The sequence below is a fragment of the Uloborus diversus genome, chromosome 4, assembly GCF_026930045.1.
Source record: "Uloborus diversus isolate 005 chromosome 4, Udiv.v.3.1, whole genome shotgun sequence".
In the NCBI taxonomy this organism is placed as follows: Eukaryota; Metazoa; Arthropoda; class Arachnida; order Araneae; family Uloboridae; genus Uloborus; species Uloborus diversus.
In genome coordinates, this window is record NC_072734.1 from 112,344,404 (window position 1) to 112,414,417 (window position 70,014).

The 70,014-nt window shown below is 33.8% G+C and overlaps 1 protein-coding gene and 1 long non-coding RNA gene across 2 annotated transcripts; one reads left to right on the plus strand and one right to left on the minus strand.

Annotated features, from left to right (window-relative positions):
• The first annotated feature begins 24,570 nt into the window (after positions 1–24,570).
• On the plus strand, positions 24,571–29,014 carry LOC129219662 (uncharacterized). The gene is made up of 3 exons (XR_008580429.1): positions 24,571–24,670; positions 24,920–25,001; positions 28,820–29,014. It is a non-coding gene; the product is annotated as an uncharacterized LOC129219662 (long non-coding RNA).
• Positions 29,015–49,082: 20,068 nt separating this feature from the next.
• Positions 49,083–55,373, minus strand: LOC129220765 (uncharacterized). The gene is made up of 5 exons (XM_054855194.1): positions 55,028–55,373; positions 54,805–54,909; positions 53,207–53,319; positions 51,752–51,914; positions 49,083–49,324 (listed from the first exon to the last, which is right to left on the minus strand). The coding sequence occupies exons 1-5, from the start codon at positions 55,224–55,226 to the stop codon at positions 49,083–49,085; spliced, it is 822 nt and encodes a 273-aa protein (XP_054711169.1). The 5' UTR covers positions 55,227–55,373.
• Between the last annotated feature and the right edge of the window lie 14,641 nt (positions 55,374–70,014).

Sequence of the window (70,014 nt, forward strand, 5' to 3'; positions counted from 1 at the left end):
ATTATATTATGAATAAATTTTTCCTTACTCTAAAGAAGCACCCAGATTAGAACATACTAGGGTCGTACAGAAATGATTGACACAAATGCGGTCACAAGATGGAAAATAATTTATTTACAAATATTGTCAATTACAATCGTTAGATATATTCCCCATCCAAGTCTATGCACGTCTGCCATTTGGCTGGGAGTTTTCGATTGGCTCTGCGAACCATTCTGTGGGCATGTTGGTGTACCACCTACAGACAACAGCCTGCAAGTCCTCACCTGATTGCAGTTGCTGACCCCGAATGGCATCCTTCAACTTGTCAAACAAAGCATAGTCTGAGGGGGCCAGATCGGGTGAGTAGGGAGGGTGCGGCAACACAGTGAAGCCCAATGTTGCGAGGGTGTCGCGTGTCTGGCGGCTGGTGTGGAGGCATGCATTGTCATGCTGCAGCAACACATGGCCTGCCCATTTTCCTGGGTGGCGCTGTTAAATGCATTTTCGCAGCGTCCTAGCAATCTCACAATACTTATCGCTATTGATAGTGCGTCCAGGCGGCAGCCAGTCCACCAGGAGAATACCCTGAACGTCCCAGAAGACTGTTGCCAGTTGTTTCTTGGTCGCCAACGACGGCCTAGGCTTCTTGTGACATGGGCTTGATGGATATTTCCATTCTATGGAATGGCGTTTCTTGTCGGGCATCTCATGCAAAAACCAGGACTCGTCACCCGTAACCAGTCGCGCAAAGAAGTCATCCGGGTTTTCATCATGTAGTGCAAGCAATTTTCTGCATATGGCGACGTGTTGTTGCTTCTGTTGAGGTGTTAGTGCATGTGGTACCCACTGGGCGCACACTTTCACCATCCCCAAATCGTTGTGCACAATCGTTTGCAATGTTCCTCGCGCAAGCCCTGTTTCGTCATGCAGCTGATCAAATGTTATGCGCCTGTTCGTCGTAATCAAGGTTTACACGGCGTCCACATTTGCTGCTGTATGTGATGTTGCAGGTCGTCCTGTGCTCACACCTTTGTCTGCAGTCTCCTCTCCACTATTGAATTTGACCAACCAGCGGTACACTGTGCGCTTTGATGGTGCTGCATTTCCACACACCGAGACCATCCGACGATGGGTATCACAACCCTGTACCCCCTCTTTCCATAAGAACCAAGCAGTCCATCGCTGACCGTGGTAATCACCTTCCATCTTCGCTGTCCACGCTCGCAATGAAGGCAGTGGAGAGTATGACCGCTCTCTATAACCGTTCGCCAGCTGGCAGCACCATCTGTGCTCACCGCATAGCTTACACCCCGGTTCACGGTGTTTCCCTGTGGGGTGGTGTATATTTGCAGCGTGAGAGGAGTTGTGTCAATCAATCATTTCTGTACAAACTAAATAGCTTGACTTGAGCCACAGAAATCTGTTTACCAAAGTGGTTATTGTATCGCGTAGGATATGGACATAAAATAAATAGCTCATAGCATAGTGACATGGTCACTCAGTGTGTTCAAGTCTGGACGCAACTTCAGAATTTTAATTAAAAAATTCAAAAAAAGAAATAACACATTGTTGACTTAAAATATTTTTTAGCTTAAACTTTTTAAGTGTCAGCATATTAACCTATTATGATGAATATTAAAAAAAAAAAAATCCTTTAAAGTATTTCTTACTGAGTATTATTTTCCGATTTGAAAAATTTCTTTTAAATAGGTTCTTTATGTCTTCAATGTAATCTTGTTTCAGAAATTACTAAGTTTTTCACAATTGCGTTTATCAAGTTATATTCTGTGCAGTAAATTGATTTCCTTGAAACATTTTTTTTACATTATACATAAAAGTCTATACATATTTCACTCTGCTGACTCCACTTGGGCTTTTTTGTTTTTTCAGCCATGTAAAGGAGGCTATCTGAGACAAAGTTAGCAGTTTTGCATCATCCATTAAAAAAAAAAAATCATGTTTGGAAGCTTAATACATATTTAATGGTCTTTTAAGGCTCTTCCATGTGAAAAAGCATTCATATTTTGAATAGTATGTATTATGTATCACCATGGCAGGGTGGCCATAATTTGGTGGGAGCATGGCAAAGAAAAATGTTGGGCAGTGCTGCTGTGTATATCAATGCCTGTAATAAATGTAATTTACTTACTGTGGAACTTTTTTCAGAAAGCTACGTGCAGCTATATTTACCCATTAGTGGGTACAGAGCAAAGTGATTTCTTCCTTAGTATTATCTGACATATTCATACTTAATTTTCATTTTATGCATTAATATTGCCTTCGTTCATGTATGAGAAGTTTTTAAATTAAGTTTTCATTTTACTTCAAATGTGTATTAAAAATCAGTTACATAGTCACCATGATGTTTACATCGTCCAGTGCTTTCAGAATTTGTGTATTTTCAAATATCACTGCAAAATTAGAGATTTCAAGAAAAATTTAGTTAATGTTTCCATTTTGCATTTTTATTTGATCGTTTTATGCATTTTTTCAATTCACAATGCATAAATTGAAGTTATTTGTTAAGCAACTGGTGAAACTGATTAATATTCATGAACTGCATACCTTTAGTAGATGTTGAGTTTTGTTAATCAATCATTTCTTGATGTTGTAAAATGAAATTTAATATTGTTTTTTAACTGTACATATATTTCATATTTTCGTTTTTTTTAAAAAAATTTTATTTAAATTTTAGTTTAGTTATGATCTATAAAATGCAAAAACATGTATCAATAAATATCATTATTTAAAGTTTTCATAATTCATTTCTATGAATCTGTGATAACTCTGCACAAATACAGTAAACTCTCGTTGGAATGAACCCTCGAGGGAACATTATTTGTTGTCCTCAAACAATTTTATGTGGGAATTTTCCCGCAATTTTTAAAAAAATTTAATTTGTCAATTGCTAAGTCATAAAATAAAAATTGCCTTTGCTTGGCTAAATTGCCAAGTCATCTCTGATCAAAAACTTTTTACCACTCTATGTTCTTAATCTTCTCTTTCATGAAAGCATTTTTTAAACATATTTCATCTCTTTCAGAACAATTATGTAGAGAAAACTCAATGTAAATAATCGAAAAGGTTATGCATATGGCAGACATCATAATCAAGTGTTCTGTTGTGTCTTGTGCTTTTAAGCAAAATTTTAAAAGATTAATTCGGTTAATTGTTCACAGTTAAGCTTGCATTAAAAATTTAAATCTAATACCATTTTCTTACCAGGCATTGCAAAACAATTGTCATAATTTATTAATTTAGAAACAAAGTGCTTTTTGGCAGAAAGCAATAAATTGATGAAAAGCTTCACAACAAATACTCCTCTAGAGCAGCAAAAATTTTCTTTACTTTTTAAATTTTCTTTAGTTGAAATACTTCTTGGTAGAAAATTTGTCTTGACAATGTGTGTTACACCTATACTAGATATTATAAACTGTGCAATAATCCTTTCAAATCTTTGAAAAAACAGTTACATATCTTCAGTTGTATATACCTCGTTAAACAAATTATAGAGCATTAGTTGTGTGTTATCGATTCTAAATCGAACAGGCAAAAAAAAAAAAAGCCTGAAATGATAGAATTTGTTCTTTAAACAGTAGCAGAATAACGAGAGTCTGCTGTATTAGCATGTAATTATTTTTAGTAGTTGATAAAGAAATTTTTGTTTTATCGTGGATTTATTTCTTTCTGGAATTGAATCTTGTGTATGAGCAAAATATTTTTTTTGATACGGATAGAATCATTATTTACTTTTGATGTGGTTGAAAGTTCTTGTATGCTGTAATAAAAACTTTATATTTTTTTTTCTAAAACTTCCTTCTGTGTGTCAGAATTTTACTTGTTGCTTACTACTAGTTTTATTGATTTCCAATGTTTGTTTCCTTACTATCAGTTTATATCAATCTTTCTAAAACTGCAATTGAAATACACTAAAATCTCATTAAGTAGTCACTCGGATTTGTGGTCACTCCGTTTAAGTCGTCGTTTTCCTTTGATCCCGACAAGGTTCTATTCATAATGATATAAAATGACCCTCGTTTACTCGTCACCCAAATTAATTCTACCCTGGTTAACTAGTCACCCAAAAATTGTTTTCTAAAATTTTCCTTTCTTATCTTAGGAAATAGCATTGGACTGGGTAGAAATGCTGTGTGATGATAATTTTCTTAAACCTAAATTCCAGTTTAAAACTTCCACCCTTGGGTAGAGGATTAGAAAGCTACAGGTGATATGAGGGACAAATATAGAAAAGAATGTGTAGCTGTTTCAGAAAGTGAAGAAAGGGGTAGGAAGTGTCATTCCCATTACTCACGGATGACAAGATTAGCAACTCTGCAGCACACTGATGAGAGGACAAGGGGGGAAAGGCAGAGTTTTAAACTCGGCCTTGTGGCCAGAATTACAGGTGCATTGAAAAAATTTCCATTAGGGAACAAAAGGTTTTGCAGTGAAATCGCCGCTGAGTTTTTAATGAGTGACTCTCTATTTCTGCATTCCATCCATTTAGGTTTATTCGATTCTTGGAATCCTAGCCCTGCTTGAAATGTCGCTATTCGCTGCTGGTTATTCGAAGCATTAGTTCTTTCTGCGACTCTGTCTAGTGTAGACGTTTTTCTTGTTCATTTGTGACCACTTTTAAGTGTGACTTCATTTCATAGTGAGTAAGCCCCGCTATAAGGGCTATTTTCTCTCTTACAGCATCGTGTTTCGATCAAGCTTTTAACATGTCTGAAAAACGAAAACTTACCTCTTTATCTTTTAAAGAAAAGAAGGACTTAATTTCCCTTTTTGAAAAGTCGAATGTTTTGAAAAACAGCTTTTGCCAAAGAACACCGTATTCCCAGGACCACTTTAAACAATATTCTTTCCTCAAAACAAATAATTGAGGAATCTGACGTCAAAGACAGAAGAAAAAGAATCAGAAAATCAAAGTATGATGAGATCAAAGAGGTTCTATTTCACTGGCTAAAACATGCAAGGTCACAAAATGTGCCTATTTCTGCTGTGATTCTCAAAGAAAAAGCCTTGGAAATTGCCGAGGAGTTAAACATAGAAGATTTCAGCGGCAGCAATGGTTACCTGGAACGTTTTAAAGACAGACATTGCCTATCCTTTAAAACAATTTGCAGAGAAGCAGCATCTGTTGAAGGTGGCACTATAGAAACCTGGAAAAATAGTGTTCTCAAGGACATTTTATCAAAGTTTGATGCCTCAGATATTTTTAGTCAAGATGAGACAGGTTTATTTTACCGTCTTTTGCCCGACAAAACTTTATCATTTAAGGGTGAAAATGCACTTCTGGAGAAGCAAGCAGAACTGTTAGGCGTTGCGCCTAACAGCTCTGCTTGGCTCTTCTGCTTGGAGCAGAATGCAGCTCTTCTGCTGCTGCAGCTCTTCTGCTTGGAGCAAATATGAACGGAAATGAAAAACTGAAACCACTCGTGATAGGCAAAAGCAAAAAGCCCCGCTGCTTTAAAAATGTTAAATCCTTGCTAGTTGAATGAGGCAAATTCAAATCCGTGTATCACAACAATAATTTGGGAACAACATATTCGTAAGCTGGATTCTCGGTTTTTTCGGCAGAAAAGAAAGGTTGTCATAATTGTTGATAATTGTCATTCAGCTCGAATGTTTAAAAGCAATTGATATTCTTTTTCCCCCAAATGTAACTGCTCTTCTACAGCCCTTAGATCAAGGCATAATTCGAGACTTTAAATGAAGGTACAAAAAATGCTTGTACAGGACTTGATAAAACCATTGGATAGAAACAAAAAAATAAGTTTCAGTTTTAGATGCAATTAACTACATTGACAAAAGTTGGAGTTCGGTTACAGCACAAACTGTTTCAAAATGTTTTCAGCTTGTTGGTTTTGTAGTAAATGCAGAATCAGAAGATAACTGCAACGAAGAAGCCATCATCAACCCCGCGAACCACTAGAAACTTTGCTACAAATCGCAAATGAAAAGGGGTGCGGCGTCAATGACGTAGATGATTTCAACAACATTGACAACGACATTGCAATCTGCTCTCAAGCACTGTACAAGCTTTGACTACTGAATATTTAAAAGAAAAACTGAGTAGTTCAAGTGACGATAGTGATTTCGAATGTATGAGTACCCCACCACACAGTAAAACAGAAGCAATCGAATACCTGGATAAAGTTCGATTGTATTTAACATCCAGTCAAGGAACAACAGATGCAGACTTTAAAGCATTAAGTATGGTAGAAAAAAAGAGTTTTTTCTAGCAACCAACAGCTTCCTCAATCAACATTGATGGATTATTTTAATGCACCAAAGTAAGAGAAAATAAAATATGGTAATTATAACAAGATACTTTTTTTGTCTTCCTTTTTATTTTATTTTTTCTAATTTATAGGTATTGATTTCATAATACGTTGTTTTTCTCGCCAAATTCTACTGCAATTCATGAAAGTATTTCAGTGATTTTCGGGTGTTTATTTTTTTCCTTTAATTTCCCAATTCACCTAAGTCATCCCTCCGCATAAGTGGTCAAAATTTTTTGGTTCCTTGAGTGACGACTTAACGAGATTTTACTGTAATTTGTTTTGATGGTTTACAAAACTAAAACAATGCATCCTGCCCATGTACGGGCAGGATTTAGTTTCTTGCAAATTATTTTTTGCTCTATTCTTTCTTAATTATGTTAATTTACTCAAATCTCAAAATGGTGCAAAGTTGTGTAAGTAACAAAAAAGGAAATATTTTACATAAAAGATTGCCAAGTGCAAATATCATATTTAGCATAAAATGCTTAACTGTTTGCATTTTTGCAGGATCGCAACATCTCTTACTTTTACCCAGGACCGGTCTAGTAGTTTTGCCACCCCAGGTGATGTTGACAAATAATGCCTCTTGGTCTTTATATATATATATATATATATATATATATTATATATATATTATATATATATTATATATATATATATATATATATATATATATATATATATATATATATATATATATATATATATATATATATATATATATATTATATATATATATATATATTTATATATATATATTATATATATATATAAAATTAAGCAAGCAGAGTTTCAAATATTAAACAAATTATAAATAATTAATGATGATAAAAACGATAAAAAGGAAAATTGCAAACAGGTATTAAGTAGGAAAAGATAAAGTATGAATCCAGAGCTCATCAGCCGTGGAGGATTCATTAATTATGGTCAAAAGACCAAAATTTTAACTATGAACTAAAAGAGAATGTTTAAGCTCCAGTACATGCAATATAGAGTAACAATGAGCAAAAGCACCACTTGCTAAACTAAAAACAATAAACTAGAGCTCAAACCTAAAACTAAAAGCAGGGGCTTTCGCCTCGACTAATTAGGAAAACAAGTTCCGATAATTAGCCATCCATGGGACAGGTACTGTTATAGGCAGGTACTGTGTATGTTTGCTCCGGAGAAGCCTTGATTCAAAATTTACATTATGATTACTTTTAATGTTGCTGTTGTTAGGCAACGAATTTTCGAAACAATGGGTTTAATCTTAATCATTTGATGTGGAAATTACATGACAAGACTAAGATTTTTAGCAATAAATTATAGCCTAAGTTGTTCCCCGATAATGTAGCTATCAATGGTGAAAAAATGGTTAAAATCCGTCCAGTAGTTTTGTGCCCGGCTTTGCCCGGTCTATTTTGAAAACAAAAACTGCGTCAAGAGACGTATATTCAACAATCAGGCATAAATAAAAGAAAAAAAATCCTCATGCAAAATTTGACCTCCAAACAATGATGACAGATATTAAAATACTTTAAAGAAAATAAAATGAGAACGATGGATTTAAAAAGCGTAACCATGGAAACACAATATAAAATAAGTTTCAGAATTGAAAATGAGAAAGATGGAAATAATGGATTCAAAAAGCGTTACCGTGGAAACGCATAATAAAATGGTTAAAAACTTGAATAGAGAACAGATTTTTGAACTTCATTTAATTCGCTTGTAACTTTTTTTCTAATGGAGATAGAGGGTTAAATTTCCGACCATAGGTCGAGTTAGATCTGGAGTAAAAAAGGCAGCTCTTTTCTATGGTGTCAAAAAGAAAACTGTAGGACGATTCCTTCACTTTTTTTTAACACGCTTTTATTAGCTTCACCTGTATGTATGTATGTATGTATGTATGTATCTTGTAATGGAATCTTGCAGCTCAAATTTCGCCCACTTCCTGCGATCGGATTCTTTTGAATTTTGGCACGCGACCTCAGACCCGATGACAATGCAATATTCTATAATCAAATTAATTAATTAACTCTTTTAATTGTGAGTTTCCTCCAATTTTAATCAATATTTTGGCATAAATCCAACAATGAAAAAGGAAAAATTAAAAAAAAAAACATTAAAAAATACTCGCAAAAATTATTTAAAAATATCTACAAAAACCTTTAATTTTTCTGCATCAGACAAAATTTGTTCCAATGTTCCAAGGTAATTAGAACATGAAATATAACTGTTTTTAACTAATTTCATGTCAAAATTGAGGTGAGCCTTCAATTGGAAATTTATTGCTGATGAGACCATTGTTGAACAAAACTTTTATTCAAATGCATCTCAAATTTTCAAAGTAATATAAATATGATTTCCGCAAACATACATCGTTGACTCACAGTAGCTTCCCATCGGGGTGCCCTTGTCTTAACTTTGAGATATTACCTCTCACTCGTTTCACAGGGTTCGTACGGGTCATGGAAATCCTGGAAAGTCATGAAAAAAAATAACAGAATTTCAGACCTGGAAAAGTCATGGAAAATTGAAATTTTCATTGAAAGTCATGGAAATTTATTTCAAGTCATGGAAAAATGTCCTGGACAAAGAAAAAGGAACAGTAGCTAAAGGAGCATTAGAAATCTTGATTGATTTAACAATATAGCACATAAAAGCTATTAAAAGTGGAAAATTGAACGATCCAAAAATCAAATCTGAATTTTGAAATCTCATTGCATCCACTTCTGTCGCAGCCGCTTGCCATTTTTTGAGATGTGATTTTACTGCCTGGACATCATTTATTTTGAATTTTCCGTTATTTTCAACACTTCTTATGTTTCATATTCTGTAGTAGCAAAATTTCATTCTTAGTTTTGCCATGCCCACTCAAAAAAAAAAGCAATTCAATTGCATGCGAGTTTGATTCCATCACTCGTAAAGACTTTATTATTCAATTTATCAGAGTTTATCTTAATTTGTTGAATGTTTTAGAAAATAACGATCTTAAGTCAGGCGATAGAATACAGAAAAAGAGGAATTCTAATGCTCTAAAACAGTAGTGTCCAACATAAGGTACGCAAAACTAATCCATGCGACCCACTGCTATATTTAATGTTGGGAATTAAACGTGTTCTGAAATTTCTTAACCTATTAATCTATATGCATTTGAAAATATGCAAATTTGTAAACAAAACAAATATACTTTTGAATCAGAAGATCGATTCATTACTGAATGATTTTTCAAAAAAGATCTGGTTTAGAAACATCGAAAGAGAGAACTAAACTATGTGGCTTTACTTTAAAGAACCAAAATACTGTCAAGTTACGTGGATAATTAAAGGCACTGTTGACACTAAAAGGTAACTTTTGAAGCAAATTTATTGAAACTTAGTGATGACTCATTCAACCTTTGTCCCATTCAATATCATTTTGCCTGTTTTTAAAAAAAAATATCAGACATTTAAGCATCATCATATTCGCTTCATTGCATTTTTACTTTACTTAAATTTATATAATGAAGACAAATAAGAATAGTTTAGTTTTTTAATAGTGTACTTATATTTTTCCCATTACGAGTAAGTTCTTCAATGAGGCTGTGGCATTCATATAGACGTTTTGCTAATGCTCAGTTTCAAATATTTCCAAGTTTGAGATTAAATAATGCTATTCTCTTCGTGTAACGAGGTCATGAAAATTTTCATTGAAGTCATGAAAAAGTCTTGGAAAAGTCATGGAATTTCTTCATCCAAATAGAGTATGAACCCTGGTTTCATAAATAATTTCGTCAATTAAGTCCCAATCTGATTCAAATTTTCATATACCGCACAAAAAAAAAAAAAAAAAAAAAAAACTTTGCCTGATAATTCTCCAACAAAAGACTAAAAAACAGAAAAATAAAATAATAGTTTAAAAAAACTAAAAAAACACGCTTTCGTTGCAAAATGAACTAAAAAGTGAAAAATAATTTTTGGATGATAGTAGTTGACCAATCACTTAATTTTAATGGAATACAAAAAAGCATGGGGGGCTTCTTATCAGTTGTCTTGAATTTCTTCCATTTAATGTCCAAGCAAAAATGTAAATAGACAGCACCCCACGCTTTTTTGTATTACATTAAAATTAAGTGATTGGTCAACTACTATCATCCAAAGATTATTTTTCACTTTTTAGTTCATTTTGCAACGAAAGCGTGTTTTTTTAGTTTTTTAAACTATTATTTTGTATTGATAACTTTAACGAAGAAAGAAGTGCCTAAATTTCAGCTAAGCCTAAACAAATTCGAGCTAAAAACGTAAATAACTCCCGCCACAATTAAGTTAGAGCGTTGGAACAAATTGCGTAGAACGCGGAAAATTCTTCCCTTTCCAATATAATATTACTAATTGCGAGTAATTTTTTACCCCCATATTCGGGAATTTATGTGAAAACTGGGCCTAAATTGGAATAAAAAAAGAACTATTCATCGAATTGTTTTCAACCACGCCGTTTTTAAACTAAGATTTTTAGCAATAAATTATAGCCTAAGTTGTTCCCCGATAATGTAGCTATCAATGGTGAAAAAATGGTTAAAATCCGTCCAGTAGTTTTGAAGTTTACCCCGGACAGAGATTAGCCCTTCATGTATAAAGGTATATATATTAAGTAAGTGAAATTGTACTCTCCCTCTAAGTAAAATGATTCATTTAATCAAAACACTCAGATAACTGAAATTTATTCAGTTTGCGATAGTATTTATTTTCGAGAGAGGAAAGGGGGAAAAAAACCTATGTTTTTTAGAATTTCTCAAAAGGCCAATTAATCTACTAAGAACATAAATATTATTATGCACAAATAATACTTTAAATGTGGACACAAATCATAACGAGTAGATCGTTCTGTTAGCGCAAATGGGAGGGGGGGGGAGTTTTTTCCCCCTTTGCTTTAGGTTCTAATTTGTTAAAATAATCGTCAATTATTATAAGTGTTGCAGTTTAATGTATAGCTCGTTTAGCCTATATTTTCATTCATATACTTTCCCAAACGGTTTTCAGTCCAAAATAGTGAATTTAGTAGGACTCGACCGATAGGCCGATGCATCGGCGCCGATGGTTCAACAATTTAGCCATCGGCATCGGCCGCCGATGCTAACTTCCAGGAAACATCGGCCCATCGGCCTTAAAAACATCGAAAAGCCGATGGATTGGTCGATGTTTTCGAAAAAAATGAACTTTGCTGTTTTACTTTTTAATACAAAATAAAAAGAGTTATTGTTTTCATGTAAAATTGTTTACTTAAATTTCAGTATGAATTTCTACTTTAATCACACCTGAAAGAGTTTTTAATACTGCATTGAGGTACCAGACAAGTTAATTATTGCATTGTTTTTTGCGGCTGGATGTACGTATGTATCTCTCATAAGTCAACTCAAAAATGGTAAGTGGTAGAAGGTTAAAATTTCGCATGTGGGGTGTGCGTACGTTCCAGTTGTGCACTTCCGGTTTTGTTTTCGATCGGGTGCTCTAAAAAGCCTATTTACTAATTTTTGTTGTGACTATTAATTACTTATTTCAATGCAATACTAATATAGCGTCTCAGAGTGACGACCATTTGGTGATATATTGTTGAATTGGAGACTAACTTGGAAACAAATATGAGATTGCGAAACCGGCTTCTGTGTCATTTTGTTACATTCCCGTTGAACCGACGGTAATTTTTAATTTTTCGATATTTGTAATATGAATCACAGTAATGCAGTCTTTTCTGTATCGGTTCGGCGGTGGTAAGTTTGAAGACCGTCGAAATACATTTTGGGGTCCTATTTCTCTGTCACAGAAGTTGTAAAACATTTACCATAAGCATTTTTGTAACTCCTACGGTGCCCCTAAGGTTATGGGGCCTCTTGCGCAATTGCAACATTTGCTATATTTTAAATCCGCCACCGCACGTCAAAACAAACTCGGGTGCAAGTTTTAAAAGGTTTTTTCTGCTCAATGTTTATGATTATTTTAAACTCAATTTTTTACGATTATTTTTTGTATTTCCGAGAACACTTGCGTGCCCCCTTCCCCCTCCCTCTATTTATAAAATTAATTTCTAGTTGTACTTCCGAGTCCTTTTAAACTAACACCATTCATTAAATTAGATTTTTTTTTTTTTTCAAACTTTATCTATTGTTTAGGATGAATTTGGAGCATTAATGTGAGAAATTGATTAAATACGTTTTGAATGGTGACATAATTCGGAACATAATTTCTTTTTTCAGCAAAAAAAGTTACTAGCTTTTATAAAAAATGCAAACTTTTCTATTCATAAATTTTAAATAAGTATAAAAATATTCCTATTATGATTTAATAGTGTAATTTATCTGTTATCCTTTTTGTTTAATTTGATTACTACTTGCAATCTTTCCACTTTAATTGCGTAATTTGTTGACGGTTTCATATTTTTATTTTTTTTATTAATAATTAAACAACGTAATTTAAAATTTTTTAACTATGCATAGTGTATCTAAATCCATACATTATTATATTATAACTGAAATCTTAGTTATGTGCTCAGTTTAAAAAAAATAATCAATTGGTTATTTAACAGTGTCTTTGTTTTTCTTCCATGTTTTCCTTTCTTTCTTTTTTTTCGAATGTTGTTCTTTCACTTTCATCATACAGCAATCAAAAAAGGAGAAGCATAACTACACCCTATACAGATTGTACGTAGTAAGATCCAAACGTTTGGGGAAAAGCTGTATAAACCCTTACCCAGAATAGTTCACATTATCGAAGCACATCCACCTTCAAAGGGTCACCTTGAGCGACTATGTACTTCAGCCAATGTGCATATATAACTTTTGGTAACACTCCTAGAAGCCATTTTTCGCAATCCTCTGTGATGCAGCTTTATCTTTTCCTGACGAAAGAAAACAGCGTCCATGCAAATGTTTTTTTTTTTTTTTTTTTTGCTGAGAACAGGTAAAAGTCACACGGAGCTAAGTCCGACGAAACGTTATGCTATTTGTTAGGCATATCAGAGTATTGACCAATCGAACCGTGCATCCTCAACATGAAAGTCGCCTTCTTTCCCACGATGAAGTTAAAAGCAGCAGCGCAAGAGCCCTTTCAGGAGGTTGCGAAAAATGGCTGCCAGGAGTACTTCTAAAAGCTATACGAACGTTGGCAGAAGTGCACAGTCGTTCAAGGTGACTATTTTGCAGATAGATGTGTTTCGGTAATGTGAACTATTCAGGGTAAGGTTTTATACAGATTGTCCTCGAACTTCTAGATAATAATACGTACGTATGAGTTTTCAACTTACTATTTCATAACGTTTTTGAGCGACGCAAGTGTACGCGGATGAAGACACAAGAGAACTTGCGATAATTAACAGAGGAGGTGTTCAAAATGGATATTTCGGTCATCTACGTGTTCTTAGGTACATATATGCATCATATACAGATGTGCCGAAAAAACTTGTGAAGTTTAAATTGGGTATTCGTAAAATAGAAATTTAGGTCGAAATCTGATTTTTTTGTGATTACAATTCCCTATTTGTAGAAAGGAAGTAAAGTGAAATGAATAAATGATCTTTTAAATCCCTAACAATCTTAGCAATTTATTTTCGTTAGATTTTTTTTTTTTTTTTTTTTTGCCATCGGCAATCGGCCATCTTTGAACAATCGGCATCGGCCCATCGGCCAAAAAATGCCATCGGTCGAGCCCTAGAATTTAGACACATTTTCCGCACCTCAGTGACAGCTGTACTATTTGTATTAATGTTCGTTTTTTTCCCATTTCTTTTCTCCCATCAGAAAAGGACATTTGCTTTTCTCTTCATTTTCATTGAACTATTCAAAAAAGAAAAAGTCATTTTTTTGTTTTAAGATTTTGAAAGATGTGTTGTTTATAAAGTCCTCCCAAAACTGGGGGGAATTGCCCCCTATCCCCCCCCTCCTATAAATCCACCCATGCTCTTCTGAACTATTGAAAAAGAATTTTTTTTTTTTAAATTTTTGGAACATGTGTTGTTACTACATAAAGTCCTCCCAAAACTGGGAGGGGGGCATTGCCCCCCCCCCATAAATCCGCCCATGTTTGCACTAAATATTTTCAAGTTTGTCACTTGACTTAATCCATGTCAAGTGACCTAGTGGTCCCACCTCGAACATCTCTGATTTGTATGAACTATTATAGAGGTGTAGGGATAAAACTGACCTATGCAAATTTTCAGCTTACGAGATCCAAATCCTAAAGGATTAGCTAATAGTCTTTGTGACAAATTGCCATTTTACGCTAAGGTTGCAGAAATTTTTATCACACCGGAAGCCTGAAATTTCGGGAGAATAAAGTACATTTGGCCATATATTCAAGTATTTTTGAATTGGAACTAGTTAGATTTTGAGTAGCATATATGAGTGCTGACTCGTGAGGAAGCATGATGTGGAAAATTTTTCTTGTATTGTAGGTTTTTATAAAATCAGAACAAAAATAGTTCAAAGGCTCGTACTTCGTGATTCTCAGGGTTGGTTGCCAACTGCTCCGCGTTAGTTGTAAAAATAGCTAAACTCCTCCAGCTCCGCGATAAAAAGGTGCACTGCAATTTCCGGCGTCTAATATGCCATTCTACCCCTTGTAGACATTAATACCTTTTTGAAGACATTTTCAACATTTCATTGCGATTGCCCGATGTTCGATGCGTTAAACTTTTAAGCAAAGGAAGAAAATGTCATTCGAGTTAATGACTTTTTAAACAAAAATGAAAAGCTCTCAAGCTGTTATATTTGCAGAAACTCTTGCTTAACCGTTAACCTTTCTGATAAATCTAGAAATGGCATAATCAGAAAACTTGTCTTGTCACTCATACTACTCACGACCATCCTACTCATCCAGGTGACAATGTGAAATATATTGTGAAATTACTACGATCTGCTTTGATACCTAGTATGTTCTAGCTACATTTTAAAAAGAAATTGTTATTTATCGGTACGAAAACAATTAGATTAATCAGTGCAGATAATAATACGCAATTTTCCTATGTAACAAGTAACTAAAATTAAAATTCGCAACTCCAACAAACTATAGGGGGCACTGCAACCACCGTCTAAATGGCGGATGCAAAAGGTAAAACAAACGCTCGCCGTAGGGTAGAAAATGCCGGTCTAGGAAAATTGGGCGCCGAGTATTTTGGGCGCCAAGCACTTTGGGCGCCGAGCAATCTGGGCGCCGAGCATATTGTGCCAAATATTCCCGGGGTCATAATGCTCGGCCCCCAATGTTTCCGGCGTCCAAAATGCTCGGCGGCGAATTTTGAAACGTTCTCAACGCTTGCGTTCGACGAGCTCAACCGGTAGCTACCGGTTAACCGATAACGTGACATCTAGTGATCACGTGCTTCAATCAACTAATCAACAGATTATTGCGGTAACCGGTAGATGATAGAGCGCAGCGATTAGCACCGGTTACACAGCGGTTAGGATCGTCGAACAAAACCAAACAGTACATTGGCGAAACGAGAAATAAAGACGAGCACGTTCTATTAAACAGCATGGTAACCTGAAAAGCAACCCCGAGTAAAATGTAAACAGAGCCGCCCCTTTAAATTGTTAGGTAGAAATTGCAATGCGAAATATTGCTGTTTAAGTTTTAGTTCGTTTTAATTTCACGAATTACTGTTTTTTGTGTTGTGAAATATTTCCGGTTTTGTAGGGTTTCTTCTGAATCTTAATTTACGTCTGTATTGTTGTTATGTTTGGAAAATTCTACTCGCTGTAAACATTCGCAATAAACTCACATTGAAAGAGACGCAGAACAGATTTTAACATGATAGATAATACATGCTGTTTCAAAATGCGTTTCTTTGACTGTTGATTTTTTAAAAATTCTTGAGAATAGTAACTGAAATACGATCTGTGTGTGCTTCTCTTATGTTGTTGATACTTTAATTTATTGGTTCTCTCAATGAACAATGGTTGAACAATATGTTGAAGATTTTGGTTAGTTTATCAAGTTTTTTAACGATAAAGATAAAAATGTCGTGAGAAAATCTGTAAAAAATGCTACCATTTAATGATCTAAGAAATACATTTTATCTCAGGAAAGAATATAATCCTTTTCATTTAATTTGTAATTTCACCTTCATCTGTCTCAGTTTTTAGTTTTATAAAAAACAAAAGGGGGGAAGGGATGGGTGGGAAGATATTGAGTCACTGCTCCTGTGCTCTGTGGGGCTCGTGAGAATTTGAGGGACAAGGGTCAGGCAAGTACCACCCCAGACAACCACGATTGTCCCTTAGACATCCAAAAAGGTCCATGGCATATCCAAATATCCATTGGATTTGCCACACAGCTGATGGATATCCATATCTGGTTATGTCTATGGATATGGATTTCTAATACATCTTCAAGACATCCAAACGGTTACATGTTTTGGATGTGGATATTCGGATAACTTATGGATATCCAGATTTTGGATATCGATTTTCGCAAGTCTTCTAGCTATCCAGATTTCTACATGTTTTAGATATAGATATTTGGATAGCTTGTGGATGACTGTTCAATAACCTGAATGTTTAAAATAAATATCCATCGAAGTCTCATTTATGGATATCTGCTAGCATTCAGGTCTCTGCGGCAAAATTCTTTTAATTTAAAGTTTAATTAAAGGTTAACCTGCCATAAATAACAAGCACATATTATATGCATAACATTTTTTTTTTGAAAGAAGGTTACTTTCAGTATTTTTTTCCCTTGCAGTGGTTTGCTTTCTGATTGGAATTAAATGGGGAAATTTACTTTTGTTTTGTTGCAAAATAAGCTTTGAATTATACGGCATGCCGGAAAATTCGAATTTCCTGGCATGCTGGCAAATTTTGCTTTTTTTCTGCATGCCGGATAATGCGGGGTAATACGGTAATTATACAACCTTTGCACACTCCCCCCCCCCTTTCCTGGAAAAAATTGAAATGACACGACGTTTGGCTACCACCAACTACTCGCAATCAGCAGTCAAAGAAACGCATTTTGAAACAGCATGTATTATCTATCATGTTAAAGTCTGTTCTGCGTCTCTTTCAATGCGAGTTTATTGGGAATGTTTACAGCGAGTAGAATTTTCCAAATATAACAACAATACAGACGTAAATTAAGATTCAGAAGAAACCCTACAAAACCGGAAATATTTCACAACACAAAAAACAGTAATTCGTGAAATTAAAACGAACTAAAACTTAAACAGCAATATTTCGCATTACAATTTCTACCTCACAATTTAAAGGGGCGGCTCTGTTTACAATTTACTCAGGGTTGCTTTAATGTATTCAGGTTACCATGCTGTTTAATAGAACGCGCTCGTCTTTATTTCTCGTTTCGCCAATGTACTGTTTGGTTTTGTTCGACGATCCTAACCGCTGTGTAACCGGTGCTAACCGCTGCACTCTATCATCTACTGGTTACCACAATAATCTGTTGATTTGTTGATTGAAGCATGGTCACTAGATGTCACGTTATCGGTTAACCGGTAGCTACCGGTTGAGCTCCCGGTAGGGCTACCGGTTGAGCTACCGGTCAACGCAAGCGTTGAGAACGTTTCAAAATTCGCCGCCGGGAACATTGGGCGCCGAGCATTTTGGACGCCGGAAACATTGGGCGCCGAGCATTTTGACCCCGGGAATATTTGGCACAATATGCTCGGCGCCCAAAGTTCCCGGCGCCCAAAATGCTCGGCGCCCAAAGTTCCCGGCGCCCAAAATACTCGGCGCCCAAAGTTCCCGGCGCCCAAACGACGGCGCCCAATCTTCCCATTTCGAGAAAATGCTAATTAAGCCTAGTAATTTTTTGTTTGTATGCATGACTATTTTGTTTTATTTTTTCTAAAATTAATTTTTAAAGTCTTGTGGATATTCTGGAACACGAAGAAAGAAATGAGAATTGAATAAGCATTAAACGTTAGAAATTTCCGCAAATTTCGTAGTTGTAAGCAGCCATTTCCCCCACGCTGAATTCGATATTTATCAATTCTTGATACATTTTCATTATGGCCATGAGAACACTACAGTGGTGGACAAAATTATAGACTCAATTTTTTTTTTCTTTTGTTTCAATTATAACATGACTCAGTTTAAATTATTTTCATTGAAGTGCATATGAATAGTTGAAGAAATAGTTCTAAAATTAGTACATCTTATCAATTAAACTAAAATATTCATGAAATTAGAAACTTTGCAAATTTAATATTTTATCATTACGTGAAACCTGGACAAAAGTATAAACTCAAAGGTAAAAAATCCAGGATTACGCGAAAGTTTCGTTCGAAAATGTTAATTTAACGCCATAGAATGAATAAATGTTGCCATCAGTGATTGCTAAAAGTTTTGTTTTTGGAAATTAATGAGAAACATATAAATGCACCGCTGGACAAAATTATAAACTCATTTTTTTTTCCATTTTTTCAATCATAATTTAACTCAGTTAATTTTTTTTTTGTTCCAGTTAAGATAAATAACTGACTTAATAGTCCTAAACTCAGTATAACTCATAAAATTTATAAAATAAATAATTTAATTAAAACAATTCTTAACTTTAATATCTTCATAACACATAAAGCGTGGACAAAAGTATTAACTCAAAAGTAAGAAACTCTGAAGTTTGGTTGAATTTGATTCAAATACTTAATAATTTAATATCCAAAAATGAATCAATGCTGAATTACAAAATTACAAACTTACGATACTGCGTAAACACAATTATAAGCTGACAAAAAAAAAAAAAAAAAAATGAGTTTAATTAAGTTACATTTGAAATTACTTTAGCAAAACAAAGCAGAGATTTAGGAAAATGTAATTTTGCTATTAACATGGACAAATTGAATAATTAATATTTGAAATGTTTTGAAAATTAACACTGCATTAAATCTAGCCATCAGTGTAAACTACTAACTTTTAAAAACGGTTTGGGCCACCATTTTTCTGAACTACCTCGAATATGCGGCTAGGCATAGATTTCACAAGAGTTTCCAACAGCTGCAGTAGCATATGGTTCCATGCTGAAAGTATTGCCCCTTTTAATTCCTCTGTGGTTTGGTACTGGTACCCATCATGATAAACTTTGCGAACCATGGTCCCCCAAAGATTTTGATTCGAAATAAGATCCGGACTACGAGCTGGTCATTTGATAACTGATACCCCAGCGCTTGAACCATTCTTTTGTACATTTCGCTGTGTGTACACTCGCGTTATCTTGCTGAAATAACCAGTTGCCTACAGGAATCAGATGAGCAAAAGGTAAGAGATGATCTTCCACTATTAATTGGTAATCTTCAGCGTTCTGTCTTCCATTGAGAAACGCCAATCCTGCTTTACCATGCTGAGAGAAACCAGCCCAAACCATTACAGAACCTCCACCAAAGTTTCGGCTAAATATGTGTTGTTCTTTTTTTCTAATGTCATGCCAATAGTATCTTAAGCCATCTGGATCATCCAAGTTGAATTTTTTCATCGGAGCAAACAACTGAATTCCACATTTTTTTCCAAGACATATGTCTCTGTGGAAATTGAAATCTTTCAGTAATATGCCGAACCTTCGGCTTTGGCTGTGTTTTCATTTTTCTCCAGAAGAAGTTCCAGTGTTTGATGCTGTGCATAAAATATATCTTCAATCTCTCTCAGTTTCGAATGCCTCCCCATCCTTTTTCTTTTTCCGTAACTTGGGGGATCCTTCAGTACATTTTTTACTGCCCCTTGGGAGCATATAACTACATTAGCAATTTGGCGCTGGGTTTTACCAGCATCTCTGTAGGCCACAATTTTTCCTACTTGTTGCTCTGTAAGTTTTAAACCTTGAGGCATTTCAAAATTCTAAAAATAAAACTCTTCCAAAGTTCAGAGTTTCTTACTTTTGAGTTGATACTTTTGTCCAGGTTTCATGTGTTTTTCGCAACTCCAGAGCTCGAATACGCTACCTTGTGGTGATTAACAATACTAAAGAAAAAGGTAAAACATTCCGTTCCACGTGTTTTCTTTGGAGAAAATTACAGGCTTCAGAGAGTTTATGGTGTAATGTAATTTCAGAGGAATCGAAAAGGAAATTTTCCACGAGCACGATGAAATATTACTGTCATTCATTAAGCTTCAAAGCAAGTTATAAGTTACGGCATCTGTTTGTTTTACCTTTTTCATCCGCCATTAGACAGTGGCTGCAGCGCCCCTATAGTTTATTGGAGTTGCGAATTAAGATATTAAAGTTGAGAATTTTTTTAATTAAATTACTTATTTTATGAAGTTTATGAGTTATACTGAATTTAGGACTATTTAGTCAGTTATTTATCTTTTACTGGAAAAAAAATTAACCGAGTTAAATTATGATTGAAAAAATGGAGAAAAAAAAAATGAGTTTATAATTTTGTCCAGCGGTATATATGTTTCTCATTAATTTCCAAAAACAAAACTTTTAGCAATCACTGATGGCAACATTTATTCATTCTATGGCGTTAAATAAACATTTTCGAACGAAACTTTCTCGCAATCCTGGATTTTTTACCTTTGAGTTTATACTTTTGTCCAGGTTTCATGTAATGATAAAATATTAAATTTGCAAAGTTTCTGATTTCATGAATTTTTAAATTTAATTGATAAGATGTACTAATTTTAGAACTATTTCTTCAACTATTCATATTCATTTCACTTCACTGAGTCATGTTATAATTGAAACAGAAGAAAAAAAAAATTGAGTCTATAATTTTGTCCACCACTGTATAAATATTTCATGTAACAAACCTTATCAAAAAAGGAAGATGATACTTCTTTGTCTTGTTTGGCAAGCGCTAGTTGTTTTACATTTGTAGCTGAGTTATTTCTCAAATTGCCGAATCGGTTAATTTAAATTTTTTTCTGTTTCATGTACCCAGACAGCACAGATCTTCCAATATTCGTTGTTATATCGTTGAACTGGTGCAAAACTCATGACATATCACAAACGGATATCGACGCGATGTAGATTTCCTCACGTAGTTCGGCTTTTCCAAATATGGTTGACAAAAGTGCGAAATTGGCACAGGTTTCAAAATAAATCCAAAATATGTTTGAAAGTTTACATTTATAGTATATAGCGTCTCTCTAATTTTTGTAATCATTTTGACGAGTTTTTACATGTCTGAAAACTGTTTAATCTGCTCATGCGCAACAAGTTCAGTTTAGAAAAATGGCTATTTACTGACTATGTTTCCACGTTGTCAGCTGTCGGGTTGTGTATTAATGCGAGTGTGAGTGTGTAAATGAATTAGCGATTTCTTGTATTAACGTGAAGTAAGTAATTGCCTGCTTTTTAAGTTTTTTTACATTATGTTTTCTAAATTCAAGAAACAATGTTCTGATTGTCAAGAACGACGTAGAGATAGCTTTGAATTAAAAATTCTCATATTATTATTATTATTGTTATTATTATTTTGTTTTTTTAATCAAATTATTGCTGGAATAAAATTTGTGAATTGTGCATACAAAAGAAATGGTTTATTGTCTACTTAAATATGAACACAAAATAGGTTATCAATGATTCATAGACTGACATGTTTCTTGGAAGTCTTAAATCTTTAAAATTACTTTTTAAAACGCTAAAAATAGTTAACATTAGCCATTTTTTCTGAATTTATTTAAATAAAATATACATATTTATTTGTATTTGAAATTAGTTTAAAAATTATTTCATTTTTCTTGTCTTTCTTAATTATTTTATTGAGTTATATTCCAAATTTGAATTTTATTCAAATGATTTTTAAAAAAATCTTAAGTATATTACTGTTTTAAAAAGTTTGACGGTAAAAAAGTTTTTAAGACTTTCAAAAAATGTGTAAACAGTCTATAAATTATTGGTATTTAATTTACCAAGATGCAATTTTTGTAGATATTTCGTGACACAAACACATGAGAAAATCGTTGATAAATCCTCTGAAACAGGTTGTTAGTTCATCTAATATTAGTAGATAAATCCATTTAACCTCTAAAATCCGTTGAAAACTCCTCCAGAGCACAATATAATCAACATAGAAATATAGTTGATATTTTGTAAGCATCCAAAAAACGTTGATAATTGCTCCCAAAAATGTTGAAAGTCATATCATATCTACAGCGATTTCACGTAAAATCGCTGTGCTGGGCGGACATTTTGCTATTTTATCAACCAGTTCTCTACGAATTTAAGAGGATTTCGGAACATGTGATCACGTTGATGTTACATTACTTCTACGATTTTGGGACGATTTGTGCTGTTTGGGTATGTTTCTAATTTCTAAATCATGATTTAATTCTGTCATGCATCATCAGTAAAATTTTTACAGATACATGGTGGTGGTTTTCTTTTTAATTGATCTTCCATTATTTCTTCAAACTTATCGAATTCTGTAATCTTTCTACCATTTTAATCCACGCATGATAAAAAATGAAAATGGTTTACAACTGACATGCGGAATCTCGCCAAGGGTTCTTTCCTCTAACAATACTAAAACTATAACCCTAAACTATAATCCCACTATTTCGGCGATGAAAATGCTCGGCGTTAAACATTTTTCATTTCGTTCTACGATAATATATTAAAATATTTTGCATACTGTCCATCCAACTAAATGCTGCAGTAAAATTAGGTCAAATTAGAATCAAGAGGGAAAATTGAAAATACTTCTGAAAGCCTAGTGCTATTAAAAATCAATTACAAATATTTTATGTGTTGACAATTAGAAACTAATGAGCAGCAGATAAAAATTTTCAAAATCATTGTGTTTAATTTCCTTGTCGGCCAACAATGAATTCGTTTACTAATCGCGTGAACAAAGGTTTAGCCTTATTGAAAATCTGCTTTAAAAGAAGGTTATAATTCGAATTCAACATAACATGGAAGTTCTAAACTCATTCCATCAGAAGCAGAAAAATTACTCTTTACTTTGGTACTAATCAAAGTTTTAAAATATGTTTTCACTGCAAAAACCGCAAAAACCCTTTTAACTCTCCTTTCGAACATTTTTTTGAGCAATCACGATTGCTTATTGTTCTCATTTGACCGTTTTTGGTGTCCGTGCCTTTTTCAACTTGGACCAGAAGCCTCTGCAGCACCACCGCCCACCGTCCTCTGCTGGCGGCGCGGTGCGGCGCTGCTGCTCCGGTTTTGAGCTATCCTCTTCTCCTGGTCGGAGGCGTCCATGTCCTACACACACGCACGTTCGCACACATACACTCACACACGCCTACGTGCATACACACAGGTCTACGCACACACACAACTATGCACACGTAACGAACCGCCCAGGAGGAGAGGCAGGCTTGGGGGGGGGGGGGGGGACAGGAGCCGTTTCTAGAAACAACTCCAATGAGTAGGGTCCGGTCTCAGTTCGTGATTGCGAAAAACATAATTTGAATTCAAAATTTCAGAATTCAAATTATCACCATTATTATTTTTTTTTTCAAAATCTGTCCATCCGTTTTGTCGTTAGATTGCCACTGACAGATACACAGACACGTCAAACTTATAACCGGTTTCTTTTGTGTATTGGGGGTTAAAAATAAACACAAAGAGTGGCAAAAGAAAGATAGTAGATAATAGATCGAAGTTAAAATTAAAAGGATATGAAATGAATATTAATTGTATTGAGCATTGGACGTACAACAAATATCAATGCTAGAAATCAAAATATGAAAAGAGAACCGATAAATTTACAGTTTATGAAAAAAAAAAATGCATTAAGAATAACCACAATCTTACAAAATATGAAAACAAGACAAGAATATTACTAACAATAATTAGATGAGTAAATACCATAGCAGAACTAAGTAATAGACAAGCTGGTTTCGTTTTTATCCGTTTTACAGCGTCACCTATAGTTACTTTCTGTTAAATACCTGCAGAGACGTCACAATAATTCGCAACTCCAATAAACTATGGGGACCGCTGCAGCAGTTACTGTCTAATGGCAAACAACTGCCGTAACTTATAACTTGCTTTGTGAATGACAGTAATTTTTCATCGTGTTTGTGGGAAGCTTTCTTTTCTATTCCTCTGAAATTATACTGCACCACTAAGGTTGCGTTCGACGAGCTCGACCGAGAGCGACCGGTTAGTTAATCACGTGACATCTAATGATCACGTGCTCCAATCAACCAATCAACTGCTTAGAATGGTAACCGTTTTGGTAACCGGTTGATCATAGAACGCTTCAGTTAGTAAACAGTTACTTACCGGTCGACCGGTGAGTTTCGTCGAACGCAACCTAACTGTTTGAAGCGGTAGGCATTAAAGTTCACTAGGCACTTTTCGATGGTTGCCACCATTTCCTTCAGAACGCCAAATGTATTGGCGATAACTAAGTTCGCCAATTGCCAAGCAAAGCACGCCAGGTCTCCTGCACTGGACATTTTTGCGCGGGAAATGAAAGGCGGTCGGTGGTCCGTTGGCTTGGCGTTGAATACATGAAAAATTTTTCAGGTATGTTAACAAATTTCTTTTTGCATGTCGAAACTATAATAACTATTGATTTTGCTGTAAACAACAGGTTTGTAATTTAATGTTGTCTCATTTTTACCCTAGGCACATTTACGCTCGAAAGGTACGTTAACAATTATTTCACAGCGGTTCTTTCTCACACTGTGTACGATATAGGTTTTATGTTTCGCTACTAAAGTGGTAATAATTTCATAGTCAATTTTACTCAGGATCATTTTTCTTTCTTTTCAGATGGGGTTCTTTCCGTTTCCTGCTGGGAAAACCGTTAGATGCCATCGTGGATTGATGAATACCGTTGTACTTGAATAAACAGGTAAGAATTCCATTGTCAAATGTGCATTAATGTTTCCAAATCAGTTTTTTTTTTTCGAGACCCCTTGAGTCGGTACCATGAATCATAATGTGCCATTTCCAGGTGTTTAACATTTTGTACAATACAAATTTAATTATTAGCCATGAAACAATCATTTTTAGCTTAATCTATAGTAGCGTTCCACTTTTTTTTTCAGAGAAATTCATTTTGCTTTGTGCTGGAACTGTTAATCATAGGAAGCAATATTCAAACTATTGGTCCAATTTGTAAGTTTAGTGCTAAAAATACAGTTAATGGAAAATGTATTAACACTTAAAGATAGAGGTGGACCAGAAACAAATTAATTGAACCTGCGCAAAGTATGGTGAGGAAGTACAGAGGTGTGAAATTATTAGACTCAAGGAGCGAAGAACCGGAAAATCGAAGATTCCAGTTTAAAAATGATTTCTAGATCCTTTCTAAAAGCCTAATTATGTTTTTCCGAATAGAAAGTACTATACATTATTTCCCTGCAAAATTTCAAGTTTTACTTGCTTTTCCCATCCCTGGAAACACTGATTCTTATCTGATAACACCCACCATTGTTTTCTTGTTGTTTCCAAAAGTGTTTTTGCAGATGTGAGTGGTGTGAAATTTTTTTTTTGCATGCTTTTGCACCAAAATAACAAGTTTTAAGCTGTCTGATCTTCCAACATATTAGAAAGCATGGGTTATGTATATGTTAAGACCAAAATACCTTTTCACAAAGAAATGCCAAAAAGACTTAATATTTCCCAAAAAACTGTCAGCAGAATCAATGTTTCTGTCAAAGAAAACATACCAGTTGTCCCAAAGAGGTTGGGAAAATGTGACAGAAAGCACTAAATGTCTCCAAGGACACATTGTGGAGGTGGACCCATCATAGGTCCGACGACGACTCATCTCCAATGGGATGTTTGCTCGAAGGCCCCGCAGAAAAGCGAAAATTACCCCAGCCATGCCAAGGATAAGGATTCAGTGGTCTCTTGAACACTTTTGAGCCACTGAATCCTTTTCTTTGCCATAGCAGGGGTGATTCTCTCTTTCCAGTGTGGACTTTGAGCAGGTATCATATTAGCGATGAGTCGTTGCCAGACCAATGAGGGGTCTACCTAAAAACAATAATGCCTAAGACTATTAGAAATTTCTTTACTAGTTGCTTATCTATTGGCCTTGACCATACGAATAAGTTTTCTTTCCATCCTTGGAGAAACTTCGTTTTCTGTCACATTTTCCTACCCTTTTTGGGACGATTAGTATGTTTTCTTTGACCAAAATATTGATCCCGCTCACAGTTGTTTTGGGAAATATTCATTTTTTTCGACGTTTCTCGTTGTGAAAAAGTATTTTGGCCTAACATATTAACCAGTGTTTTCTTATGTTGTGAGAGTTCAGGCAGCTTACCCTTTTCATAAAATTCACGTGCGAAGGGGAAAAACTACAACCGAACAATAAAACAGTTCCCTGAAACTGAACTGTGACACAAAATCATTTATAAACTTATTATTTTGGTGATCCTAGTGTAAAAACACATGCTGCAGAAAACAGCTTTTGAAACAACAGAACATAATTGCAGGTGTTATGAGATAAGACTCAGTGTTGCCAGGCAGAGGAAACTCAAGTAAAATGATGAATTTGGCTTGGAAATAATTTAAAGTACTTTTACTATTCTGGTGAAACAGAATTAGGCTGTTAGAAAGAATATGAGGTTATATTTATAACGGAATCTTCGATTTTCCTGTTTTTTGCTCCTTGAGTCTAATAAGTTTCACACCTTTGTATAATATTTCAAAAGAACATTACTATTGTCAATATTGTTACTGTATGTCAATGTATAAAATTTAAACTGTGATGATTCAGAAATCAATATTGATTGTGGTATGGAAAGTAAATGAGCTTAATCTAAATTTTCTAAGCAACAGTTTAAACATTAAATACTATGTCAGATTATCCTGTTTTGTACTCACAACAGGATACCAAACAAAATTTTCCTTATGGCACCTAGAAGTTATTATTTTAAGATCTCATGTTTAATGTGCATAAGCAGGGGCCAATCCAGGATATTTTTCTCGCAACCTATTTTTGTGAAAGTATTGCATCATTCTGTTTTTGTGAAAGTTTTTATTTTTATCAGCATTGTTTTTGTAAACTTTTAGAGGCGTCCTAATTTTTGTAAAAGAGAAGTAGAACAAGTGAAATTTTAGTTTGAAAAGTGTAACTGTCATCTAGTATTATTTTTAACAGGTTTTGTTTTTCGGGGAGAGGGGGGGAGCTAAAAACCTAAGAAGTACCAAAAATAAAATCATAATTTCAGCTTAATGGGCTATGTACTGCGTACAATATTGGAAATTATGAGAAAAACGGTTCCCCAAAACATGTTAAAAGATTGCGATAATATTGCATAAATACACTTTGGCGAGAAACAGCTAAAAATTAGTTAAAATACCACAAAAAGGTTGCTATTTAAGCGATTGTTCATATAAACCTGCTTAGAATTTTATGTTATAAGTGAATTTTGTTTTAAACAGAGAAACAAATTTTATATTTTAAAATGTGAATTTTTGTGAAATTTTTGTTCTTGTGAAGCTGCCTGATTTTATTACTTGATTTTTGTGACAGTACCTATTTCAAAACAAGATTTTTGTGAAGGTACCGAAAAACGGTAGCAAAATCAGCCTATATTGGGCCCTGATAAGTATACTTTATTCATATGTAATTTCCAATTTATACTTAGAATGTTTACCAGTACATATTTCCCATGTGTTGCAAGTTGCAAAACTCTCAATGTTTTACTGATCAAAGTCTTCAGAAAATGTACGCTGCTTTGAATACAATATCTTTTCAAACATTGAATGCAGTAAAACCCTTTTGAGTGGCCACCCTTCTTATCAACCAATTTTTTTGCTGCAGTTTTTTTTAGCTCATATGACATTATGTTGAAACGATTCCTTTCAAGACCCCCCCCCCCTCCCAAACCTTTTGAACGGCTGCTGAGTGGGTGCATCCATCCCATTTTTCAGAAAAATTTATTCATTTCCTGTTTCTAATCTACAGCCTAAACAAGTTACACCAAATATGACAAATCGACACATCGAAAAAACGCAAATGACCTACAATAGTTAAAGAAAAATAATGAATGTAGCTGAAAGTAAAAATTTTTTGAAATGATTATACTGCATCAAGAGAGAAAAATTTCAATTAATTGAGAGTTAAAAAATTGTAGATGGTTGTTAATAGTAATTTAAAATAAAAAAGATTTTATCACAAGTGCATCAATACAATTTTCAAAAAAATGGTCATTAATTTTTTAGGAGATCATTCTGACTTTCATTTTTAGGATTCGTTCTTTTCAGGGTTTCCTATGCGGTCACATTTTTTGCACGAACGTACGTAACACATAAATGTGAAAACACTAACTCAATCGCGGAAATACAACTATGTATTTTCTCTCTTTTGCTGAACGAAAATATTAATTAATTTTTTTAAAAAAGAGAAAAAATGTATGACAGCTGCTGTACTTACTTCAAAGATGTCACAGGTAAAATATGTAATTTATTTTCAAAACTGTAGATGAAACACACTGAGGCATATGTAAATATATGAGAATGTAATATTTCAGCATTTTCACTCAGTTTTAGCTTTTATGCTAAAGTACCCAGCTTAAACCCCGGTTCTTTAAGACCTGTTCGTTCATAAACACATCCCTAATGTTTTAAAATAAAAATTAGTTAATTTAGAATATACTAAATTAGATTATAAGATTTCACAAGTTTTAAAATATAATTATTTTCTTCTTCCAGGAACTCTTAACAGAAGCTTCTTTGTCAGCAGCATCAGTTTGGGTGCCCGGTGAAGTAGCTTCAAAGATTGCCCGTTTTTTTAAAAGTTGGCTCTCTTTTGAAGTGCTTTTCCAGGTGAAGCCCAATTTTTAATATCGCCGTTTGCCTGTTGCAGACATACCAGCTCCCTAGCTTTTGATCTCTGCCCTTCTGCGATGAAAGAAATTTCTCCTGATTTTAATGGAATAAAAAAGTCTTGTTTGCTGTCACCTATAGGTAAGCATATAAATGTATAAAATGCTCCAGTTCACTATACTCTCAGGCATTTTTGCACTGGAATGATATGTTGAGAATGTATTTTTGTGCGGGAAAGGGTCATATGGTAAGGTACATATTTGTATATGATTTATTTTCCATATGTTAACCTTAGGATAAGCATTATAATGGTAACTTTGCATTAAGTGGTCCAACTATTCCTGGTGTGCTTGTATATAAACATTGATCGTGATCTCGTAAAAAGGTAGGCATTCAAGTTCACTAGGCACTTTTCGATGGTTGCCGCCAAGTGCCAAGCAAAGCTGGCCAGGTCTCCTCACTGGGAATTTTTATGCAGGAAAGTGAAAGGTGGTTGGTGGTCTGTCAGCTTGGCGTTGAAAACACGAAATATTTTTCAGGTATGTTAGCGATTTTTTTTTGCATGTTGAATCTTAATCCACTATTGAGATTGCTGTAAGCAACAGGTTTGCATTTTAATGCTGATTTGTGTAATATGATCTAATTCACTCACTTATGCACTAGGCATTTTTACGTTGGAAAGGTACATTAACAATTTCTCAGACTGTGTATGATATAGACTTTATGATTCTTTAAAAAAACAGGTAAAAATTTCATATTCAATTTTACTCAGGATCTTATTCTTTCTTTTCATGGATGGAAATGTGGAGCTATGGCCACGAGCGAAAACAGTATGGCGCCATCGTGGATTGATGAATACCAATATATACTTAATCATCAAGTAAGAATTTCAGTGTTAAATGTGCATTTCTTTTGAGATCAATTCATTTTGAGCTGGAACTGTAAATCATAATGTGCCATGGTCTGGTGTAGTCTAGCTTTTTGTACTATACAAATTTAATTATTAGCTATAAAACAATCATTTTTAGTTCAATCAATATAAGCATTGCGTTTTTTCATTTTTTTTCCATACAAATTCATTTTGCTTTGTCATACATAGCAAATAACAAAGCAGTATTCAACATTTTGCTGAATTTGTAATTTCAATGCTAGTAATTCTGTTAATGAAAAATGTATTAATACATAAAGATAGATGTGGCCAAGAAACAAATTAAATAATCCCTTGCTGAGATTTCGGATATTTAACATAATTGTGCAGAGTATGGTGTGGAAGTAAGATGTTTCAAGCAAACATTGTCATTGTCAATTTTGTTCCTATATAAAATTTAAGCTATGATGATTGAAAAATCAATATTGATTGTGTTATAGAAAGTTGATTGTGGTATGAAAGCTTAATCTGTAAATTTTCTAAAAAACAGACTAAATATAAAATACTATGTACGATATTCTTGTTCCGTACCCATAACAGTATGAATGATTTTTCTTTCATGAGAAGTTAATGTTTTAAGATCTCATGTTTCATGTGTATAAGTACTTTATTCACTTTATTCATATGTAACTTCAATTTGTGTTTACCTGTACACATTTCTATGTGACTCTCAATGTTTTATTGATTAAAGGCTTTAGAAAATTTATGCTGCTTTCAATGCAATATTTTGCCAAATAATGGATACAGTAAAACCGCTTTGAGTGGCCATCCCTCTTAAGAGCCTTTTTTGCTGCAGTTTTTTTAATCCATAGACATGTTAAAACAGTTCCAAGGCCACCCAACCTTTCTGAACGGCTGGCCAAGTGGGTGCATCCACCCCATTGTTCAGAAAAGTCTATACATTTCCTGTTTCTAATCTACAGCCTAAACAAGTTACACCAAATATGATTAATAACACATTGAAAAAATGCAAATGAATTTCAATGGTTAAAGAAAAATAATGAATAAAGCCAGTGGCGCACATAAGAGAGGGGTCCCGGTGGTCTGAACCCTTCCCATAGGTCTTGCTTTTTCTCTTGATTGATTATGATTCTATGTACCTTGTACGTAGAATAATTTCAAACAAAGGTAACAATAATTTCAGTTCTAGTAAGTGAAGAAATGAAATTCTTATGTTAGATGATTTTTTTTTAATATTTGCACTTTTCCTATAAAGAGTTGCCTATAAGAAGCACAATGACGATTATCACACTTTGTCAACTTTGCCGGGTGACCCTTTCTTACCTTATTTTCGGCCCAATTTTTTTCTTTAAAGCATTTTATCAAGTACTTTACTATAGAATGGAATAAATTAACTAATTTAGATACATTTCAAACCAATTTACAGTTACTGTGAGGAGAAAATTCAAATTTCGAATGGTGTTTTGTTTTTTACGAATACCAGCCATTGTAAAGTAATAAGCACAATATTAAGGAATAAATATTTTTAAAAAATGAAAGCCAAATTACTTTTACGGATCAACACATTGCAAAAATAATTTTAAAAAACCGACATATGCTTATTTTAATCATGAATTTGTTCGAAAATATTTGAGTGTACAATGATTTTTGTGGCTTGTTATTTCTCTGTATCTTCGTTTTTTGCACCATTTTAAAAAGAAGATTTATCAATACTTTGAAAAAAACTACTGGGTGGCATTTAGAATGACGTAGGAATGATGTGAAAAATTTTTGGACTTATATTCGAATACAAATTTGTGTTATTTTGGTATTACTAAAAAATTTCAAAGTGTATGAACACTTTTGGGAGCCACTGTTGTTAACAAGAGAAAGTGTTCAACATATTATTTTACACTAAAAACGTACATGATGGTGGAAACCTTGCCTTTTAGCAAATCATAAAACCAAGTCACATCTTATCTATGCATTATAACGCACGTATACATTTTTTCTAAATGTATGGGATATTTATTATGGGCAATTCCATGAAACTAGGGACATCACAGTAAAAAAAAAACTTCCTTACATCAGTAATTTTTTTCTTTCATATGAGGTAAAAAAAGACTATTTTCATAAAACTATGCGAAAAAAGTTATCAGCACATTTTTATCAGTTTTATAGGTAAATTTTGACAACACTTCTCAGTGCCCATGTGTCATTGCATTAACAATTCTAAAAATTTCTCTTTTTTTTTTCACTTGGGAAATTAATTGCTATGTCTACAATCTTATTTTTTCTTGAAATGTGGTTTATCTAGGAAGAGATTAGACCAACAAAGAAACTTATAACTGTTATAATTGTCTTGTAGCAAACGTTTTTAAACTAGGGCTTATACTCTAATGTAACATCAGTCACAAAATTGTATAAAAGTTTGCATTGCTTAAACAGAAACAAAACCAAGTTTTTAAAATGTCATATTCTCTTCATTTATGATGATATCTTTAATATTAAACCCTTAAATATTTAGAAATAGTTGAATTTAATTATTTAAAATTTATTTCAAGTATGTAACATCAGTCACATTTCTGTTTTCGTTAATAAACCTCAACTAAATTGCACAAATAGCATTGACTGCTGCAGAAAAGCAAAAAAAGAGGCGGTATAAATTAAGAAATAAAGGAAAACAAGAAAATCACAAAAAGTAAAACAAAGTTGAAACTAAAAAGAGTGGATGATAAAAAATAAATAAAATAATTTTTTAAAAATCTAGCGTAATTACCATAGTTGGTTTAGAATAAAATTAAAAAGAGAAACTAGATGAAGAAATAGAACAAATTTAAAGTATTGAAGTCCCAGGTTTAAATTAGCAGCTGCATTGCTCCACTTTAAAATAATGAAACCTTGGTGAAATATGTCATTCAAAGCGCTCTTTGTTATATCTTCACAAAAAACAGCTGGTGTAAAAAAATTTCTGGCATGAAATTTGATAAACAGATACTCCTAGTTCTTCATGCAGTACGTTTGAATAAAAGTGCTATATTATCAATACAAAAATATTTCTAAGTGTCACAGCTTTATGCAAATTTCAGAGCTATCACCATCTGACTTGCAATCATGTTATAAAGAGTTATATTTGAGTGATACTTTTTTTTTTTAAATTCAAAATCTGTATTATGTGTTTATCAACGACCCTTTTTTTTACAGTAAAGGAATGAATCACTTCCAGCAGAACATGTTCCAAAATTTTTGACTGCAAATGAAGAACGGATTCTTGAAGAATATGAGAAACAATTGTAACACGAGAAGTCAGATGTATTGAAACTGAAATCTAGGAGTATTTAGTAACTGTCAAGATTCAAGCAGTAAAACATTGGTAATAGACTGTCAATGTGGATGAAATTTGTTATTCAAATGAGAAAGAACTTTATAAATGAACTTTTCTAGTATTTTAAATACAATTTTAAATGCTAATTTTATTTTCAAGGAGAAATAATTTATAATTACAGCAATTTATTGTAAACTAGTGTTCGCCCAGTGGTCGAAATTCGACCATATTCTAAATGAATATTTGAGAAACCTTGTATGAATTTAACAATTCCCAACATTTTTATTTCTACTTTTACTCTTGCTTACTGCATATCTGGAAACATACAATTTTTATACGTACACACAATAACAAAAGGTAATAATTTATTCCAATTTTGCTTTTTGTCTGTTAATCTCAAAATATATGGATGAAATAGATATTTCGGTTATAGTTTCCGAAATTTTTAAAGTTTTTTCTGAAAGAGCAAGCTTAAAAACATGGGTTTTAACCATTTTTTAAATAACTTTTAAAATTTTAATATTTTTTAACAACTATTTTAATTGGTGCGCAGATTGAAATTCAGTTTTTACACTTCGGCACATGGCATCAAAAGGGATGAAATGCCATTCACTGATGCCATTAGTGCACAGCGCAAATTATCATAGTGTGGAAAGGCTGTTGACAGCAAGGCGTAAACATTTAGCACGGCAATGGAGTAGCGCACCAAAACTGGCATTGTTAAAATCTGCAACATTTATACATACAAATTTTTCCTTAAGCCCGCATGCGGGCGGGGGGGGGGGGGGTGAAAATATTTTCCGTCTTGAACACATCACCAAACTTGCACCCATGATTTATGTGTTACACAGTCTATAATATTTTTTATTGAAAGACTTGATGAAATTATGAAAGAAACATATCGTGAACCGAAGAATCTTTCTTTTCAATGTCATAATTGGAGAAGATGTTTGCTTTTTTTTTTTTTTTTTTTTTTTTTTTTGTGACCAGTTAAGTTTTTTACTTTTTGTACAATGGCTTTTTATATCTGAAATTTTGATATCCACATTGATTAGGCATATCCAACTCATTTAATGTAAATATCATATTAGATTGATAAGTTGTTTTACACAATAATTCTTTAAATATGTGATCAAATATATATATATGATGATATAATAATAAAGAATATTTTTTCTTGTTGAAATTGAACTCTTTATTAGTATTACTCTTTAAACTACATTCTCACCACAGAATAGATATCAGTCTCAGACAAGTGTTAGATGAATTTGTCGCCCTTACACTTCAGAAAAGAAAAAAAGTAATTGTTTGGTATAAATTTTTTTTTTTTTTTTTGGTTAAATTCCTGTTTAATGTTATTTCATTGAATAAAAAGTAGATCTTGCTTCTTTGAAAATAATGTGTATTCTTTTTTTCACTTTTTACAAAATGCATTGTACACCCTATAACAAAAAAGTTGGAGCTCCAAAACAAAATTAGAAGGATGAAAGGGAATTTTGTATAGGTCAGGACAACATTCATGTGAGAGAGTTATTATAAAAATATAAGCAAAATAATCATTTATTGCTGAAAAATCACATCTGAATGGAGGCTTTACTTCACTGTTGTGCCACCCCTAGCTTGAATATTGAAGCATAACAGTCTCCTATGATGTCCAACGTTATCGCGTACCACAACTGCTGTAAAAGCCCCACCAATTCGATCTTTCTTGCAGGCTGTGTGTGACTGCGCATTGTCCTGTTAAAAAAATGGGAGCAGTGAGCTCCGCCATGAGTATCAACACATGCATTGATGCATTTCACAGATGTACCGATAGGCTGTCATAGTGTTGTGAATGAATATTGGGTTACCATGTTTCTTATGCAACAGCATCACCTCAGTTGCGGGTGCGATGTGTCGCTGAAAAGAAAGGCGCTATTAGAGTGAATGAGACTCAAAGCTATCAGTCTAATTTCTTTCCTCTTCAAAACCCTGGAGAAAAAAACGATAAGTACATCAGGGACTCAGGGAGGGTGTTCTAAAAGCCAACCCTCTTTCTAAATGCCTGCATGCTTATCAACCTGGTAAGTGTACAGAGGCTGCACTCTTTGAACTGACAACAGCTCTGGAAAGTCCCCACTGAGACTATATAACTCCTTTGTACGCAGGGGAATTAATCCCATGTACATACCTGGGTTAAGAGTCTGCTAACTACCCGTCTGGTAAAAGCTAGCGTGTTGTATAAAACCTTGGTCTTGGTGGTGGGTAATTGCTGTGGCAGCCCACAGAGGGAGTTCTTTCTCTTCTCATTGGAGCTTGGGTTTGGATAAACTTCTGGAAAGAATTTGTAGCAAATATCTGCACTATATTACAGGGTTCGTACTTCCTTAAAAAACCCTTAAGAAACCCTTAATTTCATCAAGCAAAATTAAGGTCCTGAAAAAACCCTTAAAAAGTCCTTATTTTTCTGAAAATTTCCTTAATATTTTAACCACTGTATCAAGTTTGGTCCCCTTTTTCTTAGTTTTTTCTTTTTTACCCCTTCAAATCTTTATAATCCGCGATATCTGCCGAAAACGTATGTTTTGGAGACATGCCAACCACGTTAAACACGTGCTTCGCCGAAAATTGCTTGCCTTGTTTGAGATTGCAATCTTTTTGCATCCTGCAAATATTTCAATCTTTTTAAATATTGGAAGGTTTTTTACAATATGCTACTTTATATCTGTTTATTTTTTTTCATTATTTCAATAATATTTTTATTTCTTAAATTTATTTTAGAAAAAATGCAAAAGACTATCGAAAAAATATGGTCCAACTCCCACAATCTCTGATTGTATTTAAACTTGTCATGGTTACTATTTTTATGTATTTAAAAAAGATTTCAATACATTTATGGTGAATCTCTAAAGGTTTTGGTTAGGCTTTACTGCCTGTAAAATTTTTTGGAATTTGAAGATTAAATAAAGCAACTTCAGTTTTTTTTTTTAAATCGTGAAATAATATTATGAAGTTTTTAAAACCAAACTATGAGTTCCATTGCAAGGAAAAAGGATAATTAATTATATATATATATTTATTTATTTTCAAATGTTTTTTCGTAAAAGAAATATTCACCCCCCCCCCCCTCAAAAAAAAAAAAATATATAAAATATTGATATTATTGAGTGATACAGCCAAGATTGAACTCTGGCTCCATCAATCGCTTTATTCAATGACTCAAGAGTTAGAAATTGCTTTCTCTCTTTCAAAATTTAAATTTATATAGAAATAAAAAAACTTGCGAGAAATAGTACGATATAGCAAATTTGTTCGAAATAGGATTTTAGTAACAATAACAGATCAAAAGCAATAATAACAAAACAATAGTTTAAATATCTTGAAGAAAAGAGATTTTAGTTATTTTCCTTCAATTTGCCTCTCACTCCAATCATGTATGCTAAATAATAATGCTTTAATATACAACTAATTTTCAACAGCTATCCCTATTTGCTAATCTTTTTTTATGACTGAAATTTGAGAATTAAATGTTATGTTTTAAGAACAATATGTGCCATCTATTGTATTAATTACTACCCAATCATTTCAAGCATAATAAATTAATAGGGAAAAACTTTCGTATTATGTTTGAAACTGGTTAATTCGCCATTTTTTGTTGAATTTTGGAATGTCATGGACTCAAAGGGCACTTTGATCTCATCTCTTTTCTGCTTGATTTTAAGAACTCTTTGTTTGGGGGGTGGGTTCCTCCTTTTTGCTCTTTGATCACTCTCATCCCTATGATGTGAAATTTTAAAATTTTATTCACTGATAATGAGACATCCCGGTCGATTGCGCCTCTCCCTGATTTTTGGAAACTGATGCATTTGTGCATGTGTATATATATAATATGTATCATGTACTTTGCCCCCGCCCCCCCCCCCCCTCCGGAAAACTTTAAAATGGTATACGTAAAGCTATCTAATCATTTTCCCGATAAGTCCTTTTTGAGAGAGTCCTTAAAAAGTCCTTAATTTTTACTTTTAAAAATGAGTATGAACCCTGTATTAGCTATGCTAGGGTGCCCATCGGAGGGGCGGAGGTGTTTTTCTCATTTTGGGGGAGAGGGGTCCGCCCTGGCTATGCAGATGACGTAACTTTTAAGAGACAAGTTCCGTGACAATGTTACAAATCTCTTGAGGACTGCCCTTAGGGTAAGTGAAAATTGGTGTAAAGAAGTGCGTCTTACAGCCAATCCGAATATGTGACTCGTTTGGTTCTCTTCTCTCTCTCACTCGGAAACGACTCAAAGACTTGCAGAAAATTGAGTTATTTCATTTTCCTCTTGCCTTGAGGTCAAGTTCCTATTTAGGTGTATCTTTTAACAGAACTTATTAGCCATGAATTAGCCCACCTACAAAAGGCCGCTTTTTTGGTCTTGTAGGAGTTCCAAATTTGGTGTTTATCGCCTAAAATCGCACATTAGGTTTACACTAGAGTATTTATTAAGGTAATTGCCTGGGGGCGTAAAACCTGTAATGGAACTGCTAACAGTAATCTCACCAGAATACTAAGGATACATGGCCATTGTAAGGAGCCACTCATTAATTACATAAGGATTTTGCCAATTTTTGACATCCACCCTTCTCCCATGTAAGGGTACGTAAGATTTTTCCCCTCCCCCCCTATTCGTACGAACCTTACATCACTGGAATCGAAATTAAAGTCACTATTACTAAATTAAAACGTTTCGTGCAAAGAAATATTTACTAAAAAGTTAGAATCTTGATCGATGTTTTTTCGAATTTTTTTGTACATGATGCGATACTAATTAAAATTAAACATGCCATACATAGTGCGATTCTTTTATTATATTTTTCATTACTCATTGTTTGTAAGACAAATAAAAAAAACACCTCATTCTAATACGTTTTTTACCTTCCAGAGGCAAATGAAAAATCATCCCTGTCAAACCTCAAGACCTCGCAATTTTTTCCAACTCCACCTCGGACCCTTACGTAATTAATGAATGGCCCCTAATCACTAGTGTCATGAGAACAACTGAACAACTCCTTCACACACACACACACACATATATATATATATATATATATACACTGCTCGACATTCAAAATGCAAAATGCAAAACCAAGAAGGAGCGATCAGAAAGTGAGGAAATTTGGAAAAAAGACAGAGACAGCAAGGAATAATAAATGATCTTATTTTTGAAAGATAGACAAAATACAGAGCGAGAGCGGCATCTGCTCAGTAAGATGTAGGACCACCGCAGAAAGCGATACACGAAGAAACACGTCTAGGCATAGAGTCAATAAGGGTGCGGATGGTATCCAGAGGGATGGCTCTCCATTCCCTTTCAACCATTTGCCACAGTTCGTCTTCTGAACGAGGCAGGGACAGAGTCTGCAAACGGCGTCCAATCACATCCCACACATGCTCGATTGGTGACAGGTCAGGAGAGTATGGTGGACCGGAAAGCATATGTGTGCCTCGGAGAGCATGGCAGATGCGAGCACTGTGCAGTCGGGCGTTATCCTGCTGAGAATGTGCATTAGGTAGCCCTTGAAGGTAACCCAGACAACCACAAATGTCTCTTAGACATCCAAAAAGGTCCATGACATATCCAAATATCCATTGGATTTGCCATACAGCTGATGGATATCCATATCTGGTTATGTCTATGGATATGGATTTCTGGTATATCTTCAAGACATCCAAACGGTTACATGTTTTGGATGTGGATATTCGGATAGCTTATGGATATCCAGGTTTTGGATATGGATTTTCGCAAGTCGTCTAGCTATCCAGATTTCTACATGTTTTGGATATAGATATTTGGATAGCTTGTGGATGGCTGTTCAATAACCTGAATGTTTAAAAAAAATATCCATCTAAGTCTCATTTATGGATATCTGCTAGATATTTGACTTTTGGATATTACTTGATTTGTTTATATTCAGGTCTCTGTGGCAAAATTCTTTTAATTTAAAGTTTTGTTGATTTGAGGTGAGTTTTTTTTTAATTCATTTCCTTTTAAAATGTGCTGAACTAAGAAAACTAACACTTCTTCTTCTAAACTTCATTGTTTATCAACAAAATCGCGATCGCGATACGGCGTGAGTTCGGTGGTAACAATTTTGTACTGGATACTTTTCTTTGCTGTAACTACATTAATTAATATAGCTATTTTCTTTTCTCAGATAAGTGTTTCAGATGCTGCTGATTTTGTGTTTTTCACATTTTAGAACATTTGTTGGTCAGCAAAAGTTAAGTGTTTGTATGTTACCTACCGCTTTTCCGTTTGATTTGAATGTCGGCCATTGCTACTTTGTTTGCTGTTTTAAAAATTTAGTGGAGTATTAAACTGTTTTGAAGTTTTTCTTTTCTTTATTGGTATGTTTCTTTGTTTCTGGTAAATGTATTTTTTTTTAACTCAATGATAATTTTTTCACTAATGAGGAGTTAAGTTCACAGGTACCCTAACTTTGATTTCTGTTCGTGTATGTTCGATCTGCATTTCTTCCACAATGTTAACTTTTCATTTTTTTAAACATAAAAATCTATCTTGCAAGTAGGCTAGGTATTAACTTAGATTTCTTTGCATGTGTTGTGTTACTTTACTGAAAGAATTAAAACTCTAAAGTTGTTTTGTGGAAATGTTTAAGGCTTATTTTCTAGAAATTTTTATGTTCATGAATGTTCAGTTTAACCATTCGATTTAAGCATGCATTCCCCCAAAACATCTATCCAGTTTGTTAATTTTTACAATTGCACATTGCTTGAATATGTGTTTGCATTATAAAGATAAAGATTGCATTTTAGTCTTTCCCCTTGTTGTCGGATGGCACAAAAAGGCCCAATGCTGGGTTTATTATTTGCATTTATGTTTTAGCACCTCATCTTTTACATTAGCAAGATGAGCACTACTATTAATATTATTTCTCCCTAAAAGCTATGAAATCTCATATGCTGGAATTTTGGTTTTACCAATGTATTAAAAGTGTCTCACTTACTACTCCATAATAATAAGCATTTTTTGGCATGATTTTTTTTTTCAATTTCCCGATTGTTTTATTTAAATTCAAATGGTATTATATTTGCTTGAAAACTCAGCCCACTGTTGACTAAAAAGTGGTTTTGTTTAAAAATGCCAGGTTAATGAGAGTGCATATGTAAAGTTTTTCTCTCAGGTGTTTTCGTCCTGCCAGAATGTAGATGAGTTTTCTGGATTTGATGCGGTTATTAAGTACCAAGTTTTTGGAAAATCTAACATATTAAAATTAGCGTAATGTTTTATAAGTCTCTGAATGCTGTAAATTTTGCAACAATTAAATATGAATCCAAGTTAGCCAACTATTACTCATAAAAGTTTGGCTTCAAAATTCACAGTGTATGTATTTGATGTGTAGGTTTCACTAGTGCCGTACTAAGTAGCTCTTAGTTCGAGTTCAGAGCATCAACTTTGTTGACATACACTTTACCGAGCACTTAGAATGACACTAAATACTCATAATACAGTAAAACCTGTAAAGTAGACCACCTGTCTATGTTGACCGTTTTTGTCAGGAACGGAATTAGTCCTATCTTATATAATGAAGGAAAACCTCTATAACTTGACCACCTCTCTATCTTGACCACCTGTCTATCTTGACCACTAATGAACACCAAGTTTGGATTGGAGTATTGAAAAAAACCCTTTGTAAGTTGACCACTTGGTTTATTTTTTTAAATTTTATTCAGCAAATTATTATTATTATTATTTTAAGCTTTCCAAGAATATTTCTGATGCCAGACCAGCATTTTACCAACTAAATGAAACAGCAGCATAACTAAACCTGCTTTTGAGTTTAACCACATGGGAAAACTACTAAGAACCCTTTTATTCCCCAAACTTGTTTTTCTTCTGTTGTTAAGCGAAAAATTTGTAATTTTTGATTAGCTATAAATTTTTAGGAACTATTAATATAAAATGAGTAACTTCTCATAAACAATAAGGCTTTTTCTTTTTTTTTTTTTTTTTTGATCAATTTACTGAAATTTTAAATTTGCACGACACATATACGGCATTCTGGGAAAATAATCTCTAAAAATATTTGAATAACATCTTAAATTATTGTTTCAAAGTAATGCTAAACAATGAAAGTGAGTTAAACAGAAAGATTAGGTGTCAATTGCAAGAATTACAAAAGGTGTCATGGTGCAAGAATTCAAAAAAAAAAAAAAAAATCATTACCCCCTTTATAAGTTGACCACCTGTCTAAGTTGACCACCAAAGTACTGCACCGCAAGTGGTCAACTTACACAGGTTCCACTGTACAATATACAAATTATTCTTTTGCAAATATTTAATTATTTTATAGTATGAAAGAGAAAATAGAGAATGAGAAACATTCGGAGAGGAACATTTTACCGCGACTACCTAATAAAACTGATGTAGTTTCTTTTTTATGTTCCTTCTCTGTCAAGCCAGTTTTTTTTTTTTTTTTTTTTTTTTTTATTGCAGTATTCTGTGTTTGTCAAGTATGTAACTATATAATTCATAAATTGTTATGAAAAACAAGATAGCAAATATTTATTTCTTTATTTTAGCAGAGAAGAAAAAAACCAAGCGGAAAAATTACTGAGAAAAACATTCAGGAGGAACTATTTAAATGAATGTAGTTTCTCTTTTATGTTTGTTCTCTGTGTTTTCGACATCTTTTAAAATTATATCCTTTAACACTCAAACATATAAGGTAAGTATATCTTATAATTTAATAATTCCACATGTGAAAACACATGCTTTATGCAGCATCAGTCCATTATTTTTGCAATTTTCTCATTTTTTGAATTAAAAAGTTTTCTTGGCTGTTTTTCAGAACAAAAATTAGAAAAGGGAGATGTTTAATTCAAATATTTTGGAACAGTTTGGACTTTTTGTTGAAAAGGTCTTCACGCCAGTTACATCTGCAATTGTGGTTATGGCTGCAATTTTCTTGAGTATTGTATACTTGACTGCAAGCTTACTTGACAATGGAGAAATAAGATGAGACCAAATGAAGGAAATAGTTCATTGTGTCTTTTCCGATATTCGGGTGAAATTACGCTCTACCGTTTAGAAATCAGATTTGTTCGTTAAACCCACGCATACTACCTTTTTTAGTCATAATTTCTGTCAATCTTTAAATATTTTCAATTTTACGAGCGAAGCAGCGCGGAGCATTAAAACCATTTGAATCAAACACGCCAGCCGATAGCAGCTCATACACAGGTGGTGATCTCCTCTTATTTGTGAAGCAGGTAGGGTGAGGAAGCTAGTAAGTGTGACGTTTTATCTGTTAACAGGTTTTTCTTCTGTGTGTCGTGATGATGTCACTGTCCACTTAAGTTGCAGGCAAGTATAGTTCCAAATGTCATGATGTTATTGTAATTGAAATTCTAAATTTTTGCATTAAATTCTAAGTATTTTTTTCTGCTGTAATATGTATTAACAAAGTTCCAGATGTTGCATTGGCATTGCCAAAATAAGTATTTTTATAAATTGGTTTTCTCCCAGTATTAATCAAAATTAGAGCAACAGGTTCTGCCATGAATGTTATGGTTAAAAATTAGTTGCGGCACATCAAAACCTGACTAGATAAAATTAAATAAATAATAATAATAAACCTGAATTTTTGACATCTTGAATTAAAATTAAGCTTTTTGCAATCATGAGTGTGCATGTACTGGTGCGTGTGTTTTTGTGTATGTGTATTTGTAAAGATATGTGAATGTTTGAAGGCGTGTGTGTGCGTAAAGACGTGTGTATGTTTGAAGGTGTGTGTGTAGGATACAGAAGCAACCGCACAGCAGGAGCAGATTCTGGTGGTCAGTGCTGCTGGTTTAGACCGTGCTTGCTGGAGAAGCAGGACCTGAGCCAGTCAACGGTGGTACTCCCGAGGCTCCTTTTCAAAAATCAAAGGACTAACATCATTCACCGGTGAAGTGAAAACAAGAAGCAATTCCTGATTGCTGAAAACAAACATAGATGTTTTGTCCCCGTCAAATTTTCATGCAATTGTGATGTTTTGTTTGTATGCATTTTTTTAAATGTTAGTCAATAAAAACATTTTACAGTAATTTTGATGACATTAAAGCTTTTTTCACTACGTAGAATTTAGTTAAAAAAAGTAGAGATTGCTGTGTGTAACTCATGTAAAGGGGGGGGGGGAAGGAGCATATAAAGGTAGGTCATTTTGCCTAGGAATATCAAAATTTTATTGAAGTTCAGTTTTCAGATTTGAAATTCGACATCTTTTAAGAGATATGAAACAAAATAAATATTTTCATATTTGTCTATTATTTTTTTTCAGATTATACATGCATTAATCACAATTCATCATAATATTTTAGTGTTATAGTTAATTCTTTTTGAACACTTATCAAATAAACTAAACTTTATTAAGTATTATGCTTTATTAAGTATAAAACTTCCAAAAAGAAAATGATACTTCAAAATTCAGAAAACTAGAATTTGCAAACTAAGATTAATTCATTTTTTAGAGGAAATAGGAACCGTTTTGCAGAAAGGAGGGGGAAATACAGTCGAGCTCGCCTATTAGAATATCGGTTAACTGTATATCCTGCTTAATGTAATACATTTTCAATGTACAGAACCATTTATGTCTATTTTAATTCTGTTTAATAGAATATCCGGCATATTAGAGTAATTTTTGTGGAAGACTGGCTATTCCATTAGGCGAGCTTGACTGTATTTGGAAAAAATCGTAACACTGTGCAATAAAACATTTTATAGTGCAAAAGTGATAAGAACTCATCCTTTGAGGATCATCAAGTCAATAGAACAAGCCTGTAAATAGAATGTTATTTTTATTAAAATTTTTGTGGCATATACTTTAAATCTATAGACAAACTTACACTTTTTAAGATTGTTTTTTTTTTTTTTTATCAGCAAATAAGTTATTTACAAATATTAACACTTTTATTCATAAGTATCAGGAACAAATCTTACTCATGGTGCCAAATAAGTTACTTAAAGTATTAAAGCTTTCGCACTTAACTACAGTTATTAACATTTTTCCGAATTATTATTAGCAGAGATGCTAAATTTAGGTGATTTATTCATCGACACCAAAGAGTTGCTACTTTTTAACTTGTAAAATTGGTTAAAGCAAATTACTTGGAAAGTCTGAAACAGTATGCGAAAAAGTAAAAACTCCTTTTATAGGTACCCACAGGATGAAAACTCATCCTTTGATGATTATTGAAAAATGAAAAGTCTGTTTAAATAACTTATGAATCTAGACTTCATTTATTACTAAATTTTGTGGAATATATTTTAAAGCTGTAAACAGATTACAGGTTTAAAAATTACAATTTTTTATATCAATAAATTAATTTATTTGCAAATATAACACTTATATTCATGACAATCGGTGAAAAAAATCGAGAACAGTATGCAAAAAAAAAATATTTTATAGGTAGGTATAGAATGAAAATTCCTCCTTTGAAGATTGAAAAAAAAAGAAGAAAAGTTTATAAATGACTTTTATGACTGAAGACTTTATTTAAAACTTATTACTAATTTTTCTGAAATATATTTTAAAGCTGTAGACAAGTTTACAGGTTTCAAAATCACAATTTTTGTGTATCAATAAATAAGTTATTTGCAAATATAACACTTTAATTCATATTTATCAGTAAAAAGGATCGTCACTGCATTGAGAAAGTAAATTTAAGATATTTTCCAAATAACTTATTTTTTAATACACAAAAAGTTGCGTGTTTTAAACCTGTAAATTTGTTTCCAGCTTTAAAATATATTTAAAAACATGAAATCTATAAAACATCGATTCTAATATCTCCTATACATCTATATGATCAAAAATCCATATCTATAAGCAGTTATAAAGACATCCAAAAGCTTTCTGGACATTACATCCTATGAATAGGAAAGAAATATCCTCTACATGTGCATGAGCTATCCAGAATATCCCCTTCATATCTCTGAGATCGCCGCACAACGTCTGGATATTTTGGATGTCACTGGAAGTTAAAAATTTTCAACCTTTCGACCACTGGTGGATATTCAATTAGACATTCGGACATCCCATGCACATGTTTTGTATTTGGCTCATATCCAGTTCTATGGCTAGTGGATCTCTTGTAGATAACTTTTAAAGATAGGTGGTTGTCTGGGAAGGGATTGTCATCGGTCGCAGCACATTGTCCAAGTATCGTTGGGCTGTCATAGTGCCCTGAATACGAACTAGAGGTGATATGGAATTGTACGCAATTGCGCCCCAAACCATTATGACACGTTGTAGTGCGGTGGGACGTTCCACAGTTACTGCCAGATTATGCAACATTCACAATGCGTCCGCACATCCGTCACCGACGTATACTTTTCTCCCTAAAACCAGTTTTCGGCCGGCGTTGCTATGACAGCAAGCCGTATTGTGCGGGACCCGTCAACGTGCCTAGAAGCCAGATATGTGACGGCTCTGACGTCCGTCGAGTTGGGCGTCGCATTTCATTGGTCTCCACGAGATGAGCGCGCTCTCTCTATTGGGTGAGAGACTGACATGTGCCTTTTTCGCTTTCCGCAAAGTATGAATGATTCTCTCTTTTCGGAAAACGTAAGTGTGTCCGCTTGACGTGGCGAACGTGATGTGCGGACGCTGTTTGAATGTTGCATGAGGGAGAAGCATTCATGCTTTGCGAACGCGAAAAAAAGCACATGTCAGTCTCTCACCCAATAGAGAGAGCGTGCTAATCTCGTGGAGACCAATGAAATGTGACGCCCCTCTACGGACGTCAGAGCCGTCAGATATCTGGCTTCTGGTCCCGTCGACGGGTCCCGTACAATACGAATAGCTGTCATGGCAACGCCGCTCGAAAACTGGTTTTAGGGAGAAAAGCATACGTCCGTGACGGATGTGCGGACGCAGTGTAAATGTTGCATAGTCTTCTTAGCGGACGCTGTGATTGCAGACCACGTGCGACAAAACGACGGGAAATGGTTCTGGTTGACACGGGAACATTCCTTGTATCCGCACCTGCTGCAGAATCGAGGAACAAGTTACTTGTGGGTCTGCTACAGCTTCTCAGTGGATGCGTCGATCCACGCGTTCTGACGTCACTCTGGCTGCCCCTGCACCCCTTAATCTTGCGACATTTCGTTGTTCCAACCATCTTCGGCACAGCCGATGCACCGTGCTCGCATCCATGTGGGTATCAGCTGCGATTTGACGTACGGACCAACCTTTCCTTCTCAGTCCGATCACCATACCCCTCGTAAAATCGTCTATCTACTGGAACTGCCTTCGTTGACGGTGGCCTTGCATTTTCTCGTGTTGCACGTATCCTCCAAGATAAAAATAAAATTTCTTCGATAATTCTCCAGTCAGAAATAACGACACGAACACGGACATAGTCGCTGCTTTTTACAATTGGAAGCATAATAGTCATTTTCTTCCATATTTTGACGAAAATAGTCACCCTAGTCGTCTTTGCCGTCAAAATAGTAGCCTTAGCGCAATTGGCATCTCTGATATTGCTGCACCCCCAGAATTTACAGCCTAAAACTGCCATTATCTTTTCTTTACCAGTAATAAAGCTGAAAGTCTCTCTGTCCGGATCTCTGTCTGTCAAAATCTCTGTGACCGAGACCCACGTGATAACAGGCCAGACAACTCCTCTCCCCCCCGCTTCGTTACGCCACCAGTCGTCGATCTTTGAACTTGGCGCGAAACTTTGAAAGCAGTGCAGTTTGCAGGCACACAGTAGTGCTGCTTTCTCTGGTTGAAATAGATGAAATAGGAAATATGTAACTTCGGAATATATATATATATATATATATATATATATATATATATATATATATATATATATATATATATATATATATATATATATATATATATATATAATAAGTCTTGTAAGTGTCTGAGTGTCTGGTGAGTGAAAGGGAGTCAGCGATTTGCGCTACCGAACAACCTGCATGAGAAGAAAAAAATCGGGCGCCTCATGGAATAAATTTTAAAGTTCGGAGGTAAGTACTTTTCTCAGATAAATAAATTAACATTTTATGCTTCATGCAGTTAAGGTTACTTAACTTTTCCTCCATTACACAAACAATTGTCAGTTTCCTTCTGATATCTTTGTCTGTAATTTGTAATTTCAGCATACTGCTTTAATATTTGAAACGGTTAACTTGCAACTTTTTATTTCTTTATTTTTTCAACCTTGTACACGCATTTATTCGAAATGGATTTTCCAAGCTGACAATATACATGTGTCAAAATTTTCCGCGAATATACTTGTTGCTATCAGAAGCAACGTAACTTGGTGTTGATATTCAGTTAATATGTAAACAAGTTTATTGAAACAGGCTTTTAACTGAACTAATCTTATATTTTCGGTTTCGATTAAATTGTTTCATACGCTAACATGTGTTATTTTGATCAAAAAACATTCCTTGATGAGCTTCCGTAGTTCTGAGGTAAGAAGATTAGCTTTGAACGCTGGAGGTGGTGGGTTCGATACTCAAACATTTTCCCCCAACTACGTCCCTGCAATGTTATTCAAACAAGCTGGTTCTGTGCGCAAATTTAAAAAAATGTTTTTTTTTTGCACTCCCCAACAACACAATGACATCCTTAGGGACTCCTGCGGATATCATCTTCAGGATAATCTGACATCCGCTGGCAGTCCAATAATGCTCCTACACCTGTCTTAACTTTGTCAAAAAGTACACTCCTGATGTCATCCACAAGACATCCTGCATCTGACACTTGTTGGATAATATTAAGACAATTCTAGGATGCACGGAAACACATCTTGGTCCGAAAACTAGCCTTAGGACGTCTTTCGGACAACTGTCATCCAAAATAGATCCTAAAGGTATCCAATAGTACAGTTTCTGGATGACAATTGATCCGAAAACTCTCCTACCAATACCTTAATACAGCTTCTGGATGATCCGGAAATGATCCTATTGGTATCTTATTATACGTTTTCTGGATGATCGATTTCATCCTTATCCAGAAACGATCTTAATGGTATCCTATAACACACTTTCTAGACGGCTCTTGATCCAGAAACGCTCCTACTGATATCTTTACAATAAAGCTTTCTGGATAGATAATCCAGAAACTTAACCTATACATGTCTTATAAGTCTCTGGATAATAGTTTTCATCCGAAAACTATCCTAGTTATCTTTTGATGGAGCCTCTTCATCTTTCTCATAATTTAAAAAAAAAATGCACAACCGCATACATAACACTTCGATGAATAAAACCAAACCATTTTTTTAAAGTTCTTGGCAAAATAGGGTTGAATTTGGATTAACTATATTTTTCATTTTACTAATTTTTATGTGTAGAAACACACTGAATTTTTACTTCCGGTGGAGAATCATCAGCGTAAAACCATGTAGATAACATAATCGATTTTTCTATTCAAATATAGCTTTTTAACATTTCAAAATTACTAGTACACACGAGTAAAAAAAATAGAACTTGTTCAGTTAAAATCAATCGAAGTCGAGTTTTAAACAGACTTCAGATCGAGTAAAGTTAAATAGCCTCCAACTTTCTTTCTCACTCACTATATTTCAACTGCACAATTTTGCCTTAGCAATACAAATAAAGAAAATTTGTACTCAAAACAAAACAGATTATATATATATTGAAAAAAAGAGTAGATTAGTATAAAAAAAACATCTTCCACATGTCTGAAATTTTTTTTTTTATCACTATGCCTGCCCACCATTCTAAAGATTTAAAATTTAAAAAAAAATGATTTTTTTTAAAAATAAATTTGCTGCTATCATAGCGAATGCATTTTTGAAATTTAAGAGTTATTTTCCCTCATTGCAACAAAGTTTCAGAAGATAAAATTCACTTAATGAAAAAGTATTTAAAAGTGCTCACTTTAAGTTGGGTGTAATCTTTAAATAGTGTGTAAACATTTACTTAAAAATGCTGATTCTTTTAATCATGAACCTTGTTTGAAAGAAAAGATAGAACGCAACAAGTACAGAAAATATTTTTTATTAAAACAATAGGTAACCAATCTAAAATAACAAGAGGGAGGGGCATCTTGCATTGGGGGGAGTTTTTTTTTGTACTGTCCGAACTTTCTGTAGTCGGCACGATCCTTTGCATGGCGTAGCCAATTTTTCATAACATTTTCCACATCTGCTCTTGTAGTTTGGCCACTTTCTTTAAGAACAGCTTCTAAAAAAAGAAATTGTACATTTATAATTCTAATAAATATGTTCTAAGTAAATCAGATAATAAACCAGGGGTTGGAGTGGCGATAAAATTTTAGGACAAATAACTTATAAGTCTTTTTTAAACTTAAACGTAACTTACAAGTTTGATTTTTGTATAGGATGATAAAACTTTTCAAATTTATTCTTGAAATCTACAATGAAATGCATTCAATTTTTTATTCTTCAACACAGTGACGCATTATGAAGTAGTAGTATTACAACATATCAATAGGATAAATGTATGTCCAATTGCTTCTTTGCTTGCCTTGTTTCATCAAAGCGAATAACAAAGAACGAAAAAATATCCTTAGTAAGGAGGGATTTAAAGTAAGGTGCAAGAGTCCAAAACTTATTATGCACTTAACTTTTATCAGATAATTTAATACTTTTTGCTGTCTCAGAATCAAAAATATCACTGTAAATTACAGATAAATCATGTAAAGATTAAAATGAATATATATGTATTCAAAAGTAAAACTAAGAAACCCTCCGCTTTTGACATTTTATTTTTGAGTAAATTTGGAATAAAAGCTTTGGATTGCTTCATCATAATAAATTTGTTTCCAGTAGAAGACCAAGAACAAGGAATTAAAAACGCAGCTTGATTTTTCAAGCTACTTGTCAACCTCTTATGTCTCACAACATCAGCATGGGACAATACCTGTGAAAACCCTTAATTATCAATATTAGAAAGATAATGTACAAACAGAACAAAAGGCTTTGAATTTATCTTTTTCTGCAAGCCCCATATGCTGATCTTGCATCCATTTCTGACTGCTTCTTCAAACCACAAGGAAGAGAATTTCGTTTTCCCCCATGCCATTTTAATAAAACATTCCTATTTACATTTTTAAAGCTAAACGTTAGTGCCTATGTACAAGAAATATTCCAACTTCACTGAACAGAAACACAAAGCAAACTGACTCTTTGTAGCGTAAGAACAAACTAATGCTCAAACTGCACATAAGATAAGCACTATAAAAAAATTCCTTCCCACCTGGGGACAAATAATTTAAATTTGGTGAAAATAAATTTTTTGAACAAGTATCTATATTTGGGTTCTAACTCAACACATTGTATTTCAATTAGCTATGATACCTTTCACCCCCCCCCCTCCTGCCCCTGGTTCACATATTTTTAAAAGGGGAAAAATCAAAAACATCACAACATAATGCTTAACCTTAAAACTCCTTCTCTGCAAAAGCACAACTTTTTAATTTCTTTATTATTTTATTTGCAAAATTTTGTTGCAGAAGAGAATGATTAAAACAAACAGCTTTTTATTGAGAATGTGTTTTGGTTAACTGCATGCTCCCCCCCCCCGACCCCCCAGAAAAAAAGCAGCAGCAAACTTATTTCTTTTTTTAGAGAAAATTTCTTATAGTCTACAAAGTTTATTTTATTGTAAAATATAGGCATATTATGAAAAGTTCCATTTTTAGGTTAAATATTATTTTCCTGCGTAAATAGCAAATAAATAATGAAAACTTTAGGAATTTTTAGGACAACTCCTACCCCTCTAAATAAACAATTATACAGGATGCATGTCAGCGTAGGCATAATAGAAACAGGGAGTTGAATGCCTAGTCTTCTGTGCATTATCACTCATATTTTTAATGCCTTCCAATAAGGAATAATAAATTCAAAATTAAAGGATTTTGAGCTAACTTTGTGTTTGTGTGAAAGAAAATTAGCAAATTCAGGAGTTGAAATATTATTCGCCCCCCCCCCCCAGCACTATTATTAACATTATTCAACACAAAGAAAAATGCAGCAGTAACGATCCCTCAAAACTATTGAAGTAATAAAGAACACAATACGCAATATAAAGGCACTTGTCACTTAAGACAATCATTCAAATTAAAACTGTACTATATTTAAAAAAAATCTACATTTATGGAGAAAATGCAGGCTAAAATGCTAATTAATTGAAAAAGTAATGCAGAGAGTTTTTATCATGCTTTTTTTTTACAGGTAATTATAAAAAAAAAAAAAAGAAAAAAGATGTCTCTGGAGTTAGTCTTGTAGTTTAAAACTCTGGAAGACCAGAAACATATCCATAAACTAACTGAAGTACTTGGGCCTGAGTAATTTTACAATACACAACTGAAATTTTGAATGATTCAGAGTTTAAGCCGTCTCAGTCTAACAGTAAGAAGCGCATGGAAAAAACACGCTCAAATTTGGAAGAGGGGCAATATTTTTTTATACACTAAATCTGTTAAATAAATTTGAGGAAAGTGATAGGGTAGCTTAATACACTTTAACACCTCACCGAATTGTTTTAATTTCAATCAAAGTGATAATGCTGGATCAGATAACAATTTATAGACAGAATTTATAGCAATGTTATGAAAATAAATCAACTATAAACTGAAAAACTACTAACCAATAACAAGGTCAGCGATTTTCAGACTCATAAATTTTCTTTTTCCTCCTTTGCTGCCAGTCCACGAAAACAGTTCTGCAGTTTCATCTGTGAATAAATGTTTCAGAATCCTCCTGGTATGATCCTGGAAGCAACTGCCCCCAAAATTCTTGCACTTGTTAAGCTGTAAAAAAGAGTACTTATATAAAAATGGCTTGTTTTAAGTAATGTGCAGAAATTAGAATTTCACAAATGCTAAGCAAACAGCTTTTTGTACTTGACACTTTAAACCAGAATTAATTCAACAATTAATAAAATGCTTATTAACAATATATTCTATCGGAAGTTACATTAGGTTACAAAAACTTGTTTTAAAATAACCTATATAAATATACTGCATTAAACATTCTTCAAATATGTCTAGCCTTGAAACATTTTGATTTTGAATTATATTTTATTTAATAGTTATAGGTACAATATTTCAGTTTTTTAAATAGATACATTAATCTGTCAACACATTTAACCTATTTTGTATTCATTGATCAAGATCAACAATAAACCAGACCTGTAAAACAAGCAGGTAATAATTGTCAACACATAAATTGAAGCTATATTTCAATGAATTTTTTTGTGAGTAAATCAAAACATGGGGAAGGCGTCCAGTCCATTAAGAGCACATCCACCCTATATTTACATTATAAATAATTAAAATAAAAAAATTTGTACCAGATTAGTGGATTAAAGTAAAACACTTTCTGGATTAATACTTGAAATGCATGTAGAGAATTACGACATGTTATATGCATTTAATGCTGAAACTCAACATACAGAGCAGATGAAGCTCCGGCTATTAGTTGACTGAAGCTTTTAACCATCTCTGGAAAAAATGACTCATTTTTTGAGCAGAATTCATATCAGAACTTCATATTTTACAAGAGATACTATGGAAATATTTAAAAAAAAATATGCTTGATGATTCAAGATTTTACTATGAATATTCAAATTTAGAGGCTCTTAACAATCAATTATCTTCTAAAATTGAATACTAAATTTGAAACACAGTAAAACCAAAAGTGTGGATTCCCCCCCCTCCCCCCCGAAAAGCCCAGGCTTCCTTAATTCTGCTGCCCTTGTTCAAGACCATACATGTAAAGCTCAAAATAGCCTCTAACACTGCTCTTGCCTATGTATAACATTAGAAACACTTACTCGCAAAAATCGTTTTGAGTTTTGGATCTTTATGGAAGCCCCAAACAATCAATAATATTCCAAACACTTTCATAAGTAGAGTCAAATACATGTCATAATTGCAAGAAATAAAATAATCATGTTTAGTGGTATACAATAAAGTTTTACTTAATTTTTAGCTCAGATTTTGCTAACAAGTCTCCCAATAGCCTATTCCTTATCATGACCTATTTTTCCATGGTAGTGCATTGACAAATCATTATACTTTTGTCGAAAAATTAAGCTTACCAAGTAGTTTTTGTTGCTCTCTTCTTCTAGCAACCTCTCTAGATTTTGAACACCTTCAAAATCTTCCAGAGGAAGTTTAACATCTATGTTTGTCACAGCTACAGAAGATTGATCTGAAATACAAGATCATATAAAATTTACAAACAACCTAACTCATATGTGTGTGTGTGCATACATTTAACTAGTAAAGCCAGAATTTACAAACACAAATGTGACGACCAGAAGCAAGCTCTGGGCCCAGGTAGGCCTGTTCTCATTAATTTATTAGTCACTAATGAAAATCAATGGCCCTTCTTTAAGCTATCTACCCCCTTGCTCATTACAGCCTCTTCCAATAAGCTGTTCCAATGCTACCCCACTAAAGGAACAATTTTTTTCTAATTTTAAGATGAGCCCAAAATTTTGATGGCTAAAACAATGACCTCGTCTAGCTTTCCGTTCAAAAATTTAACCAATTAACATCTTTCATTTTGATAAATTTAAACAACTGAATCATGTCCCCTTTGACCCTCCTTTGTTCCAGGCTATACATGCTGCGCCTTTAAAGTTTAGAATCAATCTATGTTTAAAAGTCTTTTTACTAGCCTAGTAGAGAGCCTTTGAACATTTTCTTGAAAAGAAATTTCTTGAGGTATGGAAATTGAGCAGCATACTCCAAATGAACTCTGATCAAACCTCTATATAAAGACAGAAGAACCCTCATATGTTTGAAATAAATCTATTGATAAACACTAACATTCTATTAGCTTTGTTACTTGCCATACTGCAATCCTGCCCTAAACTTGAAGTAATGATCTACAACACCCAGATCAATAACATTTTCTGCCTGATTAATGACTGATACGCTTATTTTAATGACCTAAATGTAGCTGTTGGCATTTCTCCATTAACTGCCACCACTTATCTGCCCATGGGCGCCCATACACAAAATTTTAAGGGGGGGGGGGCTCAAACTTTCCCCATGGTTTAGCAGAACATTTTCCCCAATGGAAACTGATTTCAGTACAGATTAGATATTAAAATTTGACATTTTTAATAACTTATTCATTAATAGCTGGAAAATATTTTTTTTTTACATTTTTGCAAAGAAAAAAAGCACTAAAAGCAAGGAAGTTCATATTTCTAAGGGGGGAGGGCTTGAGCCCCCACTTGCCCCTCTATATGGGTGCCCTTGTATTTGCCTACTTATATGATCTAAATCCTCTTGCAGTTTTATTTGTTCATTTTTAACAAGCCCCATTACTTGACCTCCATTACATCAATAACAAAACATGTTTTCAGAAATATTTTCATGAATATCATTAATAAAAATACCTTCTGTATATATATATATATATATATATATATATATATATATATATATAACATGCAATTAATTGATCTGGATATCCACAGTTGGAACAAACATAACTAGTCAGCATTGTGAAGGCTACCTATATCTTAATTGCAGCATTATGACACCCCCAATCATAGTTCATTTCAAAAGTAAATGTTTAGCAGTTTTGTATTATATAAATAAATAATAAAGTACTACTTCTCTCAAATTAATTTATAGCATTATGATAGCACAAAATGGTAAAAATCTTAATGACACTTACTCCTACTGTTGTTTGACTGCTCAACGAGCAAGTCCAATGTCGCTTTAATCTCTTTTACTTCCATCCTTAGCAGATGGAAACTCCTCAGCAGCTTCTGGAAAAGATCTGAAATAAATATTAATTATGAAAATAAATACTTAAATCAACAAAGTTTACTACGCAATCCAAATCAAATTCGAAAGGGATAAGACCATTTTGTATTGTTAAAATAAATTTTTCATACTTTGTTCACTGCTGGAGATCTGCATAGCAGGCGACTGATGAAGCGCATTCTGGCTTGTAGTTGGCGTTGCAGGAGCCATAACAAGTGGCGAACTTTGGCTTGAAGTCCGTGGCAGATGTACCGGTGCACCTGGTTGCACCGGTGCCTCGGGTAACATATTTAATGTTTGAGGAGGGTCTTTTGGTGAGAAACTCATCATCCGATTCAGAGGACGAGTCGTGAGTTCTGGCCCACCTTTTCCTCTTTCCCCTGCCACACTGCTCCGAATCTGTAGTGGAGAAGTGGACCTTCACATCACTAGCGCCCTCAGCCTTTTTTATCTTTTTTCTGGCATGTTCAAAACTTTCTGAAAAAATAAAAATAAAATATGCTTACCCACAATGAGAAGTTTTTGATTCTTTGCACATAATTCAGAAACACTTTTGAGAAACTCAGAACTTTCTATTGGGATATTTTAAAATTTCAAGCTAATTTTCAAGGTTCACAGTGTGCTTTTGATTGATGGAAATGACCCCATTACTAGTTCACCGCTTTCTGATTTTGAAGTTATTTCATTCACTGAAAACTAACCCTATCAAAAATATTTGCATCAATGTGATAGTAGACAGTCAACTATCATTATTTTGATGCTTTGTACATTTAACTGCCCAATATAAAAAGCATTCTCTGTTGACTACTCATTTCATTATGCTTTGTTTTATTTTGAAAAGTTGACATGTAATATTTTCAGTAGTACCAAGACTTAGCTCGATAAACATAGTAGTTAAAATTCAAGGGATCAAAATATATAAAATTTTAGGAGTTTGAATTTTGCAACTAAGCATTAATCTGTCAGGTCGGCGAGAGCTAAGACCCAGCACACTTTCCCTAAAAGATGACACTTTCCCTAATAGATTCCAAGCATGCCCCCCCCCCAAGTTTCCGACTAGGCAGTCCAGGACTCTTGTGGGCCCTGCAGTTACCCAGGGTGGCGACAGGAACTGTGAAGAAAAGTTCCCTGACTTTTCCCTGATTAAGTTCACCAGATTTCCCTGATTTACGTTACCAACGATAATGGTTTTCTTTCTTGGTTCTACTTGAAATCCATTGTATGTCTGCATCAAATGCAGTATTTTAAGCGTTTTAAGTTGTGTAAAGTTGTTGAACTAAAAATATATTTTGGAAAGATGCTACTTTTTTAATAAAATGGTTAAAAAAAACCATACCAAGTCAATTTTTTTGGAAAAAAAAAAACCCCTACAAAACAGTATATTAAATTTTTCTACATGGAAAGGTAATAGAAAATTTATAAAAAAAATTTAACTTCCAGAAAACACTTAGCATAAGAATTTTAAGAAACCATTAAAATCACTCTTAAAAACATATGTGTATTTACGATAAAACTCAAAAGTAATTGAAATTATTTTGAACAAAATTTTCAAACAGTGTAATAATTGTTGCAAGAATAACAAGTAATAGTGAACAAATAGAAGTAATGTAGTTATTCTTATATAACTAATTGACATATTTATGTAAAACAGATGAAACCATTTGACATCCATTCATAGGAAGCTTTTCTCTAATCAAAAACATATGTTTTAATGAATGAATACAGCATTTTAACAATAAAAAAATAAAGATATTTACTTAAGTACACAAGTTAACTCTATTTCAAATGATTTAAGTATGTAACGAAAAAAAAACTTAGATTATTTTTGTAACAAAGAACTTTGAAATGCAAGAAAAGAAACAAAAAAAAAAAAAAAAAAATCAATTAGTTAATTTAACGAGCTGATGTGTGCATCACATGACTTCCTTTTACACCAATTTAATGCTATTTCCCTATTATTGCAATTTTAATGGGATTCTCTCTCTAACTCTTTAAATATCACTAGCAATGGCCACATTGAAAGCAGATTTAAAAAAAAAAAAAAAAATCGCCAAATTTTTCGCCAAGTTGGCGACAAAACTTGGCAACCAAAAGACTGGCGATATATCGCCAAGTGACCGCCAAATTATAACACCACTTGAGTTTGCATCGAAATTAACAATGATTTCCCCCCAAAAAGGTGCAAAAGACCCCTTTAGAAACACCCGAATGCAACCAAAATAGGAGGTGCACAACTAGACCCCACTACGAGTCTATGTACCAAATTTCAACTTTCTAGGACATACCATTTTTGAGTTATGCGAGATACATACGCACATACGCACATACATACAGACGTCACGAGAAAAGTCGTTGTAATTACCTCGGTGATGGTCAAAATGGATATTTCGCGTGTCTATACATTCTTAGGCACTTTTCCGCATGTGGTCGAATCGAAAAAAAAACTCAACATTCATTTGGGGGTGAGCAAAATGGAAATTAAGGGCGATTTTTGAGTGAAAATTTTTTCGCGAATACAATACTTCCTTTTTTGTAAAAGGAAGTAAAAATATATAAAAGAAGAATACAACTAGATTATGAAACAAAAGAATCATTTAAGCCTGAAGAAAAGAAAACCTTTATAATCTGAGGCGATAACAAATAGTATAACGGCAAAAAACTAAGTTTTTTTATTGAAAGTTCAATTTTAGCAATTGAATTAAAAACGCGAAGAAGTAATAACTTTTAAGCTTTTATAAGTATTAATTCAAAAACCAAAGATTTCTTCTTGAAATTGTGACTACAGTATGCTAATTATTTCGAGATAATGGAATAAAGGAAAAGGAGCTAAGGCATTAATGAAGGCTTCCTCTTTGCCTGTATGGTTATTTATTTTACGTAGCATTGAAAGCGTGGAAGGAAATTTCAAGCTAGGTAAAATAAACAAACACAGAAGCAATCTTAGGAAGTTCATCCTGTGGTTAATACGTAAGATTCAATACTTTGAGGAAAAAAGATGCACAAATATGCGGCAGTGTATAATCGCATTTCATTAATTTTACTTTTTTTTTCAACAGAATTGGCGGAAAATGCGTAGGGAATTAGAGTACTTAATTTTATAAAGCAAAAAAAAAATTTTTTTTTCTTCATAAAATCAATTTTCCCTGATTTTTTGTTATTTTTTCGAAATTCCCTGATATTTCCCTGATTAAAAAAGTTCCCTGACTTTTCCCTGATCTCCCTGATCTGTCGCCACCCTGTTACCAAGAGAGAAAAGTCTCTCAGTTACTGAATCCCAATATCGTCATAAATTGTGACCTGCCCCATCACTACCCTTGCAATAAAGGGAAACTCTATCATCGATAGGCAACCGAAACGAAACACTGATCTACTTTCCAAGTTGCATGAAAACTAAGATCAATCTTGGGGGGGGGGGGCTGACCCTCCCCCACTTTGCACGATGGGTCCTGTTAAATGCCGAAAAAAAAAGTTATCTTCTTCAAAATTTTAAAAAGTTGCACCAAGTTTTCTCTGTAAATCCATGGTAATTTTTGTGGACCTTTGTCAAGAACAAAAGGCAAAATTCCTCGTAAAAATTTAAAAAATGTGACCTTTCAGAGACAATCTTTTTTTTTTTTTTAAACTGTCCAAGTCTGATTTAACAAACTTTCGGGCTTTTCTATTATTATTTAGCGATTTCTATAAATGCAGCATAAAGAAAACAAAGCTTTTAAAGATTAATATTTCAAAAAAAAAAAAAAAAACTGCATTATATTGACAACTTTTGAACGTAGATTCAATAGCCAAAAAGAAGACATTTCTAAATTATGTTGCGATAAATTTACCGAAGTTTCCGCAGTTAAAAAGGTGTACCCTTGTTATAACGAAATCATTTCAGATCAAAACTTGAAATCGAAGCAAAAACACCCTCATCTCATTTCTCTACAATGGTTTTGTTTGCTTTTCTGATTCCTTTGTGTTGTCAATGCCTGAAGGCACTTGAGGGGTGTATTTCGAACAATGAAAGACATTCCTCACTGACTCCTCTGATGAATACTATCTTCCCCCTTCCACACAAATTTCTGGTTCAGCGGTCCCCTATTCTGGATGTCACATAAATCCTGTCAGTTGTAAATCTAGTTTGTGGCTAAAACGTACAACTGAGCAGGATGCTTTCGTCACAACCAGGGTGCAACATTTTGTGCTATCTATTGGGTAAAGGGAGTTTTTTTCCTACACAGAAACACCCTTAAATATACAGAGATATAGATATGTATGCACATACAATGTATCGAAAATTATATAATTAAAAAATTAGCTTACTGAAACAGGGTTGGCAAAAACCCGGGTTTTTTTAAAAAAGCCCATAGACCCAGGGTTTTTTGGGTTTTTTTTTAAAAAAAAACAACTAAAGCTGGGTTTTTTAAAAAGAAATGTGGTTTTTTTGTCTTTTTTTAAGGGAAAATGTGGGGTACTTGTAGCATATTGTAGTGTAAGTATATGGACAAAGCAAAAAAATCGTCTTGGAGTAAAAAAAGCTGGGAAATTCAGCGTTTTCTGAAGAAAAGTAAAAAAGACGATAAAACCCAAGAATGGTGAAGTTTCAGATTTTTTAGTTTCCATGATTGCCAACAGTTAAGAAAAAGTTACTTCTCGAGTTATAAAATCTATTGTTCGTTTGTAATTACTACATTTTTTTTTTTGCATTTTACTTTATTGTATTTCATTTTGTTACGCAAAACTACTGTAGAACCTCAAATAGTTTAAATCCCTTTTTACTAAATTTCAGCTTAATCAAAACATTTCTTTGAATTTTATGTTACCTGTTTTTCTATTTCTGTGTACAGAGTAAGAAATATTGAACTTTTTCGTAAGATAATGAAAATACTGTACATCCTATTCTGTTTCCTGTCCAACCGTTTGTGAAACCTGTTAATTTCTAAAAAATATACCTTGTTTATTTGAGATTTGTGACTTGTTGGTTGGCAGAAAATTGGTTTGCTTTAATTCACATGAAAGCCTTTTAGCTAGAGTAGTTTCCTCTGTACAATCTACAAATATTGAGAAAATCAGACATGACAGGACTTAGTCAAGATAATTTGAGTTATTTATTGACCAGTTAAAGAAAAAAGTTAAAAATATTTATTTAAAATCTTTGAAGAATTTTTTAATGCTGTTAAGAGTTAAAAAATACTATTAAAGTTCAAAATTCATTTTTTATGTCCATTGGCTGTGGTGAAGAACAAATATAATAAAAGAAGTTTAAATTGTTAAAGTATTTAAATTAATTAATTTTTTTAAAAACTTCTCGGAAAATTTTAAAAAACCCAAAAGTGGGCTCAATAATGGGGTTTTTTAATGGGTTTTTTTCAAAAAAACCCATTGGGTCCAATCCGGCCAACCCTGTACTGAAACATTATTTATGAATGACTAAAACTAAGGGTTTTTTCAAACTTTCCTTTGCTGAAAATAAAGCGCAGAGTTTCATTCCTTCTAGTTTTCTCTGTTCTCTGTTAATCTTAGGAATAAGATAGAAAACAATGAACATTATGGTTATTTTTCTAACTTAATAAAATTCATAAAATTATAAAAATAATAATTCTAATGGCTAACACACAGAATTAATATCTAAATTCTAGAATAAATATAAGAAAGAAAGTGATTTTAGGATGAGATTGTAAAAGATTATTAGTTACCATCGTGATGACCGCGTGGGATTATCAAGTTCCAACAAATTTTTTGTATCAAATCGTTTTGGTACCAAACCATCTAACTGCCGGCATCCACCCCAGTCGAATATTGAGGGTCGGTCAAGCAAACTGAGAGATAGAACACTAGCGCCACCAGTGGCGCTGGAATAATCCGGTCACTTTTTCGCTCCGCTGCCAAAGGAGACGAGGCTCCTTCCTTTTTGCCACCCTGCTCATGGTTTAGTTTAATGACATGAAGCAAAAATCTTCTGGAAGCAAAATAGTTTACAAAAAATAAATTTAACAATAAAAAATAGACTTCATTTAAAAATATTTATAGTTTAACTAATTATTATAAGTGAACTTTTTATTTTACTTCATAGCTTTATACAACAAAACAAATGCCAACATGTTTTTTGAAAATATGCAAGATGAGCGGACAGAGGATCCACAGAGGAAGGATGTCAAAATATCCGCTCCAACTAATTACGACAACGCCGTTTGCACGGCTGGAAAAAATGAGTCTATTTCCCAGTCAACGAATCTCCCGCCGAGCGTTCCAATTTTGGGGCCTTGTACGGAGGTGAGTTCTGGTTCCTTTAATGATTCTTGTCTCATTAAAGATTACTTATCTAAGATTAATTTAATTAAGTTTGAATTATATGATAATCCTGAAAATGCTAATTATGAGGAAATAATTAGTTTTACCAATGATTCAATTAATGCATATTTTGACATTACTTCCTTTAATAAACTTAATGATACTGATAAAGAAATTCTATATGATTTACAAACAATCAGATATGATGCATCTCTGATTAGGTACAACAAACTAAATGCTATTATGTTTAAATTACAAAGTAACCTTGACGAACAGCTTTTACTTAACGGTAAACTGCAAAATAAGTTAATTGCCGCTGAAAGAAGACGTAAAGATGAATATGATTTCCTCATGGAAAAAATCAATGAAAGTAAATTTGCAGAAGTTGAAAAACTCAAAAATAATATTGATTTGCTCAAATTACAAATAGGAAATCCCCCTGAAGAAAAACGGATAAAATCCATAAATACTAACTGTAAACCGCAGGACAATTCCGAAGCTAAAAATTCTGCCAACGGCAGTAAAAAAAAGAAAAATAAAAAACAAAAAGCCCAAAAGGCAAAAGAAACGGTTCTGAATACCGAAATTAACACAATTGAAGAAACTATGACTCCAAATATCAAAAATGAAAGTAAAGCTCAGAACACTACTTTAACTGAGCAAAAAAACCCAAATGACACAAACTCCCAAATTAATGACATCCCTGGGACTCAAAACCTTTTGAAAGGGGAAAATGAAAAATTAAACACTGATTCAGATGATAATGAATCACGCATAACATATCATGACAAGGATGAACCTGATCCAAACACTTCAGAAAATTTAACTCCTGATAACGAAATAAGCTCATTTCAGGATTCTGAAAAACTAAAAAGAACTCAAATCCCACCCATTTGGGTAGATAACATAAAAACACAGAAGAAAAACTAAAAATTTTCTCAAACATTGCAAATGAAATCATAACTGGAAAAATTAAGAATGATAAACTATTATGCTATGCACCTAATATTGAAGCATACCATAAACTCAAAGATTTTCTCACAGAAAATAAAATGTCACACCACACTATAAGACTCAAAACTGAAAAAATCATGAAAGTTATCCTATGAGGCCTCCCAATTAGTGCCAACCTAGATTGGATAAAAGGAAAACTTGAAGAAAATAATCTTTCAATCATACACCTATCACAACTACACAAAGGACCAGAAAAAAGAAAACTTCCATTGTTCCTAATTCACTTAAATGAAAATAGCTCAAATAAAAATATTTGAGAAATAAAAAAATTTGGGAGATTTTCCAATCTCCACAGAAAAATTGAAAACATTAAACAATATCAAACAATGCTGGAACTGTCAGCAATACAATCACTTCTCATTGGGATGTAATCGTCCCCCAGTTTGCTTAGTATGCGCTGGGGAACACAAAACATCACATTGCAGCAAAAACAATACAAAAATAACCCCCAAATGCATTAACTGTGGTGCTCAACACACTGCAAATTATTCAAACTGTCCAGCTAGACTGGCAATCATTGAAAAAATTAGATTTAAGAAAAATCTAAAAAATTAAAATGAAAACACTATTCCCAGGACTTTAAAAATTCCTCAAACTGAAAATACTAATGAAGTCCTAAACATTCCAGAAAATCCCCTTCTACAAACTCTAACAACCACTATCAAAACAATAATACAAGAACTTGGAAAAATGAAAATCACTCCAAGTTCTAATATCACAGCAACACCACCATACTAAATGTTGCTACGGTGACTCGACCTTTCTCTATAATTACCATTAGTAATAAATAACTCATTAATTATCGATTTTTTCAATCTAAAAAAATAAAATTAAAAAGTTAATAACAATTCCCTGAAAAGAGGCCAACCGGCTTTGCAGTCAGTCAATGAGAGCGCTCCCCGGTTTCATTGCATTCTCCCAATCAGAGAACTTGAATTTTGTACTAAATGAGATGCATCATAATTCGAAATTATTTAAATTTTAAATTTAAATACTAAATTATCCCAATAGTTAAACACTTAATAATAAATAAAACTTTTCTGAAGCAGTTCACTAGATGGCGCAAGCTTAACTTGTGACCGTGATGATACAATTTAAAAGTTTCTCAACTTTAAATTGACTTAACTGTAATTTTAAAAATGAGACAAGATAAAGGGACCTGAAATCCCATGATCTATCCCCCATTCGACGAATATATGCAAGATGCTTACAACAGATCTGAAAAATTTGCAAATGGAAGTAGAGTATACAACTTGGATGAAACTGGAACATCAACAGTACAGCAACCAAAGAAAGTTATAGCTTGAAAGAGAGCAAACAAGTTAACCAATGTACTAGTGGTGATAGATGTCAACTAGTTACAACTTGTTGTAAGTAATAAGTGTATTTGGAAACACAATACCACCAGCTACGGTATTTCCTCAAAAGAAATTTAAGGAACACATGATAAGCTGGGCTCCTTCAGGAACTCTTGGTTTTGTTATAGGTTTAGGATGGATGACTAGTGATGTTTTTCCTCGTATCATGAAGCATTTCATACACCACAGTGAAACTTCTATTGACAATCCAACACTTTTGAACTTCAACAATCAAAAGAGTCATGTAACCATAGAAACACTCAACATGGCACAAGAAAATGGGGTTAGTACTATAGTTACCATACCGCCTCACACAAGTGACAAATTTCAGTTACTAAAAAAGTGGGCATTTATTCCTCATTCAAATCAAACTACAATGATACTTTCGATTCATGGTTGGTTCATGATCCTGCCATTCCATTGAAGGCGGATACAGACTACCATTCCCCACCCCGGAATAAACTTGCGGTTTTGGCACTAAAAATTTCTAAAACTGCTTGGGGATCAATAAAAAGCACTGAATCGACCAGGAATAAGATACTTAGTAGAGCATAAACGTTACTAATTAATTTCATAAGGATTGGAATGAAACAATATTTCAAATATTTACATTTAAAAAAATTAAAGAATTGATAAGATTACTGAAACCGGTTACACTTTATTTATCAAGCGCTTGAACACAATGTGGACGAATAACATGGTTGACGGTTTGGGGGAGAGGGTCATGACCCCTATAACCCTCCCCTTGTATCTGCCACTGTCCAGGGGTCTGTCCAGGGTTTTTCACAACGTCCATTTTTTGTGAAAAATGAAATAATTTTGTGAAAAATCAATTAATTTTGTAAAAATCATCTAATTTTGCAAAAAAAAAAAAAAAAAAAAAAATTGTAAAACCAAAACTTTCAGAATTTTGCTGGCGCAAATACTGCATCATTGGAACTTAAAGTTGAGTATTTAACTCTATTCTGTTGAGAATATCATTATTGAATGTTTTTCTAGTATTTGGGGGGGGGGGGGGATGCGGCATTGCTTTCTTGGAGATGGCCAACCCTCAAGTATCAATATTTATTTACCATTCTACATTCTGTTCAATTGTACTAGAAGTGTTTTTTGTATAGTATTAAAAATAATAAAAGGGATTTCATTTGTTTACTTCTTAACAAAGCGTACTAAACATCAAAAATTCGAGAAATCTGATTTCCATAGTGGATGCAGAGAAATCGCAATCCTCAAAGTGAAGGCATCAAAAGTACAAAAACAGCTTGTAAAAGAAATATTTTTGATAAAATTATTTCAGAATTGTCAAATTTGAATCAAAACACTTCCTAAACTTTAGTTTAGTTACTGGTCTCAACACAAAAAATGCCCTATTTGTGGTTCTACGCTCACTACAAGCTATATTTTATGATAAATATGATAAACCACATATGAAACAATTATATGATTACATAATAAAAGAAAATATTAAAGTTAGGTCAAATTGAACACAGATTTGCATTCTTTTCTACAGCAAGGCAATGTACCATAACAAAAAAATTTCTACAAGATACAGAAATTTAACACTTAATTGTTTATAACAAGAAAAAATATTTTTGCACTTTTTATATGAAACTTTTTTAACTGACACACTGAAATCAGAGCTCGACCAAAGTCAGTGTTTGACACTTAAATTGTTTTGGTTCAATTTGAAGTAGTAAGGTCTCTGAAAAGATGTGATACACTCATGTATCGCAAACGTCACAAGATTTTAAAAATTTCTTTAAAAAAAAAAAGTCCTACAGTTTTGCTTCAATTAAATTATTCAAGCAAATCATAGTTAAATATGATTGAAATACTTTGTTAGTATTTGTCAACGATTTAGTGCTCAAAATGTTGGTTAACCAGCAAAAATAGTGTCTGAATGTCACACCCGTCACAATGGAATAGCCGCAAAGCATTTTCTCTATTTCAAACCTCCTGTTAGCAGCGAGTTTTTAAATAATGAATACAATAAGAATTGCAGCTGCAATGAGTTCAAAACTTATTAAAAGATCCTAAAATACTTCACTAAAACTTACGAATTCGGAGCAGGAACACCGATTTCCAGCCTTGTTTATATCTCCTATCCATGGCTACGGCTGGCTCCGTGAACGTCGATCTGTCCGATGCTTAGTGAAGGAATCGTTATTTTTTTTTACAAGCACTAAGCACTCAAGACAAGTAATTTTTTTTCTGGCGATAAAAGTTCAAACTAAGGAACCCTACACAACGAGAAGACCACGTGATATGACGTCAGAAAACTATCACGTGACATCATCAGTAAAATTTTTACAGATACATGGTGGTGGTTTTCTTTTTAATTGATCTTCCATTATTTCTTCAAACTTATCGAATTCTGTAATCTTTCTACCATTTTAATCCACGCATGATAAAAAATGAAAATGGTTTACAACTGACATGCGGAATCTCGCCAAGGGTTCTTTCCTCTAACAATACTAAAACTATAACCCTAAACTATAATCCCACTATTTCGGCGATGAAAATGCTCGGCGTTAAACATTTTTCATTTCGTTCTACGATAATATATTAAAATATTTTGCATACTGTCCATCCAACTAAATGCTGCAGTAAAATTAGGTCAAATTAGAATCAAGAGGGAAAATTGAAAATACTTCTGAAAGCCTAGTGCTATTAAAAATCAATTACAAATATTTTATGTGTTGACAATTAGAAACTAATGAGCAGCAGATAAAAATTTTCAAAATCATTGTGTTTAATTTCCTTGTCGGCCAACAATGAATTCGTTTACTAATCGCGTGAACAAAGGTTTAGCCTTATTGAAAATCTGCTTTAAAAGAAGGTTATAATTCGAATTCAACATAACATGGAAGTTCTAAACTCATTCCATCAGAAGCAGAAAAATTACTCTTTACTTTGGTACTAATCAAAGTTTTAAAATATGTTTTCACTGCAAAAACCGCAAAAACCCTTTTAACTCTCCTTTCGAACATTTTTTTGAGCAATCACGATTGCTTATTGTTCTCATTTGACCGTTTTTGGTGTCCGTGCCTTTTTCAACTTGGACCAGAAGCCTCTGCAGCACCACCGCCCACCGTCCTCTGCTGGCGGCGCGGTGCGGCGCTGCTGCTCCGGTTTTGAGCTATCCTCTTCTCCTGGTCGGAGGCGTCCATGTCCTACACACACGCACGTTCGCACACATACACTCACACACGCCTACGTGCATACACACAGGTCTACGCACACACACAACTATGCACACGTAACGAACCGCCCAGGAGGAGAGGCAGGCTTGGGGGGGGGGACAGGAGCCGTTTCTAGAAGCAACTCCAATGAGTAGGGTCCGGTCTCAGTTCGTGATTGCGAAAAACATAATTTGAATTCAAAATTTCAGAATTCAAATTATCACCATTATTATTTTTTTTTTCAAAATCTGTCCATCCGTTTTGTCGTTAGATTGCCACTGACAGATACACAGACACGTCAAACTTATAACCGGTTTCTTTTGTGTATTGGGGGTTAAAAATAAACACAAAGAGTGGCAAAAGAAAGATAGTAGATAATAGATCGAAGTTAAAATTAAAAGGATATGAAATGAATATTAATTGTATTGAGCATTGGACGTACAACAAATATCAATGCTAGAAATCAAAATATGAAAAGAGAACCGATAAATTTACAGTTTATGAAAAAAAAAATGCATTAAGAATAACCACAATCTTACAAAATATGAAAACAAGACAAGAATATTACTAACAATAATTAGATGAGTAAATACCATAGCAGAACTAAGTAATAGACAAGCTGGTTTCGTTTTTATCCGTTTTACAGCGTCACCTATAGTTACTTTCTGTTAAATACCTGCAGAGACGTCACAATAATTCGCAACTCCAATAAACTATGGGGACCGCTGCAGCAGTTACTGTCTAATGGCAAACAACTGCCGTAACTTATAACTTGCTTTGTGAATGACAGTAATTTTTCATCGTGTTTGTGGGAAGCTTTCTTTTCTATTCCTCTGAAATTATACTGCACCACTAAGGTTGCGTTCGACGAGCTCGACCGAGAGCGACCGGTTAGTTAATCACGTGACATCTAATGATCACGTGCTCCAATCAACCAATCAACTGCTTAGAATGGTAACCGTTTTGGTAACCGGTTGATCATAGAACGCTTCAGTTAGTAAACAGTTACTTACCGGTCGACCGGTGAGTTTCGTCGAACGCAACCTAACTGTTTGAAGCCTGTAATTTACCCCAAAGAAAACACGTGGAACGGTATGTTTTACCTTTTTCAGCAGTATTGCTTATCACCGCAAGGTAGCGTATTCAAGCTCTGGAGTTGCGAATAGAGTCCAATGAGTGTCTCCGATTCGTGTTACAGGAAGTCTTGCTCTCTGGAGCACATTATCCAATCACGACCGTCTTTTCGACGGATGATTAGAGTACTCAAAGATTGTTTATTTATAACACGTCGGTCAATGCAGGAACGATCCTGGGTCCATGGTTACCATTTTGGCGACTTCATCTATTTCAAGGCGAGTTCTTATCAACATGACGAACATGATGCCAAAAAAAAGTGCGATACCATAAGCAATACATTTGCAGTTTATTTTTCCTTTTTGGAAACACTTCCTGAAGGAGTATGTTCTTTCCGATTTTAAGTGTACTTTTTTTCATGTATTTGGTATTTTCAAGAATGGTAAACATCATTACATGCAAATTAGTTTAAGAAAATAAACTGGTTCGTTCTGTATTCTAAAGTTATATATTTTGAATTATAATAAAACAAACTAAATGACGTTACAGTTTTTTCGCATTTTTTATGAAATTCCATTTGCACCAAAAAAATCTTTCCTAAATCAGAGATGCTCCTCTTCCCCCTCAAGAACAATGACGTCCCCTTATCCTCAAGTGCATCCCCAAAATGAGATCCCCTAAACACGACAAAGACAATTTTGCCAAACCCTCCTCTCCCTAAAAATTTCAATCATGCTGTCTGTTCTGAAGTCCCACTCGTTGCACTTTATTTATCCATTTATTTAGAAGCTAGACAGCAGCACATAGATAGAGGACTGCGTGCGTGCCAAGCACCTTGCCTCCGGACACACACACAGGAAAGATTTACAACACTTAAGGCACAAGCGGGAATCGAACCCACGATCTTCGGCTTGGAAGACGAAGCTTCTACCACAGAGCTACGGAGGCCCCCTCGTTGTACTAACTACCTTAATTTTGATAACATATTAATTGACCCCCTTGAGTGCCCACTCAGGGGGGATCGTGGCACGAACCGTACCATAGAAATTTCAAGGGGTATCCTGGGTGCTGCTCCCGATTGGGGGGAGGGGACAACTACGAAACACATAGATGCAGAGGGGTACCCACCTTGGAGAGGTCATGGCGCACTGCACCATCAAAATTGTTATGGGGGGGGGGGGGTATTTCGAGTGGTATTTTCCCTGTTATGGGGTCTTATTTTGGAGGGGGTGCACCCTTTGCTCTTAAGGGGAGGGGGGAACCCCTAGATGCAGTAATTTTGCAAACTTTTTCTGCAAAAATAATAGTTGTAACATTTTTCATTAGAAATAGTTCATTAAAAATTTTAATATTTTATCTCTTTTCTTTTTTTGTAACATAGATACAGCATACGCGCAACTTTCAAGAGAAACAATATTAACTTTTGTGTCAAAATGAACTGTATATCGCTTTTCCAACCCCATGCCGTTATGCATAAGCTTTGGAAAAAGCAGCTATAAATAGTTGGATACTGTGGCAATAAATATTGAGAGTTCAGCGATTGGTAATAAAATGATATGTATGACTTATTAAGAACGTGAGTAAATAGCAAAAGTAGTACTTCCTTGCAAATGAAGAAATTCACAGGACATCAGTGGACGCCCAAAAACAGAAGCACAACCTTAGATATTGGGCTTTGGGAGGGGGAGGGGAGCACCTTCATTGAGTCTCAAGCAATTCTCACTAATCCTTGAGTGCTTATGAAAACACGAAGATTGCTAATGAGCCACAAGTAAGTCCGTCGTCATTTAGGGGGTTCGGGGCATGGGCACGCATGAGCAAAATTTTAAGGGGGGAGGGGGTCAGATATTTTTTCCATGGTTTAGTAAGATACTTTCCGCATAGAAATTTTTTCAGTACAGATTAGAGTTATTAAAATTTGACATTTTTAATAATTTATTCATTAATGGCTGGAGAAATGTTTTCACTTTCTTGCTAGAAAAAAAGTACTAAAAGCAAGGAAGTTCTAATTTCCAAGGTGGGGCTAGAGACTCCACTTGCCCCCCCCCCCTCCATGTGGACGAAAGGGAGGAAGGTCGAAAGTTCCCCTTACTTTGGAAAAATAATGCTTTTTATTAGTTATAAGTGGATAGCGGGCGTGTTTTTCGTTGTTTTCCCCCCTCCCTCCATGTCAAATTTCGAAATGAAGGACCGCAGAAAAATATTTCTGATTGTGCTGCC

What these genes read in the sequence shown, in the direction of transcription:
- LOC129220765 (XM_054855194.1), bottom strand. Translation starts at nt 55,226, where the DNA reads ATGATGAGTTTCTCACCAAAAGACCCTCCTCAAACATTAAATATGTTA. An exon ending in AGAGCAACAAAAACTACTTG is followed by an intron (nt 51,915 to 53,206) that starts GTAAGCTTAATT and finishes TCTTTTTTACAG; the next exon opens with CTTAACAAGTGCAAGAATTT. An exon ending in AATCGCTGACCTTGTTATTG is followed by an intron (nt 49,325 to 51,751) that starts GTTAGTAGTTTT and finishes TTCTTTTTTTAG; the next exon opens with AAGCTGTTCTTAAAGAAAGT.